The following is a 71,273-nucleotide window of genomic DNA, read 5'->3' on the forward strand; positions in this document are numbered from 1 at the left end:
GGACCAGTGTCAAGCCCTTTCTTCTCCCCATGGCGTTTCCTCCTCCCCCGACCCTCTGAGCTGCTTCATGGTCTTCTCACCGCCCAGGACCTATGGGTTCCGCACAGACTCCCAGAAGGCAGGGAGAAGAGAAGTGCTCTTCCAAGTCCTTGCCCCTCCTGCCACATTCCTCCCCAGCTCCCAGCCTCCCAGGACTACCTGAGCCCGACTTTCTGAAGCACAATTTTGAAACCTATTGAGAGCCACCCACTCTGATGATGGACAGGACACTTGAAGGTCACCAGATAACTGATGTGCTTTCCCCAGTGAGGCAATGAAGGGAGAAAGGCAAGCCTCTGCCTGGTCACAAATGTGCCCCCAACACTAGGACATGGCATTTGATAAGGATTTCTCTGCATCTTTGAAGTGCGAGAGGCAGTTGAGAAAATAACAATAATCGTGCTTACTAGGAATCAGAGAAGATGCTAAGTAGTTTCCAGGATTATCTCGAGGAATCTCTACCTTGCCAGTGTCTATTGTCCCTGTTTTCAGACAAGGCAACTGAGGCACAAAGAGGTTAAGTAACTCTCTGAAGGTTATAAGCCTGGTCCATGTTGGAAATGGAATTCAAACCTACATCTTCTGTGGCTCCAAATATCCTGCCCTTAACCAGCATTCTATATGCTGAGCAAAAATTGGTTGTCATTGTCCAAGAGTTATAAGGGCAACAGACACGATCCTTGGAAACATGGGCTGCCCCACAGCCCTGATGCAAACGGTCTCTCTGCCCAGGCCCCATCACCCAACCCTCACCTCCACCCCATCTCATTAATCTTGGCATTCCTCTCCCGAAAGCTTTCCCAGACCCCCGGGCCCAATCTTCAGGGCCCAGAGGGAGGGAGGGAGCTTCCCAGGGCTTCTGGACACCCTTTTAATTAACCCAGACGACCCTCTTCTCACCGGGTCCAGCTGAATCGTTTCACAGTCTCCTTGTCTCCCAGGGCAGCATCCTGTAACTGTGACTCCCACCACAGCCCATTCACTCTCCAGCAAATGCGGTCCCTCGTTTCCCATATGCTTAACATCTGTCGGCCTCTCTTCCCTGGCTTGGGGACCTTGATGAGGGTTACTTGAGCCCCTTGGCTTCTGGGGCCAGAGGAAGGCCTGCCAGAGAGCCTAGTGAGCACTCTGCAAATGCCACCTGCCACCATGGATATCGAGGAGGCCACACGCTGAGCTGGCAGAGGCCGGTAGCAGACCAGAACTCTCTGCCATTACTTAAATGTGATACCTTGTCTTCCCCAGCTCTTCTTTAGGCCTTCCTTCCCCACCCCCAAAGAGGTACAGCCCATTCTACTTCCTCAAGGAAATAGTGAAACTTCCTCATCTGTTATTCTCATGGCTTAACAATAACAGGCACCTAGAAAAGTAACAGGCACCTAGAAAAGTTCTCATAAGCTGTAACTTATCATTTGCATTCACGGTGGACAATGCACTTGAATCCAACACACTGCATGGTGCCCAGCAGGTCCTTAGTACATAGCTGTTACACAGATGAATAGACATAGTTGAGGAGCAGGCCCAAGGATACAGAGGAAAGTGCTAGAATAGCCAGGTCAGGGGTCTGCCCACACAGAGCTAGTAAGTGGCAAAAGCAGGTTTTTGTTCTAGATTAGACCAGTTCACTGTATTACACAGCCTTGTCTTGCAACCTTTGGCTTGTGCCTTCATTCCTTGCATGTAAGCACGTGTGTGTTGCATGTAGCCTAGAAGCCATATAGTGAACATGCATTGCCCTAATCCAGCTAGCTATAGAAAATAAGGTCTTACAATTACGGGGTCATTCATTCAGGTAACAAACATTTTTGCATACCTGGGAAGCTGGGGACACAATGATGAATACAGCAAGCAAGGTGCCGCCCCTTGGGGGGCTGATGGTCCCTTTGACGCTGCATAGCACTTCATAACTTTCGAAAGAGCCATGCCCATCATCTTATCTGACTTCCCCACAACCTGGTTCAAAGAGTGTCAGGCCCATAAAAGACTCTATGAACAAATGAATGGTGGGTGGACTGATGGATGCCGGGCAGGCAGGCCAATCAGTCAGTAGATGGAAGGCAGCCACAGATATTGTCACTCCTGTCTTTCAAATGAAAAGTGATGGCCTGAGTGAGGTGAGGCTAGAGCATGGCCACCAGGAAGAACCTCTGGTCTCAGTCCTGGGAACACCCACTGTCACCTGTTTGCAGGGCTGCTTACCTGGTGGGCAGTTACATCCTGGAGATGTCTTTGGGGCCTCCCGGCGCCTCCTTGAGTGGAGCTTCCATTTCTGTACAAGGAGACAGACAAGAGGAGTCACCAGGAGCTCGTAGACACCAAGCCCTGGAAAGCGACTGTGGGCTGACTAGGAGGGCAGCAAGAGGGGGAAGGGGTCACATAGGGGGAGGTGGCAGAACTCTTCCTGGATCAAAGACAGGCAGTTAATGGCCTTCCACTGGCCACCGTACAACTGGGTAATAAAAAGGAGACAAGAAAGCCCATCCTGGTAATCATAATGTCTGATGTCTTTGGAGCACTCTTAAAGAAATTAACCCCAAACACAGGACCCTATAAACCAGTTGCATCTTCCCACACCTCACGCTCATGTGTACAATGACATGCTTTTCTCAGCTCTCTGCTAATAGTTTCCTGCCTTGGACTGGGCTCCTGATGGACCCCTGGGCAGGGACAGTGCCTTCTGTTCTTCTGGTGTCCCTTACAAAGCTAGCATTTGCAGACTGGGCAGGGGTACAGGAGTAGGGGGATGGCAAGGCTCTCTGCACCCCTCTGCCAAATATCTTCCTCACTTCCCTTCAAATTACTGAGCCAACCTGGAAGGCTCCAAAGAGGTGGGAGCATCAAAGAGGTAGAATATCCCAACCCTCAAGGAGTTGTCATGTTCATGATGGCAAGTGGAGAGGAGCATGCATAATGACCACGCATGCAGGATGCCCCTGTGTGTCAACTCTGCAGGCTTACGCTGCACAGGCAATGTAACAAGGGTCTCGTAAGGACTCTTACTTGATCCTTGCAACAAAGTTGGCCAGACTAGCAGTTAACAGGGACACCACTAGAGCCAGGCTGACTGGACTAACCACAGTTCTCAGACTCTGGGCTAATAAGAGTCCTCACTTCATTGGATTACTGTGAAGTTAGAAAGATTAATGCATAGAAAGAATGGCACCTGATACCCAGGAAGTTCTCAATGAATGTTAGCTATTACCATATTCATTTCACAGGTGAGGGACTTGAAGCACAGAGTGGAGACTGCACCTGGCCAAGGTCAAGGTTGAAGTAAGGAACAGAGCTGGGATTCAAACCCACACTCTGATGCTCATGAAGCCATAGGAAGCTGGTAGCCCTAGGGTCAAATAGGACTTTCAATGTATTTTATTTGGTTCCCACAGTGAGCTTTAAATCGTTATTATTATTGAATTTGTTGCCAATATTTTGAAGTGAGTGGTTTCATGTGCAAATCTGCATTTGTAATTTCTCTTGAAAAACTAACTGAGAGATCTGGCCACATGAAGCCTGTGCTCTGGCTGGCCAGGACTGACTGCACGTGATGTGCAGTAGTCCCCACCCTGACAATGTTGACCAGTTAGGGTGACAGCCAGAGCTATTTGCTTCCTCACTACTGTGCAATTTTGCCACTCAGTGTGGGCCACAAGGGAGGTGAAGAAAGTAATATGAGAGGTGTCATAAGGGTGATATCACCTCTGGTTTGGGGATGGAGAGGGAATGTCAGAAAGTTTCACAAGGATTCAGAGCAAGTGGAGTGATTTGCTGAGGGTCATACAGTCAGGATGTAGAGGATCTGAGATGTGAACTCTGGCCTCCTGGCACAAAGCCCGCTCCACCTGCTGGAGGAAGGTGAGTGCAAATGCCTGGGGAGGGAACACAGTGACAGATGGAGGCGGGGGCTCTGAGAGCAGAAGGGGGTCAAGATCAAGGCAACCAGAAGAAGGGAAACACCCCAAAGTGGGGACCCTCACTTAGAAAGGGGAGGTTGAGTAACAATTAGGTGGATGGATGTTGAAGCCAAACTACAAGTGGGCACAGAGCAGCTGCGGGGCCAACAAATGAGCCCCCAGGACAAAGCCTGCTCATAGCCCCTCTGGTGCCCAGCTCTGAGCCTGGCTCATGAATGCTGCTTTCCTGTAAGGGACTGCATGAACCCGCCTCCACATCCCTCCCCACCAATCACCTGGGGGCCTCGCACCCAGAAGGTGCATTACACAGGTCTGCTCAAGGACAAAACCAGTCAATGACTGACAAGCCAAGACCAGAGGAGTCGGCAGCATTTTGGCTAAAGGTTGTAACCATCAGATATGTCACCCACTCAGCAGCAGCACTAAGCAAGCTGCCATCACAGGGTTGGGCTGGAGACAGAGCTTGTGGCATGAGTGGGTGGCGCCCCTGCTCCGTCCCCATGGGGCACACCCCTAGAGGGGCATAACTTCTCTTGGAAGAAAATATCAATAAAAAACCAAAAAATATGTAACAGGCAGTGATAAATGCTGGGAGAAAAATGAAGTAAGGCAAGGGGACAGAGCGTTATGGAAAGTGGTCTTTTCATACCAGGGGATCAGGAAAGGTCTCTCTTTGAGGGGACTTTGAGCAAAGATCCAGAGGAAAGTAAGAAAATGAGTCATGTAGTACCTGGAGGAAGTAAGAAAATGAATCCTTTGGTATCTGGAGGAAGTGTGTTCCAGGCAGAGGGAACAGCAGAGGCGAAGGCCCAGAGACAGGATTGTGCATGGAGCATCTGAGGAACAGGAAGGGGCGAAGTGTGGCTGGAGTGATCTGAGTGAGGACAGGGGATAGGAATGTAGGGGGCAGGAAGGCAGGTCATTAAGGCAGGGGCAGAGATTTTGAATGTGTAACATGGATCCCTGCCACTGGTTCCGGGCTTGTTGACAGCCATAAAGCACCACAGCTTGTGGGTGCTGTGGGGGGCCGTCCAGTCTCCCAGGATTAGAGCAGTGGTTTAGCTGTTGGGATTGTTGGCTGCTGGTGGCTGAGCCTCTTTCTGGGAGCTGCTCTTAGCCCAAGGAAGCAGCCTTGATCAGGGTTATACCATCCCCCAAAGGCAATCCATATTTAATTACTGATAAATGGGAGGAACGCAGACCTGGCCCCTCTGCCTCAATTTGGACTGACTCTAGGGCCACCCCAGCTATGGAGCTCCCACAGGACCAGCTGGGGCCTCTGTCATGACTGTATCACAGTTCAGCCCCTCCTCTGCCCAACTCTACTCCCCTCACTCCCCCTCCTATGTTGATGCCAATAAGTCAAATAAGTAAGTCATCTACTCATAGACCTCCACTTTGGAGACTGTTCCCTTGGGAACCCAACCTAAGGCAGACCTCCATGTGACTTTCACATTTCCTGAGACTTCACCTGACCCTCATCACTACCCGTGCAACAGGCAGGCCAGAAGTCAGCCCCATTGTATAATCCTGGAAACTAAGACCCAGAAAGGGAAAGGCAATTGCCTTAAACAAGTAAACCACAGAGGGCCTAAATTCCGGGTCCTCTAACTTCAAGTTCAATGCTTTTGTTCAATAGCTCCTATATTTATTGAGTGCCTACTATTGGTGAGACTGAGTAAAATAGAGAATGAGACACAGTCCATCAGCAAACAGCTGAGTTTGGTGTGGGAGAAGCATGCTCAGATGTGTCCAGGGGACTGTAGACTTTGGAGGGCCTGGGTGTTGAGTGGAGAGTGGGGGCTGTGAGGGTTAATTTTATCTGTTAACTTGCCTGGGCTAAGGATGCCCAGATAGCTGGGAAAACATTCTTTCTAGGTATGTTGATTAACACTGGAATTAGTAGACTCAGGAAAGAAGAGTGTCCTCACCATAGTGGGTGGGCATTATCTGATCTGTTGAGAGCCTAAGTAGAATAAGGTAGAGGGAGGAAGACTGCTCTCTGCTTGAGCTGGACTATCCACCTTCTCCTCCCCTTGAACATCGACTCCCCCTGCACCACAATTGGTTCTTGGCCCTTGAGACTTGGACTGGAATTTACACCATTGGCTCTCCTGGCTCTCAGGCCTTCAGGCTTAAGTGGAGCTACACCACTGGCTTTCCTGGGCCTCTTTCTTGCAGATGGCAGATCAAGGGACTTCTCATCTCCATAATCACATGAGCCAGTCTCTTCTGATAACTCATTTTCTGTGCATCTATGTACAGCCTATTGCTTCTGTTTCTCTGGAGAACCCTGACTAATAACCAGGTCTTATGTGCCCAGGTAAGGATTCTAGCATGGAGGAACCCTTCGAAGGTTTTAAGCAAGGAGGTCATGTGGTCAAATTTGGGTGATATAAAGGTCACTCCAGCAGCCCGTTGAGTATAGACCAGTGAGACCGCTGGGGCTGAGGTCCTCTCTGGAGGATGTCGTGGTCATCACCCAATGAAGAGACGTGGGAGGAAGAAGGAACTAGGCACAGGATGGACTTGGAGTGGTGGTGGGAGCCAGGCCCTGCCTTGGGCAGCCAACATGCCACCCCTGGGACATAACAGAAGCAAGAGCAGGTTGTGGGAAGCTGGCAAGTTTGTGGAGCCCAGCGGGGGTAGGCACAGGCAGCTCTGGAGTTTGGGAGAGAAGACAGGTGGGAAGGGTGGACCTGGAAGTCGGGAGCCTTGATTGGAGGGATGGAGACATCTGAGCAGGCAAAGCTACCACAGGCACAGCTAGAAAACAAGGTCAGATTGGGGTGTGTTTTCTTGGCCTGCCCAGAGTTTATTTTGAAAGAGTATTGAATCTCAACAGTACCACAACCCAGCCACAGTCTAGGCTTCAACACTCTGCCCACGGATCTCCATTTCCCAAGGACCTAACACCCTAGTCCCAGGGACCCTCGAATCCCACAGGACCTTCAACCTGTGGGCCCTACCAGCTTTTTACTGTCCATCACCACCATGTGTCACTTCCCTCCGCGCCCGGCTCAAATTCTGCGGACAGTGATTATCACCACTCCCTGTCTGCACCCTTCACTGCCTCGACACCCTCCCCCTTCACTAAGCCACAAGCCTAGCTAGATTCAACGTCTCCTCCTACCCCACCCCTGCACACAGGCAGCGGGGTAAAGTGGGAGAAACACACAACCTCGCTGACTGATCTTACTTTAAATTTGTGATCTAGATCTCAAACGGAAGCCCAGCAATCATTCTGTGCTTCCCTCAACGCTTCACCATTGCACTGTCCTAGGAATTTTCACACTTCCTCTCCCCAAACCACCAACACCCCCTCCCCCAACTTCATTGTCAACTGAAGACCTTGAGAAGAAAAGCAAGCAGCAGAGGACTTCCAGAGGCAGCCACCACTACACGTGCCGTCCATCTGCATCTGCGCCTGCCAGCACCCTTCTCTCCTCCTGAGCTCCCCATCTGTGCTTCCACGAGGGCCAACCCCTCCTGTAGCCAGCAAGTCCCCTGCCTTCCTGCTTCATCAATCCCCTCCTCTAGATTGGATCATTTACATCAGGGACTGGCAAATGTAAATATTTGAGGCTGTGTGAGCCACATGATCTCTGCCACACCTACTCCATTCTTCCATCGGAGGCCAAAGCAGCCACAGTTTGGAAACAAATCAGTGTGGCTGTGCTCCCATAAAAAATATATATTTATAAAAACAGGCTGCAAGCTGGATTTAGCTGTAGTTAGCCCATCCTCACGGAATCATTATGCAAATATGCTGTTGTTCTTCCCAGCATAAAAAAGGAAAAGAGAAGAATAATCCTCTTTTGACTCTGGTTAGCTCTTTCCCTAGACAAACTCCTGGATGACAACCTTCGCTGCCTCCTACGTCTCTCCTGGGCCACTCCTACCTGGCTCTTCCTCTACCGTCCCTTAAGAACTCTCCTGCAGGTTGCCAATGACCTCCGGGTTGCCAAATCTGGTGGACAGTCCTCTTGCCTCCTCTCAGTCAGGCTGCAGCCTTTGCTCACCCCTCCTGCTCCTTAGGGCACTTCCTGCCCTTGGCTCCCAGGACATGCACTCTCCCCATTTCCCTTCTACCACCCTGGCTGTGCCCTCTCAGTCTCGTGCTGATTCCTTCTTATCTACTTGATGTCTAAATGTTGGAGATCACAGGGTCCACATCCAGGGTCTCACTTCTTTCTCTAGACACTGGCTCCCTAGGGTACCTCATCCAGTCTGATGGCTTCAAAGCCATCTATGCAGGATGATGCCCTGCAACCTATTCCTTCCTCCAAAACTTCAGATACATCTATCTGGCTGCCGGCTTGATATGGCCATTCATAGGCATCTCAGAATTAGCCTGGCAAAACTGAGCTTCTCATAGACTCTCCCAACTCCTCCCTGGACCTGCCCCTACCATCAACTTCCCCATCCCACCAGTTGCTCAAAACCTCACAATTATCATTGATGTCTATTTCTCTCACCCTACACCCATTCTATTAGCAATTCCAGTTCTTTACCTGCCAGACACGTCTGAGATCTGACCCCTTCTCACCAACTCCATGACTACCACCTGGTCCAAAGCTCGTTGTCTCTGGCCTAATTACTGTGATGGCATTCTAACGAATACTCGACTTCTGCCAGTGCCCCTGCAGACCTTTCTCAACATGGCAGCCAGGGTAATCTCACAGGCCTCTGAAGCTTTCAAACATGCTGGGCTTTCTTCTACCTCAGGGCCTTCACACTTACTGGGCTCTCTGCCTGAGTGTTCTCTTCCCAGCTACCTCTCTTCCCAGCTACCTACCCAGCATGCTGTTAGGCCTTCCTTGCCTCCTGCACCCCCTCCCCAAAAATTCTTCCTTCCCCAGCACACCCCCTTGTTTTATTTCCTCCTTAGGATTTTTTTTTTTTTTTTTGCTTATTTATCTTACTTATTGTCTCTTTGTACCACTAGAATGTAAGTTCAACAAGGACCTGGATACTTTGCTCTGTTCTATTCACTGCACCTAAAACAGGGCTTGGCACATAGTAGGTGCTCAATAAATATTGGTTGTTCACACATCAGGGGATTTCACATCCAGTTCTGATCTCTGGTCTCTCTTGCATGATGGGAGACCTGGCAACACTGAGCATGTACAATCAGGTGATGCTGCGTGATGGTTGCCCCTTTCAGATGGATATGTGCCATCTAGGCCACCAAAGTATTCTCTCTCCAAAGCCAGCTTCACCTACTTAGGCCACCAGCCTGGCCCCCATTGACATCTGACTTTGAGACTCATGGTGAGACGCCCCCAAGATGAGGCCCTAGGGTGGACCCCTAGCTACACTGGGTAGAAAAACCTTCCTGCGTTGCCCCTGTTGGCAGCTAGGGCCTCCTGGAATGCCCTGTGTGGCCAGGGCTGAAACATCACCCGCCTGATCGGTCGCAGCTATTAAAATGCCTGTATCAGTATCAAAGGGAAAATGCCAGGCGGCTACTCACTCCCCCCAGAGAATGTGGCTCCAGCCTGGCCTTGGGTTTAGGGGACACTCCCTCCCTGCCTCAGGGATCTTAAAGGGTCCCTGCCCAACCTGGGCCTCTGCAATATGTGGGGTGGTCCAAGCTGTGGCATAGACACAGCCCAGAGGGAGAAGCCAGGTGAGACCTGCAGCTGTGACCTTGAGCCCGGCACCTACCTTCAGGGGAATCTACAAAATAGGGATATGACCCACCACCCCCTGCCGGCCTCCTGAGTGCTGATGTGGAGACTGAATGAGACAACACAGAGGCAAGTGCCTGGAAACCACGGAGTATTGATCAATTTTGGGTTGAATTATTAAACAAGAGTTAATATTAATTATAACAGCTATGCACATTGAACTCCATATATCAGCCACTGTGCTAAGCACTTTAGGAGGAAACTATCATTGAATGATTGATTTTTGATATTATTAGTGCATGCCTCCTATTCCCTTGGAGACTGGAGTGGGACTCTCTTTTGGGTTGGCACAGATGGCCCCCAAACTCCAGTGAAGCATCTATTGTAGGCAGAGCTTGGCAGTGTTGAAATCTTATCATATCAGCTTGACTACGCTTGGGAGTGCCAGAGCCTTGGGGCCTAGTCCCAACTCTCCTACTAACTGTGTATTAAGCAAAATCTATAACCCCTCTGGACCTTGATTTTCTCATCCATAAAATGGGGATAATCTAAGTGATCTGCTAGACTACACAAGACAGCTGGCAGGACAAAATGGGATGAGGCTAGAAAACAAACAAACAGAGGTATCCAGATGTGAGGAGGGTGAGCACTTGTTTTGCCAGCTTGTTTTGCTTGGTGGCCAGGTGAAGGCCACTTCTCTCTTGAGCCAGTGCGGGCCTGCCTCCTCCCACCTGCTGTGATGAGGCTGGCCTGATCTCTGCTGCGCTGGCCCCATGGCGTGCACCACTGCGACAAGTGGTCAAGTTTCCTGCACTTGCCACGTCCCTCCTCCTCCTGGGAAACTCAGAGCCCCTCTCCCGGAAAGGGAGGGTGAGTGAGGAGGGTCTGACCTGCAGCCCTGCCTTTTGACCCTGAGAATTAGGAGTTGAAGGAAGAGGAGCTGCCCACTGAAATGACCACAGCCCCAAAGCTCTGGCCCCTGTGCCAGCACTCTGATCATAATGCCTGGCACAGGACGGGGGCTTGATCCCATCTGCTAGAGGCCTTTTGATCATCCTGCAGCATAACTGCTTCTGGGCTGGCTGCCCCATTGCAGACTGAGCTGGCCCTCGGATATCAGGGGCCCAGGTCAGATGTCTCGATCCACACTCGAACCGATTTACTTACTTTTAGGTCAGCCCTCTAGGACTCATCCTTGTAGTCCCAGGAGGAGGTGGGCTTTGGCAGAATTGGGATAAATGGGCATGGGGTAGGGAGGGCATTCTCGTGAGGAGGTAGAGAGGCAGGACCTGGCTGCTCAGTGCTGGCTCCATGGGCTACATCCCAGGGACTGCAGGAGAGGGATGTCTCCACAGAAGGGGTTAAAGGGACAGGCCCACATGTAGCCACGTGCCCCAGGGCACAGGCAGCTTGGCAGGGTGAAATCAAAGCGGAGGAAATCAAGACATCCAACCCACAACCACCAAAACTGAACTTGCCAGGGCTGCTGCAGGGGCCTGTGTGCTGGGGACAGCGAGGGGGTGCCACAGGGGTGCCTTAGGAGCTGTCTTCTCCCTACCTCAACAGTTCTCTTCATGCAGTGGACTTGGCGCCTGATCACAGACTGCGGTCACGAAACAGGGGCCTGCAGGTCCTCCGGATAGCACATACTGCCTCTGTCTCCCTCTGCCTCCCTGTCTCACCAGAACCACAGACAGATGTGGCCCCAGGTTCTACGGTTCAGAAAAAAAGTCAGGGACAGGAGGCACATACCCCATGTGAGCTTTGCAGCCTTCATATGAGGAAGTCCTTCCTTCTAGCTAACCTGAGACCCTGCTGCTGCCACAGGGAGTCAAGGAGCTGATGGTGTGTGTGGGGGGCAGATTGGCAAGGGGCTCAGGACCTCAAGGATCTCAGGGGTCCAGGGGTCATCTCCAGGCCTGGTACAGGATGAGGCAGGGACCCCCAACCACAAAGAAGGAAAAGGCAGAGAGTAAGAGTCCTGGGGTGAATGTTGGGGACCTCTTTCCTCCTTTCCTGCCTTTCACAAGTGGGTATTGACTATCTACAATGTGCTAGGGGTTAATGTTGGGAACCTTGCTATGCAAAGCCGACACTGAGGCTGCTCCCATGAAGTTTATCCTCTAGGGAGGGGAACAGAAAAGCCTACAAACCACACACATCAATGTGGAGCAGCCGTTGTCATGAGAACTGTGGTCAAAAGGGGCAAGGAGCTGAGAGCCAGCTGGGGCATGGACTAGTCTGGCTCATGGCAGAAAAGTGAGACATGAGCCAAGATCTGAAGCTGAGCAGTAACTCACCAGGTGAGGGGCCCAGGCACACGGGAGTGGCTGAAAGCTAACCCAATAATGCGCTTCTTAGGAGCCAGGCAAGCATCTTGCATGTATTAGGTTGGTGCAAAAGTAATTGCAGTTTTTGCCATTACTTTTAATAGCAATTAAAAGCAATTACTTTTGCACCAGCTTAATGTTATTCACCCAGCACTCACTGCAACCCATTTCATGAGCAAGGAAACTAAGACAGAGAGGGGCCAAGTAACCTGCCAAGACAGCATACAGCCTGAAAGGACAGAGGCAGAATTTGAACCCAGGAAGCCTGGCTCAGAGCCCACACCTTGACTCTAGGCCTGTGAGAGGTGAAACTTGGCTCTTTCAAGGAGATTGGATGATCTATTACTGGAGTACCAATCACTACTCAAAGCACTTTATGTCTTAACTTTTTTTAATCCTAAAAACAACCCTCATAAAAGTACTCTTATTATCATTACCCTTATTTTACAGAGGTGTAACCTAAGGCACAGAGAGCTTGAATAACTTGCCCAAGGTCTCATCGTCAGTAATTGGCAGAGCTGGTCTTGAACCCAGCAACCTGGTTCCAGAATCTGTGCTCCACCGTGTAGCTGGACTCCAGAAGCAAGGGCAGGTGAGCCATGAGGCTGGAGAGGGTAATAAGGGCTGTACCTGAAGGCTACATGGGTCGCATTTAGCAATGTGTTCTCCAGCCTGAGAGCAACAGGGAGTTACTGAAGAGTTCAATCAGGGAGATGGCATCATTGCATTTAGTTTTCTAAAAGGTCCCCTCTGGCTGCTGTGTGGATAAGAGAGTCAGGACAGCATGGGTGAGAGCAGATGAGTTAGGGGGTCGGGCTGGGGAGGGCAGGCGGGGATGGAGAGGAGCGGACAGGTCTGCAGAAGCTGAGAAGGTGTGGACAGGAGGGCCGCGGTGGTGTGGCTGGAGGCCAGTGTGCTCACATATGAAGGGATGCTGGTGAGGGGTGGATTTCCTGCTCAGTTTAGACAGGTAGAGTTTGAGGTGCTTTTAAGACATGCTGGAGTTGCGGGTTGGTGGGTGTAGAGATTGGCTGGGGCTCTGATGATATTAAGAGCCGGAGATGTCCTACCATGGAACAGTCAGCCATATAAGGTAGTGAGCTCCCTGTCACTGAGGTGTAAGCTTGAGGACCAAGGCTGCTGTAGGAAATTCCTAGAGCAGCACCTGACTTATGAAGGCCCTTCCTGATTCTATGGAGTTGCCTGAGGCTGGAGGTGTCAGGAGCACCCTCTGACCTCCCGTGTCACAGAGCTTCCCCCAACTCCAGGAAACCTCAAATGCCAGTTCAAGGGGAGGTGGTTGAAGCTATTCCTGGAAGAGCCCTGGCAAATGCCCCTTTAACCCAGCCCCCTTTCTGCATCCTTGTCCCAAGAGGTCAACCTTTCTGACCTGCCCTATAGGCCACCTTATCAGAGCACGACCTGGTGCTAAAGAGGTGCCTTCACAGAGCATCTGCAGCCTGACAGAGGGCCACAGGTGCAAAGTCCTTCTATGGCAGAAGTTCAGGTCCCACAACAGCTTTTAGGGGCAGCAAGGTTCTTCTGCTGCAACCCAAAGAACAGATAAAAAACCAAAGTGCCTGAAGGGAGGGTGGGGCGGGCAGGAGGAAGGAGAGTGTGGGCAGAGGGAAATGCCTGGACAAATGCTCAAAGGAGAATGACCAAGACTTGAGGAGGCAGGCAAGGCTGGGGTGGGAGTGAGGATGGGAAAGGGCCAAGGAGGCAGAGGCCCAGCCTACATGGACCCCAGCCATGTGGTGTTTCAGGCAAACCCACAATAGCTGCCAGGCAGGGAGACAGGGGCCCAGTGTCCCCTCAAAGGCTGTGCCCAGGCTCTCTGGTAGGCAGTTCCGCCCCTTTGTGCTTGACTGGCCCTTGCTCTTTGAAGGACCAGGGGAGCACCCCCTGCCAGCAGGCCCACCCCTTCTGCCACAGGCAGCATCTCTGCAAGGAGGCCCCACACCCAGGGCTGTGGATGGGAGAGCGGGAGTGTCAGCAGGGGCTGCTGCTGGGGCCTGCCAGCAGCCCAGACAACACCCAGCGCAGCTGGTGACCCCTTCCACCCTAGCCTCCCCAGACCCAGGCCTCAGTTTCCCCTGGAGAAGCCTGCTGACTTCCTCTGACTGAGGGCTCAATAGACTGTTTCTGGGAGGGGCAGAACCCAACCCAAAGAGGTGGAAGAAGGATTTCTGAGGCTTCCTGGAGGGCAAACCTCAGTTGATTTTGTTTTTGGAAAACAACAGCAAAAAGCCTGCTGCTTGCCCTTCTTCAAACCTCCCAGTGCACAAGGAGACTTTTGTTGACATCTCACCGTGAGCCTCGTCACTGCCCCTCAGCCCCTCAAGCACTGCTTGGGACCCACGTAAGGGGGTCTGGGTTTCACTGCACAGGGAGCTCCAAGCACTGGGCCACACAGACCCTCTCTCTCTCCCTCTCTCTCTCTCTCTCTCTCTCTCTCTCTCTCTCTCTCTCTCTCATTCTCAGGGCCTCCCAGGCCCAGCCGCAGAACATGATCACCCGTGGAGCTCGTTAGACACTTATGGCCAAGCCCTACCCATGGACATCTGTAGCAGGTATTGGGAACAATTGGCCTGGCGTGTTTTGAAAGCTCCCCAGGCGATTCTAATGCAACCAGCATCACCAGTACAAGTGCAAGCCTTTGAGGACATCTGGATCAGAGGAGAAGGAGGGGAAGTAACTTTAAAATGTTTAGTTACTTCAGAACTTTTACCCCTCTCTGGCTCTAAAAGGGAGACTTCAGGCAGCTGATACAAAGACAGACAGACACTATACAGTAAGGTAGAAGAACAGCAAAGGCAGAGTGATCAAATAGGATCTGGGATCAAGGCTCATACAAAAGCCTTTGCCACTGGCTGAACCCCAGATTTGCTGCTAAACTTCCTAGTGGCCAGGTCAGAGTCTGAGAGACAAGAACAAACCCATCCATCCTGGGAAACCCAAGCATTCCAGAGGCCAAGGCTGGACAAGGGCTTCCCTCAGGGTGCTCATCACCAAGGCCTCATGTAATTAGCAACACTCACAATGTCTTTCCTACAACAAAGATGCTGGTGCAGCCCTGACGCCAAGGCAGTTCAGTAAACACTGCCTCTGGGAGCCAAACCAAACTGAACAGATCCCCAGCCCCTGGCTGGTTTGACTGGCCTCAGCAGTTAGAGAGGTATGACACTTCATACAGAAAAGTATATCCTAGTGGCTGAGGATGCCAGCTCTGGGCCACACTGCCGGATTTCAAGGCCTAGTTATGCTACTCACATACTGTGTGACCATGGGAAAGTTGCTTAACTTCTCTGTGCCTCTATTCTTTCTTCTGTAAGAAGGGAATAGTAACAGTAGTAACCACTTCATAGGATTATTGTGAGAATTTAGTGAATCAATAGATGTAAAGGTCTTTGAATAGTCCCTGGTACACAGTGTAAGTGTAAGCTCAATACACAGTGTAAACTCAATAAATATCAGCCACCAATAAAAGTTGTGGACAAGGTGCATGCAGCCCCATATTATCTCCTCCAATGATGAGAGAGGTGGCAATGGTTACAGTTGCCATTAGCCAAATGATTTCATTTAATCCTACAACAACCCTGTAAGGAGGATGTCATCATCTCCATTTTTCAGATCAGGGTACTGAGGTTCAGGTCACACAGTTAGTGGCAGGGGTTCAAATGCCATGGTGTTGTCTGCTTCACCATTTTGCCACCCCCTGACTCTAAAGAAAAACCTTGGCAGGCAGCTGGGGCAGGTAAAAATGAAGCTCCTGACCTTGAGAGTAGAGGATGGGAGGGGGTGGGTGCTCCCAGCTTCTCTGCCCAGTGGGGAACACATTACCGAGCCTTTTCTGCTCTCCCAGCCAGGATGCATCTTGCAGCCTGGACACACAGAAGTCAATCATCTCATCCTCTGCTGGTTGCTGAGAAACACCCCTGGAGCAAATGCTGAGCCTACAGTTGGGTCCAGGGCCGGGGACATTGCGAGGAAGGCTGACTAAGAAACCTTCCCCAGGCCGGGCGCGGTGGCTCAAGCCTGTAATCCCAGCACTTTGGGAGGCCGAGGCGGGTGGATCACGAGGTCAGGAGATCAAGACCATCCTGGCTAACATGGTGAAACCCCGTCTCTACTAAAAATACAAAAAACTAGCCGGGCGTGGTGGCGGGCGCCTGTAGTCCCAGCTACTCGGAGGCTGAGGCAGGAGAATGGCGTGAACCTGGGAGGCGGAGCTTGCAGTGAGCCGAGATCGTGCCACTGCACTCCAGCCTGGGTGACACAGCGTGAGACTCCGTCTCAAAAAAAAAAAAAAAAAAAAAAGAAACCTTCCCCAGCCTCTAGCAGGGGGACCTTATGTTAACAGCTAATTTGTGAGAGCTGCCTACTATGTGCAAAGTCCTGGGCTAGACTTAATAAGGGACCCAAGACTGCATGCCTCTATTGCTGTCATCGGGTCCTGTGTGGTCACATAGAGAGACCGTTGTACAATGTGGTTGGGTTGAGCCATGAATGGCAAATGGATTTCCTCTTGTGCACTGACTCTAATGGACGGGAGTGGCAGCCTGGGTTGCCGTTCCCTGTGCCACTGGAGGACTGTGCTGAGAAGGATTCTGAGGCCTACCTAGGCTGAAGGGGAAAGAGTGTGTTGAGTGATGAGTAGCACCTTCTATGGTTTGGGATAAGGAAAGCCAACACCACATGCTATGTCTATTTTCCTTCTCTGAGCTAAATGTCTGGCACAACCAAGGAAGAGCCACAGGAAGTGGGAGCAGGGAGGGAGCCCATATTGGGTTGGAGTGGTTCGAGGAGGCTTTCCAGAGGGCAGTGGGGCAAGTCTAGAGTGATTAAGAAGAAGGGGAAAAGGCATCTTTCTGGGAGTTACCCAACCGTAAAGCTGTGCTTAGGGCAGATGGAATGGTGTTTGAGGTGCTTTTGGTTTTCCCCACCACCTTCCTATGAGGGTTGGCTGTCTCCTGAGGTCCTCAGTCTGTTCAGAGTTATCTCCTAGTTCAAAGGCCTTTGGAGACGCTGCAGAGCTCTAATAACTCTCCCTGCCTTTATAGCAAGCACCTGTTATTAAAAAAACGAAATCTAGACTTATGAAATAGCTCTTCATCTTGAACACCAACCCTCATTAGTAAGTAGCAGCTTCCTGGAACACTGTTGAAAAGGATTCTGAGGTTGCATGTAAGCTCCATGGAAAAGTGTACAGCAATTGATTAATAATGTCTGCTGAGAGCCCTGGGATGGGGAGTAGTGCACACTCAAGCCATGTATGGGCCACTGCTGACCTAGTTAATTGTCTGGAAAGGGGAAGGTGTGGTGGAGGAGAGATGCCTGCTGGGGGCTGGATCCCACCCCTGACTCCTCTGGTACCATCTTGTGCTGGCTGCATTTGAGGAAACCTGGATCCAGAGTCTGTCCATATACTGAGGTCCAGGCAGCTGTGGTCAGCACAGGACACTGTGCACAGGTTACCCACCCTAGTACACATGCACTTCCCCTTTAAGAGTTTCTTCCCATCCTCATCCCAGCATTTCAGTCCTAAAGGACCCCATCCAGAGCCCCAATCTTTCAGCTGCTGCTTTGATCCCTCCCCTATATCTGTCCCCTATATCTCTTTGCCATTACTTTCAATGGCAAAAACTGAAATTACTTTTGCACCAAAATCATACACCGTATAAACATGAGACACGTTATTATAATTGTTGTTATTTTTAGGGATGAAGGAGTGTGCCTGGGGTTCCTCAACATTTTAGTCTGGAAGTTTTAACCACTTCCTCTCCCAGGAGATTCTTTAACATTCAAAGGAATGAATCAGAGATAGTGGGAGGGAGGTACAGTGACATCAGTCTTCTCATCTGTAAAACGGGGTGGTGTGAATGTCAGTCCCTTAGGGAAGTTGCGAGGATTGAAAGAGATATAATGGTAACACGCATAGCATTGGCCCCTGTATGTACCCTATAACTATGGGACGTTTCTAGTACAGTTTATGATGTTATCATTGGGGGTGAGGGGTCTAACTGGCATCTCCCAAAACTCACTTAAAAGTGGCTGCTGAGACCCTCCTCTGCTTCCCCTTGGGCCTAGAAAATGGATTTGGCTCTTTTTTTTTTTTTTTTTTTTTTTTTTGAGATGGAGTCTTGCTCTGTCGCCCATGTTGGAGTGCAATGGCTCCATCTCAGCTCACTGCAACCTCCGCCTCCCAGTTCAAGCGATTCTCCTGCCTCAGCCTCCCGCATAGCTGGGATTATAGGTGCCCGTCACCATGTCCAGCTAATTTTTGTATTTTTTAGCAGAGCTGGGGTTTCACCATGTTGGCAGTCTGGTCTCGAACTCCTGACCTCAGGTGATCCACTCACCTTGGCCTCCCAAAGTGCTGGGATTACAGGCGTGAGCCACCCCACCCGGCCCAGCATTTGGCTCTTTTAAATTCCACTCCTTTCTCATTCACTGCACACGGCTGCCCAGTCCTGGGTGTCATCTGATTTTCTCCATTTGGGACATTCCAGCTTCTTTCTCACAGCAAGCAAATCAAATAACAGGCAGCTGGACTGCTCGTTAACGGTCCCAGACCAGGAGAGAGGCACTGATGGGGGAAGAGCTGGGGCCTGAGGTCTGGAAAGCACACTCCTGGTTCCCCACAGAGCCGGCTCCCGCCATCCTCCAGTCCCGGCTCTGCACAACCCCTGTCGTGGGCTGGTCCCCTCGGATCTGCCTCTGGCTCCCCTCTCAGGCCTCCTGTCCTCCTGGGTCCCCTTGGCCGGCCCTCCCTGCAGCTCCCTCTTCCTTCTGCCTCATAGACACAGTCTTTGCCACATCACCTGCTTTCCCCATTGGCATGGGTGACATGCGTGTGCCCTGGAGTCCCACCCCCAGTTCATTGCACAGGCCGTGTGCCTCACCAGGCTTGCCCTCCCCAGTGTCCTTCTCCCATTCTTTAGGAAGTGGCCCAGTCCTGCCTGCTCCAACGATTGCCTGCCCCAGGTCCCTAAGAGCCCTCCCTGAGCACTCATCTGGTCTTGTGCATGGTCTTTGGTGATGGCACCTTTTAGTGAAGTCTCCGATCTGTCCCCAGTCCCAGGAGGGAGGCAGGGCCTAGATTTTATGGAAGATGAACCCGAAGTGCAGGAGTGTAGCATGGTTTGCCTAAGGCCACAGGACTGGCAAAGCCCAGCTAGAATCCTGGTCTTGGCCCCCAGACTCACCAGATGCCTGTGTGCCCCGTGAGGACAGGCACCTTCTGCACCTCCATTTTGGAGAATTGTTTTGTAAGAAAATCATTTCCCCTCTCTTGTCTCTGAATTTTCCTCTCCCGTGGCAGGTTTCTACCTGTCCCAATTCTCTGCCTTACCCATTCCTCTCCTCTGCCCTTTGCTCAGACCTGGGAGAACACACCTACACAGGGAAAGGCCCAGGATGGTCCCCTCAAGTTGCTTTGCAGGCCTGGAAGCTGCTCACAGCACAGCACTGGCCAATAGAACTTTCTGCGAGGATGTGCATATTCTTTCTCTCTACTGTCCAGCTCCATAGTCTCTAGCTGCAGTGTCCACTGAACACTTGAAACCAGGCTGTTGCAACAGACAAGCTAAAATTTAAATTTTATTTAATTTTAGTTTGTTTAAATGTAATGAGTTGCATATGAATAGCAGTTTCTGTATTGGACAGTCCAACACTAGGGTGTCCCTCCAGGAGCACAGAGAAGGCACCCACAGATAAGGCCACTCACACCATCCACCTGTGGCATAGTTCCCTTCCTCTGGCTCCAGCATCTTCCCCTATTGACCTCAGCCACCATTTCCAGTCACCCCTCTCTGATCCTACTTTCACCCCCATTCATTGTCCCTTCTGGCCTGCAGCAGCCTCCTGTTTGGCCTTACTGGTTTGCCAGCCATAAGCACTCACTCTAGGGGCATAACTGCCTTGCTCAAAACCCTTCAATGTCTCCCTGTTACTCTTATTTAGATCTAACTTTCTCTAAGGCCCCTCTTGACCTGAGCTGCCCATCTCTCTCCAGCCACATCTCCTACTTCCTCACCCTCCCAGTCCTCCGGGGTCCTGGACTTCCCGCACTTCTCTCAATTCCCTCTGGCCTCCAGCCTCAAAGACTGTTCCCTTTGTCCCCTTAGAACAAGGCTTCACTCACCCACTTTTGCCTGGCAAACTCCTATTCATCCTTCAGTTCTTCATTTGAAAATCACTTCCCTAAGGAAGGCTGCCATGACTGCCACCACCATCAGACAATGCTGCATGTAATGCATTCCCCAGGCCCCTCTCTTCTTTCACTATTGTAGCTTTTTTTTTCTTTGTACACGACATGGTCACTACCCATTTTCTTCTTTGTGCACTACTTCCCTGTAAGTTTAGGAGGGCAAAAGTGTCTCCCACAATACCTGATCCACAGCAGGCTCTCAACAAACATTTACTGAATGAATGAATGAGAATAGACCAAAAAAAAAAAAAAAGATGGCAGGATACAGTGCAAAGAACATTGTATACAGGGCCAGGAGGCTGAGGTTCTAGTCCTGGACCTCACTATGTGACTCTGGGCTCAATTTCCCCACCTTAAAAATGGGATTCAGTTCAGATGTTCTCTGGGATAACTTTGATATCTAGTAGTTGAAAAGATTACATTCAGTAGGGTAAATACGGAGCTGCAGCTTGGAGGGAAGGAGTGAGCATGTTGGATACAATAGTAACCAACATATAGCCCCAAGGCCCCTAGAGTATACGACTTGGCATGGCTAAGTCTGAAGCAGCGGAAGCAAGGAGCTAGGAAAGGCCAGGGCATGGTCAGGCCAGCAGGAAGGTCTGGGAAGGGGAAAGCATGGACAGAGGGGCTGCGCTAAACCCTGCAAATCAGACGCTTTATCCCTCAGCAGCCAGGACCCCCAAGATACCTGGAGGAGCTCTCACTGCCCTGACACTCTCTTCACCACCCAGCCAGTCTGGGCTCACACTGCCTGAGCCCAGAGATGCCCCACCTCCACCCCAGGCCCAGGGGACCATGGGCAGCCCGATGGAGCTCTCCGGATTCCCTGGAGGCTGGCAGGCCATGGGAATGAGCTGACAGCAGCAGTCATGGGTGCACCACTAGCACCAGTAAGCTTGCCCTGTGACCGCCCTCTCTGCTCTGGCTCTGCAATCTCCTTCTCCTTGGCCACCCTGGAGAACTGCTCCAGCAGGTGAGAGCCTGGCAGAGGCAGCTGAGAGGAGCCTGGCTGTAGGGAATAGGTACATCTTGCCAAAATGCTCACAGCACCCCACCCACCACAGGTAGAGCTGTGCTCCAGTGTTTGCTACATCAGCACTGTTTTGCATGTTCAGAGGGGTTGGAGCGTTTGTCCCAAGTTTCCAAGTAGCAGAGTGGAGATAAAAACCCAGGGTTTCTGGACTCTACCACTGTGGTCTTTACTGTTGCACACACCCTCCAGCTAAGTAAGAGATCCTCTCCCATTTCTTCCCCATGGAAACCTTCCATGGTCAGGACCTTCCATGGCCAGGACCTGCTCCAGGACCTCTTCCCAGACTGCTGCAGCCCCCACCTGCCTGTCCTCCTCTCCATCTGGGCCCTGGATCCCCTGTGCTGTCCAGATTCCCACAGATCATCAGGCCTCACCCTGCCAAGGCCCAGCCTTTCCTCTGGTGGCACAAAGAGGCTGCATGTCCCTCCTTCCTGGGGAGGGGACAGCCTTTTTCTGTATTCCCAAGATTGCCATAGCTACCTGATACACTAGTAGCGTTTAATCTACTTGGATCAAGAAAATTTGGAGAATGGGAGAAAGCATCCTTTTTCCAGAAAAATAAGAAACCTGGTTTAGGAACAAGAAGGTGTGGACTAATTTGCGGCCAAGGACAGCAGAGTCAGGCGACCCACACTTGGATCGTAGCGGCCTGGGCCAGTGAGCAGAGACCAGGGCACCACCCCCTGCAAGAACTGTCCCCTCTTCCCGCAACACCCCGTCCTTAAGGGGTGGAGGGGGAGGGCCACGGGGCTCAGTAAGCCTCAGCCTGGGCCTCTGGGCGCGCTTCCCGCTGCGTGGGCGCGGGGCGGCTGTCACACCCCCCCGCCAGGTCCCGAAAGGGAGGAGTGGAGCTTGCTGGCCTCCGCGCACCCAGCCTTCCTCCACCTGCCCGGCGCGCCCAGGACGCTCCCAGCGCTGGACGCCGGGAGAGCTTGCCGGAGGCGGGAGTCGCGGGGTCATGCTCTTGCCCACCAGGTCCTCCGAATCCCTGGCAGGGCAGCGTCTGTCCGTGTCCCCGACCCCTCCCGCAGGCAACTCGCACGAACCCGGGGCTCGCAGACAGCTAGCGCCCGCGGACACCGGCTGAACAGTCTGGAGGCTGCGCGAGGGGGCGCCGCGGGGAGGGATAAAAGCCAGCAACAAAGAGCACAGACCTCGTCCAGCAGTTGGTTGACTCGTCCCAAAATAGCCGTCTCCATTTGCTGCTCCCCGCGCTCCGCTTCCAGGCGCAGCACCCGGGCCTGCAGCTCCGCCGTCCGAAAGTGGGCGAGCAGGCTGAGTGCCAGCGAGCAGAGGGCCAGCGCCAGCAGCCCGCACGACCCTGGACTCGGCAGCCGTGCGCCGCGCTCCGCCCGCGCCGCCGCCAGAGCCACCGTCCCGGACGCGCCCAACTCCCTAGGGCCGCAGGCACCAGTGGCTGCCGCTTTGTGGGTGCTCTCCGCTACCATCCTCTCACGTCTTGAGAACCAATAAATAAATAAATAGAATAAATAAAGGCGACAGCTGCTGCCAAAAGGCTGTATCCAAACTGCGGGGCAAGGGGGAAAGGGCTTGTATCGCTGGACAACGTCCCTTTCCGTTGCTCCCGGCAAAGAGGACGGAAAAATTAGCAGTAGGAGGGGAAGGGCCGAAAAAGCACAACCAGCGGTAATTGGGGTACACCTAGGTGAGAAAAAAAGTTATTTCGAAGAACGTTCCAAGTCCAGGAAAGTTAGGGGAATCTGACCGGCTCTCCTTCTCTCCGCCCAGTCTTTCCCTTCAAGAGTCTGCAGAGCAGTTGGTGCCGCGCTGTCAGTCCTCCTGGGCGCCTCGTGTCTCCCGGGCCAGCCAGTTTCAGTCCCCGGGCGAAGGGGCGCACATGGAGGGCCCCATGGGCAGAGGTGGGTAGTGGCGGCTGGCGAGGAGCGCTGGGGCCGATTCCGGCGCCTCTGTAACTTGACACACTCCCTGCGGCTGCACGGATCGGATGAGCAATCCGTGCTACTTCCCAAACTAATCTCTCCCGCCCCCCTCCCTCCTCCTCCTCCTCACTCCTCCTCCACCTCCCGCGGGGCCGACTGCTTGAATTTGTTTATTTATGCAAACTCGCCCGGGGTGGGGGGCGTGGTGAGCAGGTCCGGCGGCCCCAGCCCGCCGGCCCCGGAGCCCCTCTCCCGCGCTCCCTGTCCTCTTTGAAGTGACACTTGGGGTTATTTATAGGCAGGAAGGGGGTGTGGAGTGGAGCTGGGGCTGCACTTCTCTCTCATTCTCCGGATTCACACCGAGGGCTCGTTTGGCCTTCCACGGAGGCAGTGGGGCAGGCACCACTCCACCTTTCCCAGCCCTTGAGACCCTCCAGGACCTGGCTGAGTTATTGTCAGGGCTTGTGGGTGGATCTCCACGTCCTGATCAGGACTTCCTGATCCCTTCAGCCACTGCTCCTCTACCCCCAAGCCCTCAACCTCTTACCCCTTCCTTCTCCCCCACAACCAACTCCCTGCGGACTCTGTACCTCCTGAGATCTGCAGCTCCTCCAGTGCCAGGCGGCCAACCACATCTTTACTCTGGGGTGAAAAGTCAGCCCTCCAGGGGGCAGCAGAGCCGACACCCCTTTCTCTCTTTCAGGACCAAGACCTGAGGTAGTATGAGAAACTGAAAACTGAGCAGAAGAGCTTATTCCAGGTATCTGAGAGGTGGCTCAGTGGGGCTGCCTACCAGTCCTGACATCTCCCCTTCTTGCCTGCCACTAATCTGAGACCCCTGCCGTCTATCACTTTGTAGTGAGACCAGTCTGCCCCAATTATCACAGTCATCAAAGGTGAGCAATTCCTACATAAACTCTGGCTCCATCCCTGTGGGAGGCTTAGAGCTAACCAGGCTCTCTCCTGCTGTCATTTCCTATACTCCATTAGAGAAAAACTGGTGGCCTGAAGGGCATTTGGTAGTTTTCTCTCTTCTCTTGTCACCTCCTCCACCCCCCACATTAAGTAACATTTGTATCCCAAGAGACTTTATCTCCTTGTGCCTGTTGACATTCCTGTGAATGAGGTGGTGGGACTGAGTTTTTGGGAGAAAGCCTATCTTGCGGGAACAGCGGGCAGAGGAGAGAGGACTGGGCTTTCAAATATGCAGTGGAGATGGGGGCAGCAGTGGTGCTGGGATTCCATTTCAAAATAACAAGGAATGCCAGTAGAAACTTCCCATTTTCTATATTGACCTGATGGAACTTGATATATAATACAGTATCACTGCACTTCTAATAGAGTGTGGCATACTTAATAGTGTGTATTGGACTTGTAATATAGTAAGTACTTAGATCATATATAATAAAGGTGACATTGACTGCTGGGCCAGTCAGCCACTATGGAGGACAACAGGAGTAGAAGGTGATGCTGCTGAAAGAGCCGGTGGCCAGGAGCTCTGGGTTCCAGTTCCAGTTCTAGGATTTCCCTGATGACTTCAGGGGGCAACGGCACTCTGTTTTCTCCATCCCTGTGATGGGATGTTCCAGTCCACTCTACAGAGGAATCCTTGGGAGAACTCGATGGTATTGAGGAACACCAGGGGGCGCTGGAGAGTTTCTGCACTGGGAAGTACAGGCCCGGAAATTCAGGGACTTTGGACTTCCCCCGCTTCCCTCCCATGCTAGTCTGAATGGAGAAACTGAGGTGAGGAGTTAGTTTCATTCCCTCCTTATCCTGCAAACTGATCTTTTCCCTTTCAGGACTTTGGAGGCCCTCAGGAATGCTCAGGCAGTGAAATCTAAACATTTGGAGCTGGAGCATCCTTGCGACTGGGAACTGAAGGAGGAGGGTGCTGCACCAGCCTGACCTGACCCCAGCATTGCAAACCCTGGAGCTTCCAGGGGGACTCTGGAGTCAGAGAAACCCGAGTGTAAATCTCCCTTTTGTCAATGTGGAAGTTGCTGAACATCTCTGAGGCTCAGTTTTCTCATTTATAAGATGGGCTGATAATAAAAGCATCTACGCATCTGGAAGGACTGAATGAGGTAATGCATGTAAAGCAGTGAACACAGTGCCGGCACACTGCAGGCACTCAATGAAGGGCATTAGCCTCCTTCTCTGGAACTCGTGGCTGCTAGGGCCATCTCAGACACAGCTAGCTCTGGGCTCCCAGTTGTGAAACAGGAAGAGGTTTCCATCCCAGAGAAAGCAAATGGATCACAGTTAACCTCCATTTTTTCCCCAACTGATAGCTGAGAGTAGCAGCTTGTGAGCAGCAGGAGTTAGCCTGTGTTGAGGGGCCTGATCCCCAGGTATCCCTCTTCTTCTTTTCTTCTTCCTACACTGCTTAGAATTCTTACCCTGGGATATTTTTCCTTCAGGTAGAGCATTGTCTACCCCAGGCCCAAGTTACAGCCTCATGTGGCTTATCTTGAACCCTTCTTTCTTCATAGGTGGGGGCCAGGACCTGGGGACACTGAAGTGAAAAGAGTGCCTTCCAGGAGCTTTAAAAACAGTTGGTTAAGGAAGACAAGTCATGTTCACATAAAACTGCCACAAAAGGCAAAATAGCGAAAATCCACAAAACGTGTAAAGACCATAAACCGTGCTTCAGGGCTCCCAGAAGAAAGGCAGGGATTCAGATGCCTCAGGAAAAACACCCAGGAAATAGATTTTCTTGTTTGCAGTCAGAAGAGAGAGGGCCTCCAATGCTAACCCAAAGACTTTGATTTTGAACTGTGGTCTTGGTTACACGCCTAGACAGAAATGATGACAAAATGTCCCAGGCATACAACCTGCACTGTTCTTCAAGTCTTTTCTGTGTTTTTCCACTTTTTTGCTCCTGCTAGACCCTCTGCCAGGAAGGCCACCCTTCTCTCTTCTGTTTTCTACACCTTAAAATCCTACCATTTGCTCCCAGCCCATTTTTATTGAGCAAACCCCATTTCTTTTCCTCCACTGTGGCTTTGACAGCATCAAACTCCTTCCTGAAACCAAAACTGCCACCGTGGCATCTCCGAGGCCCAGCTGTGCTGTCTCCCACTGCCTCTCCCACCAGCTTTTCAGGCTTCCCCAAAGATTCCTCTTCTGCTCCCCATGACAAAAGCGAAGGTCAGCCCTCCTCCAGAAGGCCGCAGGTCCTCTGTCCTCTGCTTGACTGTTCTGCCCATGGCTGTTGACCTGCCTCTCCCATTTCTTCCCCATGGAAAGCTTCCATGGCCAGGACCTGCCCCAGGTCCCCTGTAGAGGCCACAGGGGAGCCAACACCCATCACTTTATTTGCCCTGAGCCTAGTCCCCCTTTTCCTAGTAACTGTGCCTCAGTTTCCTTTGGGGAAACTTCTCCCCAGGACATATGGCTCTGGTGGGGTTAACTCCATACCTGGCATATGAATAGGAAGTAACCTCACCAGTTGGCCTCTCTCATCTCCCCTGGCTACTGTGATTAGGTCAGCGAGGACATGTGGCCCAGTTCAGGCCAGTGAGAGTTGGACTGGAGTGACTGGGAACGACAGCTATTTCCTTGGAAGGGCTTTCTAAAGGGATAAGCTGGAGCTGCTGCAGCTGTCTTGCCACTGTTGATAAATAAGGATGAAGCCAACACGGAGGCAAACAGAGGTGGAGAGCGACTGAGTCCTGAAGACATCATCGAATCCCTTCAATCAAATTGTGCCAGAAGCCTGGTGACAAGAGTCCTTTCTGCTCCAGCCAGTTTGAGTTGGGTTTCTTTTCTTGCATGTATAAGAGCCCAGTCACATATAGGACCTCAGGCTACCTTTCTTAGTCAGAATCTCTTTGTGGTTGTTAGGAGGAGATGGCAAGGAAGTCCAGGTTCCTGTCTGCTTCTAAAAGCTTCCCGAGGGATTGGGAGGTCCATCTAGGGAAGAACCTGGACTAAGCGCTCACCCTGGGAGAACTTGTCCATCATAGGCTCCAGTTTCTATCTCTCTGCGGACAACTCTCCCACTCAAACACACAGTTCATGTCCCACGCACAGCTTGCTCACGATGGCTCTTGAAGCGCCCCTCCCCTCCACCTCACACTCAGCTTCCCCACACCCTCCCTGCCCTTTGTTCCCTCGGTGCCATGTATGGCATCACCCTGTGCTCAGCTGGGATGTTTGCTTTCTCCCTGCCCTCTCTTCCCTCACTCACTTGAGTTGGGACTAGTCCTGGAGATTCCACCTCCTTCCCTTTTTTTCGGATCTGTTCCTCCTCTCTGATCTCTCTGCTTCTGTTGTCTACCCCAAGCCTAAGGTTTTTTTGTTTTTGTTTTTTGTTTGTTTGTTTTTGTTTGTTTTGAGATGGAGTCTTGCTCTGTCACCCAGGCTGGAGTGCAGTGGTGCAGTCTCGGCTCACTGAAGCCTCCACCTCCTGGGTTCAAGCGATTCTCCTTCCTCAGCCTCCCGAGTAGTTGGAATTACAAGCATGTGCAACCATGCCCGGCTAATTTTTGCATTTTTAGTAGAGATGGGGTTTCACCCTGTTGGTCAGGCTGGTCTTGAGCTTTTGATCCGCCTACCTCGGCCTCCCAAAGTGTTGGGATTACAGGCGTAAGCCACTGTGCCCAGCCCAAGCCTAGGTCTTAAAACAAGCCCAACTTTCCCATACTGTAGCCAGAACAGGCAAAACCATGGAGGTGTGGACAGGGACCTGCCAGAGCCTCCCCAAGGAGCTCCAGACTTTCTGTTTCTTACTTCTGTCCCAGGCTTTATGATCCCTGGCATGACACTCAGTTTTCTAGCTCTGCTTCTGACTCCTGCATCAAGCAACAAGATAGAAGGGTACCTGGGCCCCTGGTGGCTTCATGGAGTCGAGTTGCCAAACAAGCCTAGACTTTCACATAAATGAGAAATAACTGAGTTCATTTGAGCCGCTGTTATTCTGAGTCTGTCTTCTGTAGCTTAAGCCACTTCTAACTGTGACTTGCATCTGTCTCCTCCTGAGCTGTGAGTTCCCAGAGGGCAGGGATGACTGTACTCATCCCCATATCCTCAGCACTCAGCACAGGGTAGATGCCCAAGGCATGGTGGAATGAAGGAAAGAGTGAGCAAAGGATGGAATGAATGGATGGATTCTAGCTCTGGCTCTCTCCTAGCTCTGTTACCTAAGCTGTGCATCTACTTCTTCTTATATAACATGTAGAGATTGATGGATGAGGCAGGAAAGAAGAAGTGGAATGGCTAACGGCCTTCCCAGCTCAAAAATCCATTCATTCAACAAATATTTATGGAGTGCTGTCTAGTGCCAGGCTTTGTGCTGGTGTTGGAGACACACTCATAAATGAAACAAGGCTGGTGGTGAAGACCAACTACCATGCAGGAAATAGTGGGAGCGTAGAAAAGTAGCCCCTACTAGGCTTGGGACATAATACCTGAAGGGTGAGTAGAGTGGCCAGGTGAATGGGGTGTAGGGAAGGCATGCCAAACAGGGGGACCTGCCTGTGCAAAGGCCTGGAGGTGAAAAAGTGCATAGTGCTTTGGGGAAGCCAAGTGGTTCACCAAGGCTGAAATGTGGAGTGCAGAGGGAAAGGACTGAAGGCCTCTTCACTCTCCTGTTTTCTGCACCTTTGGGTGCTTATGGTTTCAGGCCATGAGAGACCATGTGCACATGTGTATGTGTGTGTGACCCCCATCTGCCATCAATGTAAGACTTTGTGGTGCATGCCTTTTCTGCTGTTGTATTTTGTGACACAGAAGATAGTGCACATTTCTGCATGCACAGGCAAGCAGGCATGTGTAGGGGAGTGCAAATACTGTGGGTGACCAGGGCTGCCTCAAGGTACACATGAGTTAGCTCCAAACCATTCCCTGTGTGTGTGTATGAGTGTTTGTGTGCGTTGGCAGAAAGGGATGTGTGCTGAGCTCTATGTGTGTAATCTGCTTTGGTCGAGATGTATATACAAGAGCACGTAGGTGCTTCTGAATGGTCAGCACTCCAACCATGTCTAGGAATGATGGTAGCCACAAGTAGAGACAGTATGTCAGCCATCCATAGCTGCATAACAAACTGCTCCAAAACTTAGTGGTTTAAACAATGATTTATTATTTCTTATGATTCTGTGTATTGACAGGGCTCAGCTAAAAGGTTCTTCTGCTTTAGGTATACAGCTATAGTCTATCCTGAGCCAGCATGGTCAGGACCCCAACCATGTCTAAGAATGATGGTAGCCATAACTAGCGACAGTATGTCAGTCATCTATAGTTGCATAATGAACTGCTCCAAAACTTAGTGGCTTAAACAATGATTTATTATTTCTTATGATTATGTGTATTAACCGGGCTCAGCTGAAAGGTTCTGCTCTAGGCAGTATGGCTATAGTCTATCCTGAGCCAGCATGAGGGCTGGCTTTCATGAGGAGAGTTCCAAGACTGCTTATCATGCCTCTGCTTGTGTGACAATTGCTAATGTCTCATTGGCCAGAACAAGTCACCTGGCCAAGCCCAGAGTCATGTGGGAAGAAACTAATCAATGTCATGAATACCAGGATGTAAGGTCCACAGATGTAAGTGTTTACCTGAGCAAGAATGAATGCCTGGTGGGGTGGGCTACTGGATCTGTCTAGAGGATTATTTGACTCTGAAAAGTAGGATTTGGGGAATGTTGTGGTTAGCAAAGCCCATGCCCAGCTGTCAACCCTAGTGCCCAGATGCTGCCCAGACCCACTGTCTTTTGTTGACTTCTTCCAGGAGCAGCTGGAGGTACTAAGCAGCCCATATCCCTCTGGACCTAGATGGTTTGAAAATAATTCAGCAGAAGTCTCCTACCTGGCACCTACCTGGCCTTATTCCAAGGTCAGGTGTACATGACTCTGAAACTAATTTTCTATTCACTTGAAGGCTATTTCAGGTAGTTTCAGGTTCTGGCTCCACTGTGTACTACCTATGTGACCTTGCAAATTATGTGGCCTCTATGCATCTGTTTTTTAAAGTATGAACTATAAGAAGAAGAATTCCTATCTCCTAGAGTTATTGTGAGGATTGGATGCAATAGTGGATGCAAAGTGCTGAGTCAGGACTAGGTTTATGGGAGCCAAACTTGCCATTATAATGACTGTAGAGACTGGGCATGTACAATAAAAACCAAACAGGGGTTCTTGCCTCCTCTCAAGCCCTGTGTTCTGGCAATGCAGAGGAAGGTTACTGCTTGCCCATTTGCACGGTCTAGGTCACTTATATAAATTAGTCTGCATTTATTATTGAGCCTCCCAGTGGGAGCAAAACCCAGAGTTAGTTACTCACAGAACTCACAGTCCTGAGGGGCATCTGTGGGGACTTATGTGTGCAGAAGAAAGAACTGCAGTGCCAGGCAGCGTAAGCTGAAGGCCAAGCAAGCAGGCAGATGATTAGTGCCTTGGGACTCAGAGAAGGGAAGTGGGTGGAGACTTAGATTTGGAGTGAAGGTTCAGGAAGGCTTCCTGGAAGAGGTGAATTCTGAGCTGGTCCTTGGAGCATGGCAGCATCCAGACAGAGAAAGGGACTGGGAGAATAGAGCAGAAGTTCCAAGGTTATGTGGTCCATCTTTGCCTGGGATGTATCATGTGACCTCCTGAACCCCAATAGTCCCAAACACCTGCCCTTCCATTCTTCTTAAGTGGTATGGTCTAGTTGTGTTTCACATACATGCCAATACATCCATTCCCACACCACTGGCAGACATCACTAATCAACTACAGAACACCACTCCCACCATACACACACACACACACACACACACACACAATCCATTATGCTCCTCAAAGCAGAAAGCTATTATCAATCTATTGAGATTAGTACTTGAGATGAAACCATTTTGCTAACTCAGGTTGAGCTGAAACAAAGCACCAGAAGCTTTGCTTCTTTATCTACAAATTGCGTGCCTTTTGGTAAATGTCTTAACCTCTCTGGAAGTCAGCCTTCTGCCCAGGCAGGGGAAGATGAATTCTTACTTAGGGGAATGCTGGAAGACTCAAATGAGATCATGTGTGCAAGACCCTAACCAAGTGCAGAATACAGAAGAGATGATGGTGATGGTGGTGCTGCAACCAGGCATCAGAAACCACAAGAAAATGCAGCCATTAGGGCCCCATTTGCAGCTTTTTGGAGAAAGAACAATCAGTTAAGGAGTGAGAGTAAAACACAGACCCTCAGGGCTGTCAGTCCATGGAAACAAGGGCTCAAAATCTGGCCTCAGAGTTAGTGGAAGGGCGCCCCAATTACGTGCTCAGAGAAGGAACCCAGGACTTGAGCTCTCCTTGACAGGCAGGAAGAGCTGTCGGAATGGTGGGCAACTGTGGTTTAAGAGACAGATGTTTCTGGTTGACGACCGACGGATAATGAAGAGCCCAATTAGTTTACTGATCCAGATCCTCGCTTACCTCCTATCTGTCTAGAGGATTATTTGGGTGGTGGTGATGGTGATGGCAGTGACAGTGATGGCGGGTGGTGGTGGCGGTGATGGTAGTGATGATGGTGGTGGTGGTGGTGATAGTGATGATAGTAATGATAGTAGTGGTAATGGTGGTGGTGATGGTGGTAGTGGTGGTGATGGTGGTGGAGATGGTGGTGACAGTAGTGGTGGTGGTGAGGTATGCAAGTTATAGCATTGTGTCTCTGCTCTCTTTCTTGTCCCCCGACCCTCTGCCCACCCCCACCACTGTGGAACTCTTGGTCTTGACCACGGAACTCAGTAGTCAGATCTCATCTTAGGGGCTACTATTCTGGTTTGAAGTGTGGGGTACCCCCACCCCTTGCCCAGAAGGACCCTTGTCAATCCTCCAAGGCTCCACTAGTATGTGGCATCTGCAGAAACTGAATACAGAGAGGCAGAATGTGGTCCAAGGTCACCACAGGGCAGGTCTTTTCCCTGCCAGGCAACTCATAGCCCCCAGGTTCGGGCTCAGCCCAGTGTCTGGACTGTGGCCAATGGCCAATGAATCCACAGGAGGCTTTGCACTCATGACTGAGCTCTTGAGTTGAAAGAGCTGCTTGGTTGTGCTCTTTCCCCAGCAGTAGCTGTGAAGGCAGAACCACCTGAAACATTTGTTCCTGTAAACCTCATTACAAAGGCCATTTTTCTCTTTTCTCTTTTTCTTAAAAACTGTTGCTTTGTTAAGGTCATTTCTGAAATGGGGAGGGAAGCCCTGTTTATCTTTCCTGTACACTCCACCCTCATCAGGAAATGAAGGGTCTTGCTTTCCTCGAGTGCTCCGTTCCTGACATTAGCTAGCCGCTGACAGGCAGGTCTGTGGATATATTAACTTGGGCCTTTCCGAGACTTTATTAGGCTCTAGGACAACGTCTGGAAACAGATGTTTGCTCAGAGGTGGAGCAGGAGTAGGGGGCATAGAGCCAAAAGCAAGTCCCAGCCCCTGAGGAAACAGGGAAGATGTGCTGAGGGCTCTGGTAGAGCACAGGGCAGTCGGCTGGGGTGGGAACTTTGTGAGTATGAAGGAATGACTCCAGCTCCTGGCTGGGCACAGGCAGCTATTTGCCAAGTGGCCTGGCCATCACAGCACAGCCTTGTAAGCTTCCAAGGACTCTGGGTCTGTTCAGGGCTTAGGGCCAGTGCTGAAGAGGTGTCAGATGCAGTCCCTACAGCTTCCCTCTTTGCTCCCATCCTGTGGCCAAGGACTAGAAGTCTAGCTCCTTGAACCAGTCAACTTTATTGTTTCCAGAGACAGCAAATTCCTGCAGGGTTGGAGATTTAATCAAACTCAAATTTGATGTAGTTCACATGTGAAGCTCAAGGCTGGGCACATTATAATTCCCAGAAAAAGAGTGATGATGGTGGCGATCGTGGCGGTGGTGGTGGTGATAGTGGTGGTGGTGATAGTGGTGGTGGTGGTGATGGCACTAGTGGTGATAATGGTGGTGGTGGTGGTGGTGGTGATGCAGTGGTGGTGGTGATGGCGGGTGGTGGCGATGGCGGGTGGTGGCAATGGCAGGTGGTGGTGATGGTGATGGCAGTGGCAGTGATGGTGGGTGGTGGTGGCGGTGATGCTAGTGATGATAGTAGTGGTAATGGTGGTGGTGATGGCAGTAGTGGAGATAATGGTGGTGGTGATGGTGGTAGTGGTGGTGATGGTGGTGGAGATGGTGGTGACAGTAGTGGTGGTGGTGATAGTGATGATGACGGTAATGGTGGTAGTGGTGATGGTGGTGGTAGCAGTGATGGCAATAGTGGAGATAATGGTGGTGGTGGTGGTGGTGGCGGTGGTGATGGTGGTAGTGGTGATAATGGTGATGGTGGTGATGGCCGTGGCAGTGAGGGTGGTGATGGTGGTGATGGCGGTGGTGCTGGTGGTGCTGGTGATGGTGGTGAATGGGATGTATGTTAACATAAAGTAAAGTACTCACCTGTTCACCAAGCTTCCCCCAGTTGCCATGTTTTTACTAGGCACACGACCAAGCAGGGTCAGTCACAGAACCACACATTTCTAGCCACTATGATTGGCCCAAAGGATGACTAAGTGAAACCAATCAGGGACTTCCATTAGGATTTTTCAATCAGAGCTTGGGAGATAGAAATTCATTTGCTTTTGAGTCACTATGCAGCTGCGTATAAATCCATGAAGCTCACATAGACAGGAGTTTGTCTGCAGAAGAGAATAAAATGGACTCTGGAGAGAAGTGTAGATGAGAGATGGAGAAAATGAAAGCTTTCTGTTGGTGTTGAGTCCCAGTCATCCCTCGGACAGTCTCACCCTTTCTAGTTTAGATATGTGAACCACAATCCTTTCCATCTCTTTTCTTAAGTCAGTCAACTTGAATTTCTGTCACTTACTACCAAAGGGTTCTGTCTGGCCCTGAGCATAGGTGATCTTGAAAGTGCAAAGATGATCATGTGAGAGAGATCCTGACAGTGACAATGGCTGAAAGGAAGATGAAAATGGTGAAGACAATATCAGTGATGGAGGTGGTTGTGGGATGGGATGGTGTTGCTGCTAAAAGAAGTGATGGTAATCATGGTTTAGATTAGATGGTGGCATTGATGGATGACGTTGGTGATGATGTCACATTGGTGGTGTGAGTGGTAGTGAGGATCATGAAGATGCCAAGGCTTTGCCAGCCTAGAAACATAGGCTCAAACGACCCAAGAAAAGACCATCTAGAAAGGGCAGGGTGTTGGGGGTGCAGACAGAGAGAACAAAGTCTTCCAAAATGGCAGGTGCCGTTCTTTTTTAAGCTGGGTAACTCCTAGCTAAACCTGGACCTGGAGGGGTAGAAGGACCACAGGTGGTATCCCATAGAGCTTCAGAATTATACTGAAACCTTCTGTAACAGAGAGACTTGGGGTCCCTAACCCCATCAGGTTCTTTTGAGAATTCCAAGTGCCTCTAGTCAAGAGGAGTAGCCAGGTTAAAACAACAAGCAAGATGAACTTGGGGGTAGGGGCTGCATTTTTGGTCAGTAGAAGAACGATCATAAAAAAGCACTGTGTCTTATGTCTGACCATTTATACATCAGCTGTGTATATCTGTGAACATTTGTTCACCATGGTCTACTTGGTGAAAATGAGTCACTTTTGGAGAATAATAATAACTAATTTTTGTTAAGCATTACTATGGACTGTTCTAAGTGCTTTATTATACACATCATCTAGCAAGATGAAGTCTCCACAAGAGTAGGTATTTCTATTTCTCCATTTAACAGATGAGAAAACCCAGATACACAGAGGTTATGTAACTCACCCAAGGTTACACTGTTAGGAAGGGAGGGTGGGAAGCAAAGTGGCCTGGGCCCTGGATCCCACCTCCAAGTCACCATAGTTAGGGGAAACTGCCTCCCCCACCTTCACAGCAAGGCTTTTGATCCAACCCCTTGCTCAGCAGGCTCCTTTTATCCCCTGCTACCCAAGAGAGCATTTTCCATAGGAAGGCCTGCGGCCAAGACAGAGGAAGTAAACTTCTGTGCATCCCACCAAAGAAGGTAGGGGGCGGACTGGTCCTAGCATCTCCCGTGTGGAGAGAAGAAAGGCCCCCGCCTCTTCCTTGGGGTTCGGTCTGTCCTCCCACACAGTGGGCTCGTGCTGACAGTAGTGACCACAGAGGTCCAAGATTCTGCCACAATAGAAGATTATAGTTATGACTTTGCAGTCAGTCAGGCCTGTGCGTAATTCTTGCTTTACCAGCCTGGACTGGTAACTACTTCTCTGAGACTGGATTTTCTCACCTGTAAAATAGAGACAATGAAAGCTATTTCCTTGGGCTATTATGAATACTTCGCACAATATTCAATTTGCAAAGCTCCTAGCCCAGTTCCTGGTGCAGGGTAAGTGCCTGATAAATGTCAGTCACCATTATTGTAGTAATATTTTAATTATCTGGAATTCACCTCTCCTCTTGATCATTCTCCTTCACATCCACGAGCAAGATTTCTGTTCTGCTTAAAGGAAAGAGGCCTAGGAGGGAAGCATCAAATGGCAAAAGAAACCCAGACCCAACTTTCACAGCAGGAGGGTCAGTCTTGGCCCTTGAGCTGTCTCCCTCCCCTAGAAGTTATATATCCCTGTGGCTGGATTTTTAAAAATAAACACATGCCATTTCCACAATGGAAAGTTTTCTTTAAAAAAAAAAAAAAAGAAAGTAAAACATTCCCCTGTCGTCTCCCTTGGCCAAAGAGAATTACAAAAGATAAATTAAGCCTTTTACACAGACGCACCAGGTTCCAGGTCTGGGGCTCCACCCTGTCACGGTTCTGGCTTTGTTGGAGGCTCCTGCAGCCCCTGGAGCCCCCTTCCCCAGTGCCCCTGGGAGGCCCATGGGGGATCCACTATAGGCATATTGTCTTCTGTTGGAGGAGGGGTGTCCCAACCCCCCCCCCACATTTTAGGACTTTTTCTTTTCAGTGGTGCCCTCTTCAGGCAACCAGAGCCACTGCACTTGCTAACCCTATCCATTTCCGTAGTGCCCAACACATTGCACATAGACTCCACAGCCTTCCCTACACAGACACCCCATTCAGGAGAAAATACCTGTCTAAGATCAACCAGCAAGTAAATGGCAGAACCGGGACGAGAGGGAGGGTCCCATTTTTTGGCCTAGGAACTTTCTTCCATATCTGCCACCCTCTTCCCCATTGAAGAACATGCTCAGAAACACTGACATCAACTTGGTGGTCTGGGGTGCGATGGGGAAAGCTCTGAACTTGCAGTCGGAAGCTTTGTCCGCTTGCTGTTTGCCCTCTTGTAACTCCACGGTTCTGAGTGTCTCAAGTCTCATTGGCAAAATGGGAATAATGAGGTCTACCTCGTGGGTTGTTGGGAGCCTGAATGGCCTAGAATGTAGGAAGGACTCCATACATAGTTTCAAATTCAAATGCACAAAGTCATCATTGTGTTTCATGGAAGGATGTGGGTCTTTTAATTACATGATTAATTTACTTGGCTTTTTGGAATTTTCCAGTTTTTTTTTTTTTTTCAGTGAGCATACATTGTTTCTCTAATAATAGAAAGTTCTTTTAATTTTAATAAAAACGTAAACAAGCCCAGCGTGGGGGCCCGCACCTGTAATCCCAGCACTTTGGGAGGACAAGGCAGGCGGATCGTCTGAGGTCGGGAGTTTGAGACCAGCCTGGCCAGCATGGTGAAACCCCATCTCTATTAAAAATACAAAAATTAGCTGGGTGTGGTGGCAGGCACCTGTAGTCCCAGCTACTCAGGAGGCTGAGGCAGGAGAATTGCTTGAACCAGGGAGGCTGAGGTTGCAGTGAGCCCAGGTCATGCCATTGCACTCCAGCCTGGGCAACAGAGTGAGACTCCGTCTCAAAAACAAAAAAACAAAACAAAACAAATCCCAAAAAACATAAACAAGAGGGTCTATGCTTCTCAACTGCTTCTTTAGTACTATTCCCATCAGTGCAGGAAAAGAAGTGATTGGGATCCAGTCTCTCATATCAGGCTTCACACACACCGCCTGCCTCACCTGGTGCCATGGCTTGGGCTCTTGAGGAGGTGGACTCTGGGACAGAGATTTGCATGCAGGGGATATACTGGGGAACATGGGAAGGCCTGGACAGAGGATGAAGGTTAATTGTAGTGCGGTAGCAAGAGAGGTCTCAGCCAACCCTGAGGGGAGCTCGTAGCTGGGATGCCCTTCAGAGTTGGCCTGGATTGAGCCCAACTCTGGCTCTCTGTGTAAATACTGCCTGTCTGTATCTACACCCCAGCACGAGTCCTAAGGTGCAGGCTACCCCAGGGGGGAGCGTGGTCTTGTATGCAGCTGATACCTTAAACTATGTATGAGCCATCAGCAGCTGTCACCCTACCCCAGAGGGACTCTGGGTGGTACATTCCAGCACCCACTATACTGAGATTCAAGCTGGCCCTGCAGGAGGCAGCAGGAGCAGAAGCTGACTCTTGACAAAAAGGAGCCTGTCCCTGCCTGGGCTCTCAGACCCACGTGCACACACCTGACTACTTGCCATCACATAGGTGGCCACAGAAACCAGGAAGCTTAGAAACGAGGCATTTCACCAGCTGCATCTAAGCTCTTCCCTTTCCCACTTTCCCCATCAGAGCCCAGACACTTCATCCACAGGGCACCTGGGGATGCAGGCACACAGCTGCCCACCTGAGGAAGTCTAACCCTCTTGCCACAGGACCTTAAAAGAGTGCTGTATGTTGAGCATCTTCTCAAATGCTCAGGAGCACTGGATCTCAAAAGGAAAGTCTGCCTCTCCACACCTCTGGCTCCTCCCAGGAACTCTGTGGGGGGTAGCCCTCCACCTTCTATCGGTCACACCTGGGGCAGGCATCTCTTTATACAGCTATTTTCACGGGCTGCCTAGACTTGGAAGCAGCTCACTAGTATACTGAGTGAATCAGTTAGAATGCTTTGGGTTGCAAGTAATAGAAAGCCTGCCCCAAACTAGTTGCTGAATTGGATTTTTTGTTTTATTTTGTTTTTAGAGATGGGGTCTCACTTTGTTGCCCAGGTTTGACAAACTCCTAGGTTCAAGTGATTCTCCCACATAACTCTCTCAAGTATCTGGAACTATATGCCTGTACCACCTAGGACTTCAGCCCGGCTTGCTGAATTTGACCTTGGGAGGTATTGCCTGGAGCTGCTGACAGCCATCTTACCCCAACTTGAAGCCTGAAAATGAAGACAACTGGAAGAGAGTAGGGCTGAGAAATGGACCAAGACTGCTCCCTAGTGACAATTTGAAATCCTGGAACAAGCTGCACCTGAAGCTAGAGCTATGTTGGGCTTTTTGGGAGTATGGTTCAATGAATTCTCTTTTGGCTCAAGCCTGATGGGTTGGGTTTTCAGTCACTGGCAACCCAGAGAGTCCTAACAATAGGGCGGGCAGTTGACTTACCTCCACCCCCACCTTGCCTGACCTAAAAACTCCTGATGTGTTTTGTGCCAAGCTCAGGCTTTCAGCGAGAAAGCTGTTTCCCTGCCAAATGCTTCTGCTTGGGGGTGCTGAAACATGGGGCCTGTTAAGAAGAAAAAACCAGTTGTCCATAATGGGTCAAAGTCATATGGTCAGGTGATCTCTTCCACCTAGGTAGGAACATGGTCATTACTGTGAAATGCTGGAGAAGGGGGTGCTCCAAAGGGAGGCAGAAGAGAATGGCAGGCAAGGTCCCCCCTTATGAGGGCATCAGCAGGGAGCTATGCATGGGTTACTCCCTGGGGAAACTGGGCCTGGCTGTTGGGAATGTTTCCCAGGAGAAGGCATGGCTCTGCTGCACATTCCCACTCAGGCCCTTCCTCAAATGGCTAAATAAACCAAAGGGCTTTGCTACGTATTTTTCATTCCACATACTATTTGCTCTGCCTGCCTGCCTGCCCCAATTTGCTGGCTGCCCCAGCCAGCCAAGTTTAACCCAACAGAGAAGTTCTTCCTACAGAATTCAAATTAATCCCATAACTTGAGGGACCACATGTCAACTGTTCCACTGTGTAGCTTTGTGCCCAATTCAGCAGATACTTCTGAACATCTTCAGTCAGGCCCAGGTTTGATCAGGCCCTCCGTGAGCAATGGTGTGAATTAGATGCAGCTCCTGTTTCTCAAGGAGCTCAGAGTCGGGGGAGGTAGGATGTGAAAGAAATGAACTATTACACAAGGTGGAGAGAAGTAAGGGCAAGTGAGAAATGGGGTTGGAGCCCTGTGTTTTCAGAATTTTGGGGAAAGGGGTATGTGCGGAGGTAGGGTTGGCAGGATTCACAGTGAGGGGTGGCTTGGGGCTTACCCTTCAAGGGTGAGAGTTTCACTCTGGGGAGAGGATGCAAGATTTCTGGGCTGAGGGGCAATGAGAGCTGAGACACAGAATGATCCAAGGCCACGTGTTTATCCCTTCTTCTGTCTTCCTCTGGTCATGTTTCCACCACTGGGTTTCTGCCTCTAAAACTCAAAGGGGATTGTGAAAACATCATACTCAGGGGGTGAAGGGGTGAAACTGAGCCTTCGTGGGTCACATTATGGCCCTTCTTCCTAATTAAGTTCTTGTGTTTTTGGTTAGGACTCTTCTTTCTTTGAGCCAATCTGACAAGCTCAAAGCGAAGCCAAGAATTACATGTCTTTATAGTAGCATGATTTATAATCCTCTGGGTATATACCCAGTAATGGGATTGCTGGGTCAAATGGTATTCTAGTTCTAGATCCTTGAGGAATCACCACACTGTTTTCCACAATGGTTGAAGTAGTTTACACTCCCACCAACAGTGTAAAAGTGTTCTTATTTCTCCACATCCTCTCCAGCACCTGTTGTTTCCTGACTTTTTAATGATCACCATTTTAACTGGTGTGAGATGGCATCTCATTATGGTTTTGATTTGCATTTCTCTGATGGCCAGTGATGATGAGCATTTTTTCATGTGTCTGTTGGCTGCATAAATGTCTTCTTTTGAGAAGTGTCTGTTCATATCCTTTGCCCATTTTTTGATGGGGTTGTTTGATTTTTTCTTGTAAATTTGTTTAAGTGCTTTGTAGATTCTGGATATTATCCCTTTGTCAGATGGATAGATTGCAAAAATTTTCTCCCATTCTGTAGGTTGCTTATTCACTCTGATGGTAGTTTCTTTTGCTGTGCAGAAGCTCTTTAGTTTAATTAGATCCCATTAGTCTATTTTGGCTTTTGTTACCTTTGCTTTTGGTGAGTTAGTCATGAAGTCCTTGCCCATGCCTATGTCCTGAATGGTATTGCCTAGGTTTTCTTCTGGGGTTTTTATGGTTTTAAGTCTAAAATTTATGTCTTTAATCCATCTCAAATTAATTTTTGTATAAGATGTAAGGAAGGGATCCAGTTTCAGCTTTCTACATATGGCTAGCCAGTTTTCCCAGCACCATTTATTAAATAGGGAATCCTTTCCCCATTTCTTGTTTTTGTCAGGTTTGTCAAAGAACAGATGGTTGTAGATGTGTGGTATTATTTCTGAGGGCTCTGTTCTGTTCCATTGGTCTATATCTCTGTTCTGATACCAGTACCATGCTGTTTTGGTTACTGTAGCCTTGTGGTATAGTTTGAAGTCAGGTAGCGTGATGCCTCCAGCTTTGTTCTTTTGGCTTAGGATTGTCTTGGCAATACGGGCTCTTTTTTTGGTTCCATGTGAACTTTAAAGTAGTTTTTTTCCAATTTGGTGAAGAAAGTCATTAGTAGCTTGATGGGAATGGCATTAAATCTAGAAATGGGCAGTATGACCATTTTAATGATATTGATTCTTGCTATCCATGAGCATGGAATGTTCTTCCATTTGTTTGTGTCCTCTTTTATTTCATTGAGCAGTGGTTTGTAGTTCTCCTTGAAGAGGTCCTTCACATCCATTCTAAGTTGGATTCCTAGGTATTTTATTCTCTTTGAAGCAATTGTGAATGGGAGTTCACTCATGATTTGGATCTCTGTTTGTCTGTTATTGGTGTATAGGAATGCTTGTGATTTTTGCACATTGATTTTGTATCCTGAGACTTTGCTGAAGTTGCCTATCAGCTTAAGGAGATTTTTGGCTGAGACGACAGGGTTTACTAAATATATAACATGTCATCTGCAAACAAGGACAATTTGACTTCCTCTTTTCCTGATTGAATACTCTTTATTTCTTTCTCCTGCCTGATTGCCCTGGCCAGAACTTCCAACACTATGTTGAATAGGAGTGGTGAGAGAGGGTATCCCTGTCTTGTACCAGTTTTCAAAGGGAATGCTTCCAGTTTTGCCCATTCAGTATGATATTGGCTGTGGGTTTGTCATAAATAGCTCTTATTATATTTGAGATCAATACCTAGTTTATTGAGAGTTTTTAGCATGAAGTGCTGTTGAATATTGTCAAAGGCCTTTTCTGCATCTATTGAGATAATCATGTGGTTTTTGTCTTTGATTCTGTTTATATGATGGATTACATTTATTGATTTGCATATGTTGAACCAGCCTTGAATCCCGGGGTGAAGTCAACTTGACCATGGTGGATAAGCTTTTTGATATGGCGCTGGATTTGGTTTGCCAGTATTTTATTGAGGATTTTTGCATCAATGTTCATCAGGGATATTGGTCTAAAATTCTTTTTTTGTTGTTGTGTCTCTGCCAGGCTTTGGTATCAGGATGATGCTGGCCTCATAAAATGAGTTAGGGAGGATTCCCTCTACTATAAAGACACATGCATATGTATGTTTATTGTGGCACTATTCACAATAGCAAAGACTTGGAACCAACCCAAATGTCCATCAGTGATAGACTGGATTAAGAAAATGTGCACGTATATACCATGGAACACTATGCAGCCATAAAAAAGGATGAGTTCATGTCCTTTGTAGGGACATGGATGAAGCTGGAAACCATCATTCTGAGCAAAATATTGCAAAGACAGGAAACCAAACACCACATATTCTCACTCACAGGTGGGAACTGAGTAATGAGAACACTTGGACACAGGGTGGGGAACATCACACATCCGGGCCTGTCGTGGGGTGGGGGGAGGGGGGAGGGATAGCATTAGGAGGAATACCTAATGTAAATGACAAGTTAATGGGAGCAGTACACCAACATGGCACATGTATATATGTGTAACAAGCCTGCACGTTGTGCACATGTACCCTAGAACTTAAAGTATAGCAATACAATTAAAAATAAATAAATAAATAAATAAAGTCTATTAAAAAAAAGAATTATGTATCTTGAAGCATCATGGTGGTTTCTGAACCAGCCTGGTACGTGAAAACCTGCTGGCAAATATTGCAGCTACTAAGTCTACCTGTCACAAATTGGCCACGTTGGATGACATTAGACACAGGCTGTGATTGTTGCCATCTCCACATTGTAGGTGGTTAGGTTTTGAGCACAAAGGATTTGAGAATAGGGGAGAAATAAACCTGTTTCCAAAACAGGTGATGATGGTGGGGACATAGGAGCATGGGCTAAGTGAAGGTATGGTCTAAAAAGGAGAGAGGTAGGTAAAGAGGCGAAGCGGATATAGGAACTCTATATAAGAACATAGAAGTTGAATATTGTATTGAAGCTGGTAGCTCTGCTATGTGACCTGGGACCACCACACAACTTCTCTGTTCTTTATTTAGGAAGGATAAAAACATTGGAAGCTCTGATAGTGGATGGTGATGAATTAGTGATCAAATACTGCATAACAAATCCCCCAAAACTTTGTGATTTAAAACAAAAAATAATCATTCATGATCTTTCACAGTTTCTATGCATCAGAAATTATTTGTGACTTGGCTGAAGTTCTAGCTTGGGTCTCGTGAGGCTGCAGTCAGATGTCAGTCCAGGCTATACGTATCTAAAGGCTTGACTGGGGCCTTTAGACTGGCTCAATGGCATTTCACGGCAGGACTCAGTTCCTCTCCATGTGGGCTCCAAGGCTTCTTGAGTATCCTCAAGACATGGCTGCTGTCTACCCCAATGCAAAGTATCCAAGAGACCAAGATGGAAGCTGCAATGTCTTTTATGGTCTGCCCTTGGATGCCACACACTCTCACTTCTGCTGCGTTCCATTGGTCACAGAGGTCAGTCCTGATTTAATGTGGGAGGGGACTACCAAAGGCATAAATATCAGAACATGAAGATCACTGGAGGCTAACTACCATAGTGCTCTCTCTAGCTGCAATGATGCAAGACCCTCCTACGTGCAAAATACACTCACCTCTTCCTAAGCTCCTCAAAAGCCTCATCCCATTATAGCATCAACTCAAAGTCCACAATCTCATCATCTACAGCAGGTCCAGGTATGGATAAGGCTGCTCAGGGGCAATTCTGCAAAAACAATTCATTTGATGGTGAAAGGTACTGGGGAGCCAGGAGGGATCTGGAATAGGGTGGAGTGGGAAGCAAAGGATAGGGGATTATATGCAGCATAGCGTGATAGGGCAGAGAGTTCACTCTCCGTGTACGAGTCTGAGAGGTGAGGCATCTCAACGTGGCCAGGGAGAAGGGAGCTTGAGGGACTGAAAAACGGGGTACTTCAGACATTCCCAGAACCTCTCAACTCAGTGATCACTGAAATACAGAAAGATCTACTTTGTGTCTCCAAATCAATTTTCAATTAACTCTTTATTTCAAGTCCTGGATAAAGTCAATTCCTTTATCCAGAGGATAAAGAGACTTGACTCCCATGTGTCCCCTGTCGTTCCATCCCAGCACCCCTGACCTCTGAGCTTTCTCTCCTCCCTGCTCAGATGGCCCCAGCCTAAGCCTCTTACCCTCAGTTTTTGGAAAGGGTATGAACAGAACTTCCACCACGTGGAAGGCCAGGCGCTCTCACCAGCCTCTGTCCTCCAACCCACTCTGCCAAGGCTGACTCCTGGCTTCTGTTTCTCTTCTCATTCTTTGGCTGTGACCCACACACCCTCTAACTCTGTGAGGTCTCTACCTGCTTTCCCGCCAGCCAAGGTGCTCATTGTGCAAGGGTGAGGGGGGTGGAATGATGGGAACAACATAGTGCAGTTATGAATTCCAGTTCACTAACTCAGGAGTGAAGAAGCAGGACTGTCTCTATTCTTGCCACTCAATTTAGATTTCAAGGCCTTATTCTGCCACCATGGTAGAAACATAATCACTGTCAATATGGAGTCTCTCTCCTTTTCCATGGTGGCATCTAACTTTCTGGAGGCTCAAGTGGCATCCAGGCACCGGGTCTTCAATGTCTTTTGTGATGCGCATCACTGTACCTGTCCTTCTTTATTGGTCCCTGCAGGTTGTCCCTTTGCAGGGCCCTTGCTGATTTGCTCTTCTTGTCTAGTCCCACACTGCTCTTATGAGCAATAGGGTCATTCTGTTCTTCAGGTCCATGCTAGTGTTTGGGAAAGCTCTGCAGGCTGACTAGGACTTTGCTGCTGGAACAGTCCATGAAGCTATTTCTCTTGCCTGGGGTCTTACCACCTCCCTGTGCTCTCTGGATAATGGGACCCAGGTCTTGTCTCCTCTCAGGTCCTCCAGTTCTCTCTGGGACCCTCTTCTGGAAACCACCATTATCTATACTCTTGTGGCTCCTGACCTCTCTCAACTTTCCACTCCACCCCCAAGATGGGGGCTCCTTTACAAATCTGAGAGATGGAAGCATTACCTTGCTCATGTTTTCTTCCAAATTTTGCTGGTATGGGGATTTTCTTCTGCCTCACTGGCCCAAGACTTTCCAACTCCAAGTCAAGAGACTCCTTGCTCTGCTTTCTGGGGTCACACCTTTTCTCTGAGACAATGAGCACAGGACAGAATTTGGGTGGTGATGAGAAGGAAAGGGGCAAAGTGTGTAAAGGAGAAATGCCAGAGGGGAAAAACATTGGTTAATATTTTCAAACACTAACTTCTGTCAAGTTTCCCCTGAAACTCAGACAGGACCTGTGAAGTCCTGCTACCAGTCACAGACAGATCCAAAATGAGAATCTGGAGCCTCTTTCTGCACGCCCAAATACAGTCTTTGATCACCTATTTGACTTACGCTTAGGAAGGGGTCTGGGCACAGAAATGTATTTGAGCACATGGTCTGAAATGAACCCCTCACTTGGGTAGGCAGTTGACAGCAAAGATGCCAAGGGAACCTGACGTCTGGACAGAGAATGATGAGAAGACCTTCAAGACCACCAGTCTGATCAAACCATCCCGGGAGAGGAAGAATTTCAAATAAGTTTCCATCAATTACACATGAATATTGGGGGGCTGCGAATTGCCAGGCAAGCACTTTGGGGAGCTCGGAGGAAGGCAGGTAAGCCAGGTCATGGCTGAATCTTGGGGACCAATGTTGCCCTGGAGGAAATCTGGGGGAGAAGGCAGTTCTGATGAGGGGTCAGGAAATCCTGTGAGATAAAGGGGGGTGGGAAAAATGGAACATTTATTATAGAGGAGAGACTAAGATCTCTGAAGGGCTTCCAGGTAGGACTTGCTCTAGGATTCCCTGTAGGATCTTAGGAAATCAGAGAGAGAGACTTCACTGCTGAAGGAAAAGCTTAAGGATTTGAAAATGTTTGGAAATGGAAAGACTTCCTTAAAAGTAGCGAGGTCACTGTCGGGGGATGATGACGCAGAGGATGGATGAACTATTGATGGTGAGACAGACCCTTGGATGGAAGATCTCATGAGAACTCAGAGGTCTCTGCCTTGCTAAGATGTCATGATTCTTCACACCCACTGAGTTCTGATACCTCCACCTCATTCATTTCCATTCCGCTAACCCATACCTGTGATAACTCAGACAGGTGCTGTCTAAAGACATCACTGGCTGTGAAAAATGAGTTTGCTGAGAGATAGAAAGTATACATGAGATCACAAGGGAAGGGCTTGCCCTGCTTATGAGAACAGACTGTTTCTGAACCTTCCTTCATATGTAAGTAATCACCATGGTAATTGACATCATTGTTCACTCTCAACTCACTACAACTTACCTCCTCCTCTTTCCAAGAAAATTGAGGTCATCAGGTATGAATTCTCAATTCCCAGGCATCCTCACCATCAGGTCTTGCCCCAACCAGACTCATCCTGCCTCCTTCCCTGCAGCCTCAGAGGATGAAGTGTCTCTCTGTTCAAAGCCAACCAGCCCATCTGTCTCTTTGACCTCCAATTCTCCTGCCTCCTCCAAGAGTCTACCTAATCAGTCTCCTTCCCTCTCCTGGATCTTCCAGGACGGGACTCTCCCAGTCCACTGGCTGCTTCCCCTCTGCCTAAAAATATACTGGAGCTCTCACATCCAAAAAATGAAATCTTCCCCTGTCTTCCTCTAGCTTTTATCCAAATATCCCTTCTCCCCTTCTCATTCAGCCCTCTTTAAAAAGTATTGTTGATCCTTGAACTATGTGGTGCCTAGGAGTGCTTACCTGCTGTGCAGTCAAAAATATGCGTATAACTTTTGACTCCCCCTAAATTTAACCAATAGGCTACTGTTGCCCAGAAGCTCTACCTAAAACATAAATGGTTGATGAACACATATTTTGTATGTCATATTTATTATATACTGTATCTTTATAACAAAGTAAGCTAGAGAGAAGAAAATGTTAAGAAAATCATAAAAACGAGAAAACATATTTACTATTCATTAAGTGGAACAGGATCATCATAAAGGTCTTCATCCTTACCATCTTCACTATGAGTAGGCTGGGGAGGAGTAGGAGGAGGAGGAAGGAAAAGTATGGGTCTTGCTTTCTAAAGGGTGGCAGAGGTGGAAGAAAATCTGCTTATAAGTGGACCCATGCAGTTCAAACCCAGGTTGTTCAAAGGTTGCCTGTAGTCTACACCTGCAGTTCTCCACTTGCCCAGCATTTACTCAACCTCAGTCCACAGCAAACTGGTCAACAGGAGTTGCTCGTAACTGCTCTGAATGTAATGATCCTGATTGACAAATCCAATGAGTATTTCTCAATGCTTAGCTGCTGGTTCTCACTGTTAATTTTAAAAAGTATTGAATGCTTCTCTTCTGGAACGCTCCTCTCCATGGCTTGTGATAGCAGGCTCTTTAGGCTCACCTGAGGTCTCTCGCTGTCATCTCCGTCTCCTTCAAGAGCTCTGTGGTAGCCAACTTCCAAGATGGTCCCCAAAGATGCCCACCTCATGGAGTTCACCTTGCATAGCCACCTCCCGCATTATACCAGTTGGACAATATGACCAATAGAATCTGACTGAAGTGATGGTATGTCACGTCCAAGATTAGCTTATAAAAGACAGTGCAGTTTCCACTTGGTCTTTCTCTCATTCTGTCTCATGGATCACTTACTCTGGGAGAAGCCAGCTGCCGTATATTGAGAACACTCAGACTTTCAAGTGTCTCGAGAGGCCCACTTGGCACGGAACTGAGTCTTCCAGCCAATAGCCAGTGAGGAATGAAGGACTCCAATTAGCAGCCATATGAGTGAGCCCTCTTGGAAGTGGAGTCTCCCCAAGTTGAGATGACTGCAGCCCTGTCCATCAGCTTGACAGCAGCCTCACAAGAGAGCTTGAGTCAGAATCATCCAGCTAAGCTGTGCCCAGATTCCTAAACCTCAGAAATGGTGACAAAATAAATGCTTGTTGCTTTAAACTACTAACGTTTTGGGGCAACTTGTTACTACTAGGAGCTAGTAAGACTGCCTTTTCTTGACCCTATACGTGAAGTTCCATGAATGTTGGTGAAATGTTGTTATACGATCTAATTTCCGCCAATGGGACCTGAGGAGTAACCTGCCGGGTGTTACTGATTTGTTGTTGTTGTTGTTGTTGTTGTCAATAAGTTTATTGTCTTTATCTGAAAAATTCTCATAGAAAATTGGGTTAGCTCTCAGCAGTCCACTCTTGAACTCTGAAAAAGCTTGCCTTCTTTTGAGCTACCTGATCTTTCTTCTGAGCAAGGGACATTTTGGCGTAGTACCACCTCTTCTTTTTAACTTCTTTCTTGGGCTTCTTCTCCTAGGCTGGATTCTGTCGTATGAACTTTCTTATACATGGCAGCATGAACTTTCTTATACATCTCCTCCATGATGTCTGGGGTTACGCTGTTCTTTATGTATTGACAGAACTATTCCTTGTGAGCATCTTCATCTTCCTCCATTAAGTAGCAAGAGTAATCTCCAACATGCTGGCCCATGATATGCTTCTGGTGTACTTCTGCATTAAATTCCTTGCTTTCAGAATCATAACCAGGGAATCATTTGGTACTGTGAGCGATAGACAAGCCTCCATCCACACCTCCCTTCAGGGCCCCCAAAACTTTATTGCCAGTGGTAGTTCTAGCAAGGCCTGCATCCAAATAGCAGGTAAAGGCACCTGGCTGACCATCAATGCCTTCCACATTGTATTCATCTGCAGTCACCTCCACTTGGCGTTCACAGATCTTACCCATGCCAAACTGACTGAGAAGACTGTGGGCCAGCAGCAGGCCAGTACAATACGTTGCAGCATCATTTGTCAGGCCAATCTTCACGCCATATTTTGGCAGTTCATGTGCATGTGCTGTGCAGGCTATCATATCCCCTTCTAGATGGGAGTAAGCAATCTGACAAATGATATCTCTGTTTGTTACACAGACTATCATCCTGTATTTGGGTGTGTCATGTTTATTTTTATCCTGTATCACCAGTGTTTCTGAGCATAGTAATCAGTTTTACCCTGTCATCATCTTCTAAATTTCACTTGGTACCTCTTAAAGTAGGCCTTATTCTTAACAACTTTAACAAACCCCATCCTGTGGAACAGAGGCTCGACAGAGACCTGCAGGCCAAGCAGCGCTCCTGGGTGTTTTGAGAAAGGTTTCTCTCTCTGATAAAAAGAGGGAGATGAGTAAAAGACTCTCCTTCTGCCTTCTAGCTTTTAAGTGTCATCATGCAGGTGTGATTTTGGAGCTACACAATTTGCTATTCTGGAAAGTACATTTCCCTCCCCATTATCCTCCTAGGATAAGGTAAGCATGGAAAATATGCCCTTCTTGGGGGCTGAGTAGTTTTCCCAAACTGTAGAATTTTGCAAGCCCAAGAGTTAAATTTTGAACAAAGTGTAAGTCTAAGAGCCTGATATTTTGGGGGGAAGGGGAGGTGCAATATAACTAACTTTAAAATGTAACAGTCTTCTTATCTGATTCTGGACAAATGCATATACCAGTAGCCTCATCCATAGTTTTAACTTTAAACATACATTTAAAATTTTCTGAACCTCTCTCTTGTGCACATTGACCTCTAGTTTCCTTTTTCTTTTCTTTTCTTTCTTTCTTTCTTTCTTTCTTTCTTTCTTTCTTTCTTTCTTTCTTTCTTTCTTTCTTTCTTTCTTTTTCTTTCTTTCTTTCCTTTCTTTCTTTCTTTTTCTTTCTTTTTTTTTTCTTTTTTTTTTGAGACAGACTCTTGCTCTGTTGCCCAGGCTGGAGCACAGTGGCATGATCTCAGCTCACTGCAAGCTCCGCCTCCCGGGTTCACGCCATTCTCCTGCCTCAGCCTCCCGAGTAGCTGGGACTACAGGCGCCCGCCACCATGCCCGGCTAATTTTTTGTATTTTTAGTAGAGATGGGGTTTCACCATGTTAGCCAGGATGGTCTCGATCTCCTGACCTGGTGATCCGCCCGCCTTGGCCTCCCAAAATGCTGGGAACTCTACTTTCTTTAAGCCAATAAGTTTTGGGGTACTTTATTGTAAATAACTTAAACCTATCAGACTTAAGTGTGAACACATTTCCTCCATTCTCTTTGCCTGAGTCAGCATGTCTAATAAAAAAGATTCATCTCTTAGTCCATTCACAATTTTCAATAATGGATATGACAATGATATCATCAATTTGATCCTTGCCACCAGGCTAAGATTTTTCTCTGGCTGCATTTCAAGTTTTTTGCTCCATCATTTGTTTTTAACATTTTGATTTGATATGCCTTGGTATAGTTTTCTTTGTGTTTATCCTGATTAAAATTCATTGAGTGTCTTGGATCTATGAGTTTATAGTTTTCATCAAACTTGGAAAATGTTTGGCCATTATTTTTTCAAAGATATATTTTTTTGAGAGAGAGTCTTGCTTTGTCACCTAAGCTGGAGTGCAGTGGCATGATCTTGACTCACTGCAACCTCTGCCTCCTAGGTTCAAGCGATTCTCCTGCCTCAGCCTCCTGAGTAGCTGGGATTACAGGCATGTGCTACCAAGCCTGGATAAGTTTTGTATTTTTAGTAGAGACGGGGTTTTGCCATGTTGGCCAGGCTGGTCTCGAACTCCTGACTTCAAGTGATCTGCCCACCTTGGCCTCCCAAAGTGCTTGGATTACAGGCGTGAGCCACCACGCCTGGCCTGTTATCTTTCTTTAAAGAGTGTTGAGTTTTATTCCACAACTTATTTGAAGATTGGTTTAGTCCTTTCAAGACTTGTCTTTAAACATAGGATGGGTCTAGGATAGCCTTCACTCTAGGATGGAGGCTTGTTAGTTTAGCTTTACTCCTACAGTGCAGCCTTCCTGAGTTTTCCATTAAATATTCTGAGGTCTCTCCACTCTGATTGGCCTGAACTTGAACATCTCCCAACTCCGAGCACAGAACATTGTTCAGCTTAGAACTCCCAAATAAGTACTCTTTCTCCAATATTTCTTCTTTATCCAACCTCATGGAATCTCATCCTACGCATGCACACCTAATTTTTAGCCAAAGACTCAAAGTGCCTCCTATGCAGTTTCTGAAGCTCTTTCTCTGCATATGTCTCTTCAGTACTCTGCTCCGCAAATTCCCGCTGCACAGTTCTCGGAATTGTGATCTCTGTCTCCTCAGAACAGTGAGGCTTCTGTGCTCTGCTCTCCTTCCTCGTCCTAGAGCCATGGTCTGCTAAATGCCTCTAGGCAAAAAGTCAGGTTGATCACGGAGTTCATCTTATTTGTTTACTTTCTCTCAGGGAACACAGTCCCATTCTGAGGGTTAGTCAATGTCTGGAAACAGCTGTTTCATATATTTTATCCAGTGTTCTACTTGTTTATGGCGGGTGACTGCTAGTCCCAGTATCTGTTATTCCATCATTGTCCACAGCAGAAGTCCACACAGGATAAATTTAAATCAGCCTTAGCGCTAAGAAGCAGTTGCCTCTTCCAACCCCACAAGCACTAACTAGTGGACATTTAATTCCCTTTTCAATTCTGCTTCTTAACCAGCCATTTCTTTTCTGAGCCTATTCCTTTCTTGTATCCTGCTAAACACAGCCAAAGACAGGCATTTCATCTGTGAACAAATTGTTTCCTAACCTCTTCCCCTGGCGCTACACATCCTTTGGGTATGTCATCTGCCTTCTATGTTGTCACAAGACATATGCTTACGGATGAACTGAGATGGCAGAGCTGAAATAGGTAAAGATCTGGGTCTCCAATATCATATTGAGATGATGAAGAAGCTACTTCCAAATGGATTAAACACCTACTTCCAAATGTATTCAAATGAAATAAATAAATAAATGCTTGTATTGTTTGAACAACTTTTGAGTGTGTTCTGTTCTTTGCAGCCTATATCACCTTGATGAACACATAGGTGGGTCCATCCCCTTCTGTGCTTCCTAAAGCTCATGCCTCTCAGGTCTTAACTCCAGCCTGCATCTTCCTCCACAGGGGCGAGTTCAGATATCCACCTGCTGGCTGGTCATTGCCACTGGAAGTCCCACCCACAGTTCCTCCAACCCCATACCCGAAAAGGATCCTAGTTTTCCCCTCCTAAACTTCCTTCATCCAGAATTCTTCATCTCAGTCAAGGGTAGCACCTTCCACTCATGCTGTAAGTCTGGTTGTCATCCTAAAATTCTCCCTCTTTCTCCTCTCCTTGTATCCGAAAACCACCAAGACTTACTATTTTAGCTCCCTAAGTGTTTCTTATATACATTCCCTTCTCTCCATTCCCCAGACCACTTCCCTAGGACAGGCTCCTGACATTTCTCTCCTACTCCCAGCTGATCCCCCAGCCTCCATGCCACTTCTGCACCAGCACCCTTTCTAAAACACAAAATCGTCTATATCTCTCCCCTGCTTAGAACCTTTCGTGTTTACATGATGAAGTCCAAACTCTTACCAAGGCTTGCAGGCCTCCAGGGTCTGGCTTCTGCTGACTGCTCCAGACCCAACATTTGTCACTACCCGTCTTCATGTTACATCCCAGCAGCTCCAATTTGGGAGTGTTTTCTTGATTCATCCTGCTTTTTCTCCCCTTTGGGCCTTTCTGCATATTATGACTTTTGCACAAGTTACCTCTCTGCCGGCTCCATCCTACCCCCCAGCTTTTCTCCTGCAAGCATCTATTATCCCTCCAAAAGCATGAATTCCCCTTTTCCTCCTCCTGGAAGCCTTCCCTGGTGATCCCACCCTTCAACCTTGTTCAGTTCTCCTCTTTTGTGCTCTGGTAATCCTCCATGCACAGGGCTGTTGCTATAGTGACCACTCTGCTTGATGCTCATGGGAATGTGTCTCTCGCCCCCTCAGACTGAGCTTCTTAAGGGCAGACACTGAGACTGACTTAACCTTGTACCCCCAGCCTCTGGCCCATGGTGGCTGCCCAGTAAAATGTTGAATGACTGAATGAATCCGCAATCAATCTCTTCTAGCAGGTCCCCTACAGACCATTGCTGTGGAGGGCCTCATGGTTAGTTCACTCGAGTAAGTGGATTAACTTTAAAATAACAAAAACTGTGTTTCCGTAAAATCATTTTTCCACCAGCCCTTTCCTTCAATTAGTACTATCAGGGAAGGGAGTGTATTTGTGGTGAGGTTTCCATAGCATTTCTCTCAGATGGGGAATTATATTTCCAGAAGCAGAAACCGTGGCTTTAGGAGGAAAAAATGTGGAAAGAGCATGACATGGAGCTGAGAAGACGCTGAAACATGTGTCCAGGCCGTGACCATCAGCAGGGACCAGAACCACGCAAGGGGGTGACTACGGATGTGGGCGGCATGGTTGGTATCTGATAGGCCCTTCTCCTCTAGTTGCCATACTTACCAAAATGTCACCATTAGAGGGGTACTCCTTTTAACCACCCATCACTCTTTCCTGTGGAACTCTTGCAAGCCGAATTTCCTGTGGAAGGAAGTCCCTCTCTCCTTCCAGGGATTGCTTTCTTCTGCTTGGAAAGCATCCACCTCTCCCTCTGTCTACCCCAATTTTTCCTGTTCTTTCAAATGTAGGTGAAATCCCTTTCCTCCCGTGAAGCCTCCCTGGATCTCTCTTTTAAGATGGTGAGTATCTGGGAAGCAGAAACCAAATCTCGTTCAGCACTGGCTCCGGATGCTGTTACAGAGCCTGGCCTGTGGTAGGTGTGGAACAAATAACCTGAAGGAGCTCCATGCGCAGCCGTTTCTCTATCCTCACATTCCTACGCTTCCGTCGATGCTGGTTCTCCAATGCCCTGGTGATCACTTATGCCTTGTGAAGGTCTTCGGTAGCTCTAAGGAGACATTTCTTCTGATGTGGCTTTTTGACACTTCCTGAACATAGGCTAGGTTTCCCATCTGGGCGGAGGACTCTGAGCAGGCAAGGGCCATGCCTTAGCCTTCTTGGATTGCCCCTGTAGGTGGGGGACTGGGAGACCCCTTGGGGACAGATGTTTCCCAGCTTGAATCAGATGGTGAGGAGAAAACTTCTAGCATACGGTATGTGGGACACCATTTGTATGCTGACCCTAACCCCACTGGTGATGGGGCAGGCCTGCTTCTGGGTACCTTAGAGGGTGGGTGATGGAATTTTCATCAGCCGTGAGCTCAGCAAATCCCAGTGTCCTGGGGTTGTTTCTCTCTGGACTGATGATCAGTTCATAAGGAACTCAAGCAAAGTCATGGGTCAACCATTGTTGGCCTGTGCCAGAGTGACGGGAATTTCTTGCTCTGAGGTTGTCAGGTGATGTCTCAGAGCCCATGTGGCTCCTGGACCCTCAAACATTATTTCTCAATGAAGCCTCCTGCCAAGTCAGCTCACTTGACTCTTCTCAGGCAACCTTCCCACAGTTGGGTTCCAAACTTTCCCCAACCTCTGATCTTAGACTCTGGGGAAATTCCTCCCTATCTTAAACCCTCTGTTCACTTCTTTCACCTGACGACCTTCCCAGAAATTGAAAAATGCATTTCTTTTGCTTGAGGATAGGGAGAATCTAATACTCAACTCTCGAATCCTCAGATGAGGAAGTGAGGGGACGTATTTGTATTACATCTCTTCCAGTACGACAAAGAAAGAAAAAAGGAAAGGACAATTTAACTTTCATATCAAAGAGGCTGAATCATTTTCATGCAGTAAATTAGATGATTGGCACTGATCTTCACTGGCCTTGCCAGCCAGGCCTCGCCATGGCATCATCATGGTGGAGCCTGTGTGTCTGCTTCTTGACTCTGGGCAGAAGTGAAAATGTACTGACTCCTTGGGAAGCTTCCTGTGTTCCTGCTTTTCTCTTCTGCTTCGATAGCTGCCATGAGAGGAGTATGTCCTAGCTATCTCCTTGTCCTGGGAGGATGAGAGGTACAGTGTCTCTGGGAGCAAAACGTCCCCAGCTGACCCAGAGACCTGCAACAAGAAGCAGCCTGAGGCATAGCCCCTTTGCCAAGCCCAGCTCGGATTAGCAGAGCCACAGCCAACCTACTAGAGAATAACTGATTGTTGTGTTAAGCCACTGAGTTTGGCATCATTTGTTATGCAGTATTATTGAGGCACTAGCTAGCTGATATACCTATCCTGCCAGAAGACCAGGGTAAAGCAGTTAGTAGGTACACAGCATGGGTTGAGGGCTTAGTATTTGGTTATCAGTTGAGGCTTCCTGGCAGGCATCATTAAGGAATACTAGAGTATCAGCCCTGGAAGAGCCACTAAAGGAATGTTGGCTGCAGAGACAGTCCCAGGGTGGAGCTTTGACTTGTCCCAGGCCACATGGGGGATTTGTGCAGAGCCTACACCAGCACTCAGGGCTAGTGGCTCCTCAAGACAGTAAGTTGACTCTCCACTTCCTATGGGCCAGGGTGATGATAACCATGTCTCCCTCTGCTTCCTCCTTGGCCATATGTGTGAATTTCATGTCATCAAGCTGGAATTTTGACAAATGTGAGGTGGTGGCAAGGGAGAAGGAGCAGGAAAAAGGTTTGGCCAGAGACAAGACTCCAGATGCAAGAGGGGATGTTTTGTCTGTACCCACATTTCCCTTGGGTGCCAAATGCCCTGTGATGGGACCCCCAATCCAGAGCCCAGGCTTCGGGCCAGCTTCCGCAGTCTCATCTTAGGAGGGAAGCTTGTGCTCAGGTGCCGGAGGCACAATGACTGCCTCACCTGTCACCATCAACGTCTGGCTTCCCCCCATCTCCCAGGATCCCAGCACAGACAGCCATGGGGATGGACCAGAGGGAGGCTGGGAGAGGACAGGACTAGAGCTCCAGGCTGGCAGCTGCTGCTCCTTGATGTTTGTGCCTTGCTGATGTCACTCCCGGCTGCGGGGCCTGGAGAGACACCTCTGCACACTCCAGACTTCCTTGGCTCCGAGTGGAATTCCGAGTGGAATCAGCTTCTGAGACTCTCATGGCCGGGGGGCACAGCCCATCGATCTCCCCAGTCTGCTGGGAGCTGGAGAAGAAGAGGGGCCTGGGATGTGGATTTAAGGGGTTCTTTGAGTCCATTCTACCAGAAACTCTGGGCAAAAGAGAGTGAAAAAGGCACCAACTGGGGAGTCAGCAGACTGGGATTTTGACCCTAATGTTGCATTTCATTACCAACCCATGTGACCATTGGCAGGCTGCTTCCCATATCTTGGCGTCAGTCTTCCATTTTGTAGAATGGCCATAATGGAATAACTGCTTTAGAGGGTGCCTCAAGGTCTGATATCCAGTGATGGTATTGGAGCTGGAATATTTCCTCCATTCCGATGGGAAAATAATAGCTCCTATTTATCCAGCCCTCAATATGTGCCAGGTACTGAACTAAGCCCTTGCACATATTAGCTCTGTTCAGGCTCACAACAATTCTATAAGGGAGGTATTCTTATTGCCCACATTTTACAGATGAGAAGACTAAGGTTCAGCATGGCTCAGTAACTCACTTATGGCCACACAACTTGATGAGAAGCCACGGTTTCAGATAAGGCTGTCTGACTCCACAGCCTGCCCTCCTAACCTCTCTGTTGTGCCTCTAGTGAGAAAGCTCTTTCTCTGGTCTCTTCCTTCCAAGATCCCATGCTCCTTCCAAGACCCCGCTCCCCATACACTTCCACAATCAAAAAAAAAAAACCTCCAGGCTTTAGGCTGGAAGAACTCAAGATGTCTGAAAGAAATCCCTTCAACAATGGAGATAAATGCAATCTAACCCATCATCCTCTCTATACTGGCCTCCCCCAAGAGGCCAGTCCAGCCCCAGTGCATGATGCTAGGAGAGATGGAAGGTGGTCCCTGCCATCATGATGACATGCTGACAGCCTGGCTGGGAACCTAAGACTGACCCAGGGCAGTCTGGTGCCTTACCCAGCTTTGGATCTAGGGGGCCCAGCACAGTGCTGACATGCAGTAGGTGTCCAGTGAGTGCTTGTTGATTGCACTTTGATGAGATGGAATAAGCAGCTATGGGCTATGGCTGGCAAAGGTGCGGTGTTGCGCTCTCTAGGCTGGAAACCTTTGCTTTGCGCCTCTGAGCTGCCATAGCTCAGGAAACAGGGAGGTGCCGACACCTTGTAGATGAAGTGCCTCTGGGCATCCAACTCACTGAAGATGAGCCACAAGTGTGGGAGGAGATCTTCTCACCAGCACCCCTTTCCTGGAAAACCCTCTACTTTCTCCCTTGAGGTCAACAGGCCATTTGCACCCATGATCCCTTAACGAGCTGACCATGAAATCTGAACGTCTGGGTGCACAACGCTAAAATGCAGCTTGGAAAGGGGAGGCACGGCGTGGAGAAATGGGTGGATGTTCAAACCACTCTTCCTGAATCGGGCTTGGCTGTCCTTTAGGGTCAAGAAAACCCCTTTGATTTCATAGTCCAGGCATGGCGGGGACAGGGTCACAGAGACCAACCACGGTTTGGTATGATTGGCTAGAGATGGAGACACAGTATCAACCTCACCACTACTAATGAGCTGCATGACCTTTCCTGCCCATCAGGAACAGGAAGTCAAGGCCCCGTGTCGCTCTGGAGGCTGTGAACTCAAATGGGACAAAATAGGAGAATTGCTAGGAGAAGCAGCCAAGTGCTGTATAGAGGCTGGGCAGGACTGGGACAGCTGGTTCTGAGGAGGCTTGCCCTGAGAATCCTGAACATATACTCTTGGGTAAGACATGGAGCCTCCCTGAGCCTCTGTTCCCATTTCTTTGTTCGTTGGTTCATTCATTCATTCAATAGCAAGTCATTGGTGACCCAGACAAGGGCATGCTTGCTATACCAATCTGGGCAGCGGTGAGGCTGTGGGGTGCCCACATGGTATTTTGCTGTGCGGTCTTGGTCAGCTCATTTCCCATCTCTAAGCCTTACAACCTCCAGCCTTGCAGGGTCATAAGGCCCTGGAATCAGCCCACCTGTGCTGCAAGCAACCTGGTTCCAGAGGCTGCTGAGTGTGGTGGGAAAGGCAAGCCCTCCGGAAGCGGCAGGTGCGGGTCCCTCTCCCAGCACTGCCTCTTGCTCCAGCTGGTTCTGAGTGTCCATTCTCTCTCTGGGTGTTGTGAGAATTCCGTTACTGCAGGAACAGCACTTGGGAGGTACCTGGTACCTATAGTCAGTGCTTGATAAGACTTAGCTCTGTCTTTCACAGAATTCACTCTTCATGAGAAAATAAGCTTGCTGAGCTCTGGTTTATGTTGGTCTTGCAAAGCCTTGGTTTCATTCAGGGTGGTGTTGGCCCAACCTGAGTCTGAGGATGCTGTGTCCAGCTCCTCCTCTGCCTTTTCTGGATCGTCCCCCTCACGCAACCCCCAACCTCCGTGAAAGTGAGACCCTGGCTCTGTGAAATGCAGCATCCTCATGCTCTGTTTCTTCTTCTCATCCAAACCTGCCACTGGAAAAGGGCTGGATGACTCATTTATATCAAAGAGTAAGTGACCGATATGGCTGGGGCTTTTTCCTTGCAGGGGGCTACATTTTGGAAGAAAACAAAGCTATAAATGGGCTGAGTGATTATGACAGTCCTTTGGGCATCTATGTGTAAAGGAGAGCTCTTTGTGGGTTGGAGGGACCTATCTGGAGGGGGCCCAATAATCCTGGGACACCAAGGCTGTTGCCGCAAATCGGCACAGCAGGGCGTCCTGGCAGCGACTCACCCTGGCAGGAACGCAGTGAGCTCCAGGCGGCCTCGGCCCTCGCCTCTGGCCTCTCTTGGACCTTCCTTCTGGTAGTACATCTGGACCCCAAGAGGCAGCTGTTTCGGGGGCTGCGCGGAACCCACAGACCTTCCCTGACTCAGCCCAGTTCCCACCTCCACTGGCCTTGCAGCTCCGTTTGTCCCTTTGCTCAGATCCCAGCTTCTAGGGGTTTCCTGGGGTTTCGGAACAAGATGGCCTGATTCATTCTGAGAGCCTTTTTGTTTATATTTCCTGGTTCTTTCTACTCTTGAGGGAAAGAAAGAAAATAAAAGAAAAAAAGGGATGGAGGGAGGAAGGGAAGAAAGGGAGAAGAGAAACTTGTGCTTTGACCAAAGAATTGAAATGGGATTTTCCCCCTTTTTTCTTCATTTTTATCCCCAGCAGCAAACTACCAGACTCGGAAATGGAAGAGTGGGGATGCCTTTGGCTTCTGGACAAGCCAAGGATGGCAGCTCTGCCTGATGGGAGCGAGGGCCACCAGACCCCAGGGGCAAGACCTGGGCTTCCTGTCCTTCATCCCAGGGGAGCGTCTCGGGGGACAAGCTGACAAGCCCAGGAAGTGTCAGCATGTGGGTCTTCACACAGCCCTCACCCACCATGCCTAAGCATTTCATCACCTCCTTGCTCTCACACCTCACTTTTCATTCCCTCCTGCACTCCCAAAATCAGAGAAGAGGAGGAAGAAGAAAAGGACAGGATGCCCACCACAGCCCCCATTCCATTTTCTTCTCAGTCTGCATTATTCTCTGACACCATGTTGTTTATTTGTGTGTTCCTGTCTCCCCTCACCAGAACGTGACCCCAAGAGGGAGAGATGGGGGCTTTCTCATCACATGGTTGCCGCGGCACCCATGGCAGTGCCCAGCTCTGGGACTCAGTGGATGCCAGGAGAGTGAGAGGAGGTCAGCTTACCACACTCGGCCTGCTGCAGCCACCAGCAGCCCTGGAAGTTCCAGTCTCCAGATTCCCTGCCCACACTTGCACCATATGCACTCATGTGTACACACCCACATCCTTGTGTGCACATTCACACGCACACACATGCACATTCACACACATGCATGTGCGCACTTGCACACACATTCACATGCACACACAAACACACATGTCCACGTGCACACACCCATGCACATGCTCACAGGACCATGCTGAGAGGGGATCTATGTCTCAGAGCCTCAGAGATGAGCTAGGGATCCCTAGGCCAGAGCCCTCAGCTCCCGGCCTTTGCCTGAAGAAGAGGAGAGTGACTCAGTTCTGCCTTCCTTAGGGTCCGTTAGCTCAATGACAGAAGGTGCAGAGCCACCTGAGCTGCCAGGCCCCTCCTGAGAGTCTGACCAGCCAGAGGCTGAGGATGTGAGAGGCGGTGGTGGTGTAACTCTGTTTCTGCTTGACAGACTTTTGGCAGCCAGACCAGACTTGGGGATGTACCCCAACATTGGAGGGCTGGGCTGGGCTGGACAGGGCAAGGGAGCCAGGAAGCCTACCTGGTGCTGTCAGTTTCCTGGCCCACCGCTTGCTGCCCTTGGCTGGGAGAATGACATTGTTTGGAGGAGAAAGTGGGGTCTCTGCCAGAGCTTGTCTGGCTGAACTAGGCTCAGGAGCCCCTGGCCAAGAGGTGTCTGAGCAGTGGCCAGCTCCCACCACGAGGGTGTGGGAGAGACCGGAAGAGCCCTGCTACCTGCTACCTGCCCCTTCCCAGCTGTCCTCGGCATAGCTCACGTTTCCTTCCCCAGACTGAGCTGACCACACCCACTTCAATGTCCTTGCTTCAATGGCTCCATGGTAGCTCCCAGCTCGCTGAGTGTCCAATGCTTTCCACGAGTTATTGCAAATCCTAGCAAGAGGTTGTTTTACAGGTAGGGAAACTGAGGCTTCGAGATGTTATGTCATGTGTCCAGAGTTGCACAGCTAGTGAATGGTGGAGCTGGGATTCAAAATGGAGTTGGTGATTTCCCTGGGTTTATTCTCCCTGCTTTCTATCAGTGCCTCCTCCCCTGCGAAAGTTTGTGCCTGGCACTAACTGGAGACTTTGCCACCTTGCCCTGTGCTACCCCCTCTCCCAGCACAAGCTGAGAAGCAGTGTGGAAGAAGCACCCAATCCTTCATGCCCCATCACAGCCACACTGGGCCCAGAAGGCATACGTGCTCCTTGGGTCCCAGAAAGCATCCCTATATTGTCTCTCATCCAACTGGACAGCAAGGTCCTGAGAGATAATCTTTTCCATCTATGTCTGCAAAGCAGACAGATTTCTCTTAGGTTTCCTGGGCCTAGAGGACACTACTACTTAAGTAAACACAGCCCACCATTGCAGTCCCACTCCTGACTGGATGCCACTAATCCCCTCCTCTTATTATAAAAATTAGTGGACATAGTCCATGGCAAGCTCGCAGACACTGTCCAGCACACAATGCCTTCTAAGCAAATGCTCCTCATCACTTTAATCAAATGACAAGGTGGGGCAGTGGAAAGAAGGCCAGCTTCCAACCCCAGATTTCTCAGTTACTGACTGGGCCTCAGTTTCCCCCTTTTAAAATAAGGTGGATGCTCCTGAACACTCATTCAGCCGTGTGCTTCAGCGTTCTCTGAGGTGACCAAGGCCTGAACCCTCAGATAACATGTGTTCCAGCCTCTGCAAGCATCTGTTTTCCCATGTCAATGTTTTTCACACGCTTTCCTCATCTCCACAAAAGAGGAGGGAAAGCAGGGACCAAAATTTCCCGCTGACAAGCAAAATAGACAGACACCCAGAGAGGTTATATGACCTGCCCAAAGTCACACAGCAGACTCAACACTGGAGCCCAGCTTTCCTTTCATTGTCTTCCAAGGGCCAAAGTAGCTTAAACTGGACAGTGGGAACAGAAGCCATGGGGGAGCAGAGTGGAACAAAGCTAGGGACGGGAGCGATGTTGGACAGCTGAACATCATCCCTGCCCCCTTCCCCACAGGGCTGTGGGGGCTCGCCGGCTATTCCAGGGATTGGGAGAAAGGCGGGCAGCAGAAGAGGTCCCGGATCTGAAGCCGGCCTTTCACCACGAGCAGTAAGCAGAGAGTGCCTAATGACTCCAAGCTGTCCTGGAACATTCTCTCGGCCCTGGGGAGCTGCTGGGGGAGTCTGGCTGCTGTGCACAGCAGCTGTGTGAGCTGCCTGCCGGCAGCAAGCCCAGCCACCAGAGACCACCAGTGACCACAACCAGGGACTGCCGGCAGATGGGGCCAGGGGAGGGCAGCTCCTTGTTTTCTCGGCTTGGGTTCTAGGGTCAGCCGGGTTAGCAAGGAGCAGGGCTGTGTGGCCAAGCGGGCTTAGGCCCTGGCTCTTCCTCTCTTCCTGTGAGCGATAGAAAGGGCCCAGCTTAGGGCCAGGACACGGAGCATACTTCTCTCCACCCCCACCAGGCAGACCTTGAGACCCACGCAGGACCAGCCCAGGCCACAATGAACCAGACTCCTGTCTGAGAATGCCTCTCCCCACCTTTTCCTCCCATCAGCAGCTGAGCATTTAGTCCTAGGTGCTCACTCCAAGCTCTGCCTTTATGAACTGTGAGACCTTAAGCAACTTACTTAACCTCTCTCTGCACGTTACTTAACCTCTGAAGCAAATACCTACCTCATAGGGTTATTGTGACAATTAAATGAGTAAAGCCTCAATCAAATCCCAGCATAAGGTACCAGATAAATGATGGCTCTTGTTGATCTTAGGTTAATTGAAGTCGAAGCCTTCGCCTGTGTGGATGTGTGGAGGGCCATCAGGGTGCCATGACAGAGCCATTCTCCTACTGGCCTCAGCAGTCTCCCTTTTTTTTTTTTTGAGATGGAGTTTCGCTCTTGTTGCCCAGGCTGGGGTGCAATGGTGTGATCTCAGCTTACTGCAACCTCCACCTTCCAGGTTCAAGTGATTCTCCTGCCTCAGTCTCCCAAGTAGCTGGGATTACAGGTGTGCACTGCCACGTCTGGCTAATTTTGTATTTTTAGTAGAGATTGGGTTTCACCATTTTGGCCAGGCTGGTCTCGAACTTCTGACCTCAGCTGATCCACTGGCCTTGGCCTCCCAACATGCTGGGATTACAGGCGTGAGCCACCATGCCCAGCCAGCACTCTCTTTTTGCTCCGTGGCACTGGGGCCCCATGAGAAGCCGATAGAAGCCCCTGCAGCCCCAGACTTGGCCAAACTGCTCTTTGAAGTGTAATGACATCAATCATGACGATCATAACACCAGCTAGCAATCATTGAGTGTCCTCTGTGACCCCCTTGTGCTGAGAGTTTTATGTGTATTAATTTAAACGAACTCAAAACAACCCTAAGATGTTGCTACATTTATAATTCCCACTTTACAGTTGAGGAAACTGAGCCCTAGAGAGCCTAAGTAACTTGTTCTAAACTGGTGGCAGACTTGGGAGTCCAGTCCTGGCCATCTGTCGCCAGACCCACAAACGTTTCCTTCAGCTCATTTATAATGATATGTGTTATTATATGCTTGCATCATGTTTCATAAATATCTGTTTGCCCCATTAGGCTACAAGATCCCTGTGTGTGGACACCTGGTCGACTTTTCTCACTGCTGTGTCTCCATGAGCCTGGTACACACAGGTACCTGTGGCAGATGCTGCTGGTGTCCAGCTCCCCAGAACTTCCAGCACCTTGTCTCTCTGCCTCAGGGTTCTCTGTGACTGCTGGAGCCTGCCCTGCCCATGTGGCAGCCCAGAAGTGCCAGGGAATCCGTTCCCCTGTGGAAGTAGCCCTCAACCCATGACTGTTGGGAACCGGCAGATAAACACCCCAGGTCTGTTGTCCCTTGGGGAAGGTAACCATGAGGCATGCTATGAAATTGTGAAATAATAAGAAATATATATTTTGGGCTTCATTCCAGCTTCTGGACAGAGCTCCTAAAACCTTTGTAATGTCTTAAATGATGGGGTGCTAGGAACATTGTTTATTCTAATAATCTAGGAGCATCTTTTATTCTAATAATATTCTAATATTTATTCTATATTTATTCTAATATTCTAATAAAATGTTTTATTCTAATGTTGTAATCTGTGTCAGTTCCTGACTCAGAGCTCCTAAATCCTTCAGAATTTCCTGGGGCTAGAAGCATTTTTGTTTCAATGAGGCCATTCTTGATGGGTTCCTGCATAACTTCAGGATTGGGGTGGTCACCAGAAAGACACGGCTATGATTAGAATCTGGGAACTTTCATCCCCACCTTCCCTCCTCCTGGGAGGGGAGAATGGCTGGAGATTGAGTTCAAATATCATGCCTATGTGATAAAGCCTACATAAAAATCCCTAAAGCACAGGGTTTGGAGAACTTCCAGGACACTGAACACATCCATGTGCCGGGGGGTGGTGCTCCCCAAATCCATGGGCACAGAAGCTCCTGTGCTCAGGACTCTTTTGGAACTCACCCTACGGATCCCTTCATTTGGCTGTTCATCTGTAGCTGTTATTATATCCTTTATAATAAACTGTAAACACCTTTCCCTGAACACTTTCTGTGAGCCACGATGGCTCTGGGAGCCACGATAGCAAATTACGGAACCCAACGAGTGGATCACAGGAACCCGATTTGGAGCCAAGTGGGACAGAAGTATGGGTTACCTGAGGACCACCTTGCAGTTGGCATCTGAAGTGGGGGGAAATCTTGTGAGACTGAACCCTTAACCCATGGGCTCTGCACTAACTCTGGGCAGCTAGTGCCATAATTGAATTGTGAGACTCAGTTGGTATACCGAAAGTTGGAGAACTGGTTGGTATGGGAAAACAACTCCAGATATTTGGCATTGCAGGTGCTGAGAATATAGAAGGAAAAACTGTTTTCCTCATACGTATGTGTTCTGTGCTGCCTCCCAGAACTCCCTGTAAGACTGAGCCCCAGTTGCCTACAGTGGTCACCTGTTGGAAACACACCCTTTTTTGGGCAACTTCCATTCCCTGTCTCACTTCCCCACTCAACTACCAGTCAACAATACCAAATAAACCTCACGAATACATGACTTGCACTCAAATTCTCATCTCACAGTCGGATTCTTGGGGAGCCCACTCTAAGACAGCACTTCAGGTTTGCAGAATGATTGGTCCTACCTTACATGGTGGAGTTAAAGAAAGGAAAACCATTAGCCTACTGGTTCTGTACACTTTTTATTTTTTATTTATTTATTTATTTTTGAGATGGAGTCTTGCTCTGTGGCCCAGACTGGAGTGCAGTGGTGCGATCTCGGCTCACTACAAACTCCACCTGCCAGGTTCAAGCGATTCTCCTGCCTCAGCCTCCTGAGTAGCTGGGATTACAGGCATGCACCACCACGCCTGGCTAATTTTTGTATTTTTAGGAGAGATGGGGTTTCACCATGTTGCCCAGGCTGGTCTTGAACTCCTAATCTCAGGTGATCCGCCCACCTCAGCCTCCCAAAGTGTTGTGATTACAGGCGTGAGCCACCGCGGCTGGCCTACTTTTTATTTTTATAATAAACACACTTTTCTTTTGCCATTGCATTAAAAAATAGTTATTTAGAAAGAGGTAAACCCATATTGGAAAGACAAGCCCCGGCCACAGAGGAGAATTCCCTTCCTCCCGAGTGCCTTGTGATTAAAATCACCAGGGAGATCCAGACAGGAAGGTCCTATAAGTGAGTGCAGGGGAAAGAGAAGGGTGAATGCCTGGGAGTCGCCAGAGTGGTCAGGGAGGGCTTCTTGGAGGTGGCAAGGGAGCTGGGCCTTGAAGATGAGTTGGAATGAAATAGGTGATGAGTGGGTCTCTCAGGGGTTAGTGAGGGCATGAGCTCTCCCTCCAGGCAGGAGCAAAGGAAGAGTAAATCTTTGGGACTCTTCGGAAGGCAGCTGTGCTGCTCACTGGCTTGGTGATTTGGGGCAATTACTCAGCCTCTCTGAGCCTTACCGCCTCATCTGTACAGTGGACCTTACAACCATACCTGCCTCAGAGTTGCTGTGAGGACTAGAGAAGACCATGTGGGCAAAGAGCCTGGCATGGAGCGTGTGGCCAAGGCTCAGCAGCAACCACGGGTGTTATATGTGGGGACACTGAGTGGTTCAGTCTGTCTCACCATCTGCAACTTGGTCCTCAGCTTGGTAGTTGCTGGGACGGCACCTGGCAGGGCAAGATGCTACCCCTCTACTCTGTTCCAGCCTCCAGGAAGTCATCTCTGACTTCCTGTGACCTCTATGAGCTCCAGGTCTCTCATCTGTAAAACGAGACTCGAATCTCAACTCCACCTGCACACAAGGCTGTTGGGCAGACTGCATGAGGAAACAGATGGGAATATAGTGTGTAGACTGTTAAGTGCTGGTACTTGGGAGGGGTGAGGGTGATGGCCACAGTGACTCAAATTCAACATGAGAGTGCTCAGAGCAGAAAAGGACTCTGAATCGAGCACTCAAGTTGAACCAGCCCCTGCATGGCCTGTTTTACAGATGCTCAAACCAAGACCCAGAAAAGAAGCAAGATTTCCCCAAGGCCAACAGCTGGCAAGAGGCAGAGCAGGGAATTGAATGGAAGACTCTGATGGCCAGCTGGTCCACGGCCCCTTCCTCTCCTCCACAGTTGCTGCCAAGAGCACAGGCCACCTTCTAAGCTGCTCCCCCAACCCCACCTCACTTAAGCCCTTCATTTTGCCTTTCTGTCTGGCTTCACTCTCTCCTGCCTCCACCTTCAACCCACTCACTCTGCACCCACCCACTCCCTCCATTCCCACCTAGTGAGCTGGCTCTGATGTGTTTATCTCGGAGAAGCTGCATTGGCACGAGCCTCTGTTTGTAAGACTCCCCACCTCTGTTTAGTGGTGTTCATCCGGTTGTGTCCTATCTACCCTTCTAGCCTGGAAGCCAGAACAGCTTGTCCTGCCTCCTGGGTACCATCACCCATGCCTTGTGGGCTCTGACCTCTGCACACAGCAGGCACTGAGACAGCCACTAACCAACTGACAGGGTGCCCAGGCTTGCATAGGGCTCAGGGACTCACATGGGTGGGGGATGAGAGGACCCCCACCAAGAGGAAAGGGGCCTGTTTCTGGAATTAACAATCATCAGGATATTAACAATCAGGATATTAACAGTCATCACCATTATATTCACAGTAATTACAATGATAGTCATAATAAGAACATCAGTTTCCATTTACTCCCATTTATACTACATGCAGGGACTATACTAAGTGCTCTTCGTATATCATCACGGTTAAGCCTTACAATAGCTCTGTGCCTTACAATAAATCTGATGTGGTCATTGCTGCTCCACTTTTTTAGATAAAATGATTCACAGAAGTCACATTTGTTGGAGATCGTTCATGGGTGATGCAGCCAGGACGCAAACACAAATCTGTTTGGCTCCAAATCCTCTGCTTTTACCCACTCTGTCTAATCACGGTATTGATTGCCACTTCTATGATCCATACACAAGCAACACTCACCCCCGCCCAACACGCTGCTGCAGAGGGGCCTGCTCATTCCAGAGCCCCAGCTGACTTCTCCAAGGGAGAGTGGGTCCCAGCCATCTCAGTCACCTGCCAGGAAGCTCTGGACCCAGTCAACTGGCAGAACTGCTGCCCCAAACTCTGATGTGCAATTAGTGAGACCTAAGTTAATTCAGCCTTTTAAAGAGCAATTTGGCAAAGCTAGCCACCATTGAAAAATGTCACACTCTTTGATGCAGCCGTTCCTCTTCCAGAAAGTAATCACCAGCGGGCACTCAGTCCACATAAGGGATATTCATTGCAGACAACCTATGGCCATGATGACAGACACACCCAAATGTTCACTTATGGATGAGCTGTGTGTTCACCAGTGGGGAAATGGTGATAGAAGCCCCCATGCATCCGCAGGCGGCTAGGAGGCAGCCATTAAAATGGATGAGGCAGACTTATATGAACTGGCGAGGGAAGATCTCCAAGACATATGGTAAGCAAAAAACAGCCAGCTGCAGAACACTATGTGAGGTGTGTATATAAAACGCCCAAAACAAATCCAAATGATATATGTGTGTAAATAAACGCCAAGAAAATGGACTGCGATGATACATACTCAGTTGTAAACAGTAGTTACCCCAGGGAGAGAATAGGCTTGAAAGGGCAGAGGTAAAGTTGAATTTTCACTGTTCACTCTGTGTACTTGTGTATTTTTTTTCTAATGAGAATGTGTTCATGATTCACTTTTGTAATTAAAAAACAAAGCCAACCCAGGTTCAGGTGGCTGTCAGTGGAGAGGAGGCAGGAGGTCACAAGCATGGATTTTGTGGAGGAAATGGTCCAGGGGTCAGCCTGAGACCTTGGGAGACCCCTCTGGTGCGTCTCCTGTTGCTTCCCCAGGGCAGCTGCCTAATCCCCCTGCAGTGGTCCATGGCACCCCATGCCTAACAGGCCCACTGATATCCATGACCTTGTGTGGTCTGTGCAAGAGTCCTGCGAAGTTAAGAGGCCTGTTTCGTGGATGAGCTCGTTCAAAATTATAGCCAACACGGTGGGACCAGGGGGAATCTGGGAGCATATAATCCCACAGAGGGGAAAAGGAGGTAGGTCTCAGGCACAATTGGGGGTGGTGGTCCCTGTAGGAGGAGAGAGAGGGGCAGACGTGATGGAAGGTGGTGAAGGTCCGGGCTTAACAGGGGAACCCTCCACTGTGATCTGGATGGGGTGTCCTCCCCCTGTCCCAAAGAGATCCCCTTTCTTGCTCCACTGTTTTACAAGCTTGGAGTCCCCCCGAGTCAGACAAGGTTTGAATCTGCCTCTCAGCAGCTTCGCAGGCATAAGCAAGTCACTTTCCTTCCTGAGCTTCCATTTCCCCATCCGTAGAACAAGAAGATCATAGAGGCCAGGCACAGTGGCTCATGCCTGTAATCCCAGCACTTTGGGAGGCTGAGGTGGGTGGATTGCTCGAGCTCAGGAGTTCAAGACCAGCCTGGGCAACATGGGGAAACCCTGTCTCTACAAAAAATGTACAAAAATTAGCCAGGCGTAATGGGGCATGCCTGTAATCCCAGCTACTCAGGAGGCTGAGGCACGAGAATCCCTTGAACCTGGGAGGTGGAGGTTGCAATGGGTCGAGATTGTGCTACTGCACTCCAGCCTGAATGACAGAGTAAGACTCTGTCTCAAAATAAAAATCATAGAAACACCTCCCAGGGCTGTTGCAAGCTTACGACAGACAACAATTATGAAGCGTCATCACAACATCTGATGCACTATAAATGGCACTATTGATAAATGGCACTATTAATTATTCCTGAGTCGATCCCAGCTGACATGTGAGCCGGACAGGGTGGTGGCTTCTAGGCCTCAAATCTGGCCTAACTCTATTTGTTCTACTTTTTTTTTAACCTTCTAAAATAACAAATAAATTTCCCCTTCATTTCTAAGAACAGGTTATCAGCTCCCTAGTTAAACCCTATTCTGTGTCGGGATGTGTTTCAGCTTTCAGAACTTTAGAAACTGAGATGTGCTATAGAGAAACACATCCCTCCCCTACCAAGGTCTCATCAAACATTGTAATATTTTTGCAGCAAAACATGAATATTTACACCAAGGGGGATAAATACCTGCAATAAATAGCTTCGTGTCAGTTCAGCTCAGGTTTTGCTGCCAAATGAGCTACAAAATCTTTGGTTCTCAGAGCTTTTGGGGTTTTGGCATTGTGGGCTAGGGACTGCAGCTCTGCTTTGTAACTCCCATATACCCTCAGACTGGTTTTCTCCTCCCAAAACTACCTTTGCTACACTGCAAACGTTTTATTGAGAAGGCGGCGTTTTATTGCCACTTTACAGATGAGGCTCAGAGAAGTGATGTGACTTACCTGAAGTCACACAGCCAGTGAGTGTCAGGGCCAGGACTGGGATCTGGGATCCTGAGTTTTTTTGAATGGCCATGAAAAGTAGGGATCAGAGGCTGGAGGAGTTTCTGTCCCTCCCCCTGCTCTCCCGCAATCTAGTTGAACTCGGCTGTGTGCCAGCAGCCAGCAGGCCATGTGCATACTGCCCATGGCGGGTCCAGGCTGTACTTCCTGCACACACAGTGCCAGACACCGGGCTCAGAAGTCTCGCTCTGCATCTGCAAGTTTCCGGGGATGACAGTAATGAAGCTGTAACAGAGAAGGGTTTTCACCCTACCCATGTGTTTTCACTTCAGCCATACAACCAAGATATTTCCTGGCATCTGGGTTCAATTGCAGGCAGACAGGGGTGCTGGTGGTGGTGGAGGAGCAAGAAGAAGACAGAAAGCCCGGGCTGAGGCTTCCCAGTCCCACTGTGGATGTACCCGGAGCTACGGCATGTCCTCTCCCTGTCCTGTCACCGCAGACAAGACCAGGAGGAAAGTGACTTGATCTCAGGCCAGCCAGATGATATGGATAACTGGGGTGGCGGGGGTGTAAGTAAATAATTGAGGACATGGATCCAGGGTGAGTTCACCGGGCCACGCTGGTGTGTGTGGGATGGCTGTCTCCGGGGAGGGGTGCTTTTCCAGCAGAGGCAGCTGGGTCCTGACCTGGAGTCTCCTGGGTAGACAGACTCCTTCCTGGAATGAACCCTCGTCTGAGCCTCTGAGCCACAGGAGGGATGTCTTCGGGTCTCTTTCTGGAGGCTGGGCAGCCTGGCTCAGGCAGACCTCCGCTCCCACTGGGAAACTCCAGGAGGCTCAGACGCTGTGTTGAATGAACTAAAAGCACTGATGCTGCTCCAGAGGGCTGCTGAGCCTGGGCCCTGTGTCTGCCCTCTTCCCAGCACAGGGAGTGTAGCTGTTGGGCTGCCCACTAGCTACACAGACCCTCGGGGTCAGGCCCAGCTCTCTCTGGGAGGACCTGTCTGGCTTCCTTTACTGTGTAGACGAGGATCTGGTGACCCTGGCTGAGGTTCTTACCAGCCCAAGCACAGCCTGTCTTCTGCATCCTGGCCTGTGCCTACCCAGGGCCACTGACTTGTGCTCTGGTGATCAGGAGCTGATGGCGGTGTGGTGGCTAAATGCATGCGCTACTCTGACCCAAGTTCCAGTCCTGATGGTGTCTTGCACTGCTGTATGACTTTGAAGTCAACCAATTCACTGTGCCTGAGTTTCCTATCTTCAAAATGGGAGTGGACCAGCACCCACCCATAGGCATATGGGAGTTAAATGGCTAATTTACAGTAAGTTTACTCTAATGTATAAATTGTATAATAGTAGCTACTTCAGAGAAGCCAAAGCTGGAAGAGCTTCTGGAAATGAACTTGGTATTCCCCTCACCCTGAGGTGAGTCTCCTTGAGACCAGACAGGGGAAGCAAAGCAAACCTTGTGAGCAATAGAATGTGTAAGGTCTGGGCCTGTTCCCCAGGACTGCCTCTTCTCCCTCACTCCCCAGGTTAAGTCTGCAGGCCTGGGTTTAACCATCCCACAGAGCAGTGGCTACTGACCATGTGAATGCAAGCAAAGAACAAACGACTCTCTCTGAAAAAGTGACACCATCTTTAAAAGAAAGTAGATGTATAGATAGATATTAGATGTGTCTGCATATACTAAGTGAAAAGCCTAGAAGGAAATAAGCCAAATTTAACAGAGAAGGAATACTCAGGTTTTACTTTATGTTATTTTGTCATGGTGAATCTCTCCCCCTGCTTGGGCCAGCTTTGTAAGATAGATAGGTAGTATTAGTAGATACTAGTGATAAATAATAGAAAAGTAGATGATAGATTATAGATAGATTGTTGATAGATAGATGATAGGTAATAGAAAGACAGATGATAGATACATAATAGATAGATGAAGATAGACAGATAGATAGACAGATAGATAGAGGGCATACCTTTAGAAAGCATCCAGAGAGTTGGTCACAGAATGCCCAAGTTGCCTGCTTGGCCCAGCAGTTGCAAGCTAGGGTGTGGGCTTTTGCTCCAGACAGGCCTATGTCAGGGTAACTAGGATGCAAGAGGCAGAGAAGAGGGACACAGGGGGCATGAGTCTGGGAGAGGGACAGCAATGCCCTTTGCCCAGCCTTTCCCCTCTGGGGGAAGAATGCCCATCTTTACTCTCCAGGGCCTCTAGGACAGTGTGAGCTGGTGCCCTGGTCTCTGGCTGCTAGCCTGTTG

General features: G+C 49.3%; 1 protein-coding gene and 1 pseudogene across 1 annotated transcript; both read right to left on the reverse strand.

The window, feature by feature from the left end:
- Window positions 1-2,125: 2,125 nt before the first annotated feature.
- Window positions 2,126-23,180, reverse strand: LOC144331440 (collagen alpha-1(XIII) chain-like). Its single transcript, XM_077947979.1, has 2 exons — window positions 22,313-23,180; window positions 2,126-2,308 (listed from the first exon to the last, which is right to left on the reverse strand). The coding sequence occupies exons 1-2, from the start codon at window positions 22,604-22,606 to the stop codon at window positions 2,126-2,128; spliced, it is 477 nt and encodes a 158-aa protein (XP_077804105.1). The 5' UTR covers window positions 22,607-23,180.
- Window positions 23,181-47,759: 24,579 nt separating this feature from the next.
- On the reverse strand, window positions 47,760-48,668 carry LOC717063 (large ribosomal subunit protein uL18 pseudogene; annotated as a pseudogene).
- Between the last annotated feature and the right edge of the window lie 22,605 nt (window positions 48,669-71,273).

The sequence above is a fragment of the Macaca mulatta genome, chromosome 9, assembly GCF_049350105.2.
Source record: "Macaca mulatta isolate MMU2019108-1 chromosome 9, T2T-MMU8v2.0, whole genome shotgun sequence".
Taxonomy (NCBI): domain Eukaryota; kingdom Metazoa; phylum Chordata; class Mammalia; order Primates; family Cercopithecidae; genus Macaca; species Macaca mulatta.

Excerpts from the sequence above, each read along its gene's own strand:
- LOC144331440 (XM_077947979.1), bottom strand. The coding sequence starts at position 22,606 with ATGGTAGCGGAGAGCACCCACAAAGCGGCAGCCACTGGTGCCTGCGGC. Across the intron at positions 2,309-22,312 it reads TCAACCAACTGCTGGACGAG|AAATGGAAGCTCCACTCAAG; the intron begins GTCTGTGCTCTT and ends CTCCTTGTACAG.